The sequence below is a fragment of the Gouania willdenowi genome, chromosome 20, assembly GCF_900634775.1.
Source record: "Gouania willdenowi chromosome 20, fGouWil2.1, whole genome shotgun sequence".
Lineage (NCBI taxonomy): Eukaryota > Metazoa > Chordata > Actinopteri > Blenniiformes > Gobiesocidae > Gouania > Gouania willdenowi.
In genome coordinates this window covers 15,842,556-15,914,644 of record NC_041063.1, presented here as the reverse complement: position 1 = coordinate 15,914,644, position 72,089 = coordinate 15,842,556, and the positions used below count along the sequence as shown (strand labels likewise).

General features: G+C 36.6%; 2 protein-coding genes across 4 annotated transcripts; both read left to right on the top strand.

The window, feature by feature from the left end:
- The first annotated feature begins 6,520 nt into the window (after positions 1–6,520).
- LOC114454212 (phospholipid scramblase 2) lies at positions 6,521–13,395 on the top strand. Of its 2 annotated transcripts, none has more exons than XM_028434505.1 (7): positions 6,521–6,600; positions 7,179–7,268; positions 8,585–8,627; positions 8,709–8,929; positions 9,145–9,306; positions 12,259–12,420; positions 12,536–13,394. In XM_028434505.1, the coding sequence occupies exons 2-7, from the start codon at positions 7,200–7,202 to the stop codon at positions 12,563–12,565; spliced, it is 687 nt and encodes a 228-aa protein (XP_028290306.1). In that variant the 5' UTR covers positions 6,521–6,600; positions 7,179–7,199; the 3' UTR covers positions 12,566–13,394. The 2 variants fall into 2 exon arrangements, with proteins under 2 accessions (XP_028290306.1, XP_028290307.1); XM_028434506.1 differs by lacking the exon at positions 6,521–6,600 and adding an exon at positions 6,610–6,910 and having other exon boundaries at positions 12,536–13,395.
- A 12,506-nt stretch (positions 13,396–25,901) lies between these two features.
- plod2 (procollagen-lysine, 2-oxoglutarate 5-dioxygenase 2) lies at positions 25,902–61,913 on the top strand. Of its 2 annotated transcripts, XM_028434657.1 has the most exons (20): positions 25,902–26,325; positions 38,685–38,776; positions 39,588–39,724; positions 42,485–42,648; positions 47,464–47,576; positions 47,653–47,716; positions 47,929–48,026; positions 49,179–49,280; positions 51,021–51,146; positions 51,251–51,372; positions 52,061–52,165; positions 52,925–53,050; positions 54,277–54,418; positions 55,668–55,730; positions 57,474–57,587; positions 57,874–57,939; positions 58,283–58,387; positions 59,821–59,967; positions 60,204–60,329; positions 60,481–61,913. In XM_028434657.1, the coding sequence occupies exons 1-20, from the start codon at positions 26,223–26,225 to the stop codon at positions 60,634–60,636; spliced, it is 2,271 nt and encodes a 756-aa protein (XP_028290458.1). In that variant the 5' UTR covers positions 25,902–26,222; the 3' UTR covers positions 60,637–61,913. The 2 variants fall into 2 exon arrangements, with proteins under 2 accessions (XP_028290458.1, XP_028290459.1); XM_028434658.1 differs by lacking the exon at positions 55,668–55,730.
- The last annotated feature ends 10,176 nt before the right edge of the window (positions 61,914–72,089 follow it).

The window sequence follows — 72,089 nt, the reverse complement described above, 5'->3', positions numbered from 1 at the left end:
CATGAGTGCCAGTCTGGGAGCCTGTGTTCCTCCTCGCAGGTCATAAATTAAGACTAGGGGAGTCTTGAGATCAGAGAGGAAAAGACAACAATAAAAGAGTCCAAGTTTCTTAAAGTACAGCAAAAAAAAAAAAAGTGAGACCAGCTGCTTCGGAGGGTGAATACTCAGATCTGTGGAGTCGTGAGTGAAGACGAGGCAGTTCGGGTTCATTCACTTGGGGCCACACTGCTGTTGACACTATATGTTATTTTTAATGAGTGTTGCAGCATTGTGGTAATATGGCTACACTTTGTGGCTCAGAGGTGCTGCAAAAGGTGTGTGTTTGTGTGTGTGTGTAATGTACTTTGCAGAGACCAAAAAAGGCCTGCTCACTTTTGTAACTACCGTGCTATTAAGTATTTAAATTTTCAGAGAAAAGTAAGGCCCCATGATGGACATTTAAGGTCCGCGTATTCAACTCAACGGCACATACTGTGACGATGACTTAATGACATGAATAGGGAAAATATTGCACAGTTCAGTGGCTTGCATTGCATGCCATTATCCCTTTGTGTTTGAGAAAAATCAAAATTATGAAATATCATGCATCACATGAGGGATCTATTCAGCGGCATCACAAAACTCCCATTGAAAAACGGTTAAATGGCGTCGCATGTGGCTGCGTACGGAACCATATGGACCCCTCCGCATCTCCTCATTTCATACATGTTTCTTTTGACATCAATAATGCCTCGGCATCCAGTGGCGTTTGGAACACATCCAAAACAATTATAAAGTTGCCGTGGAAACTGAAATCCCGTGCCAGGGCGAGGCAGATAACCACATGGAAAGTCACAGCAAACAAAGCACTTGACAGGGGTGCAGAAATGGGAGGAATAAAGGGAGGAGGTGAGGGATGGGCAGAGGTGAAGAAACGGAGAGAGTAACAAAAGCAGTTTTTTATATAGACGTGAACATATGCACAGGATACGTGCACTTTTGTCTGTGTGATGTTGTAAACAACTGCTACGTACCAGTGTTAACTCTGACAGGAACATTTGATTTATTTTGGGTATAGTGGCATAGTCTTGACTAAAATACAACTTATTTAGTCATCAAGACTATTCAGCTGGTCTCGTTTTAGTCAACTAAATGACATTGAGATTTTAGGCGAGAGAGTTCATGCATCTTTAAAGATCAATTATCATTGATTAACCTGATATTGGATGGTATTAATGTTTTTAAATACAAAGACAGATTTTATGTGATTAATGCAAATGACTTTTTGAATAATATGTTAAGATTTCATTTAAGGAAATTTACTTTGATCTCCTGTCATGTTTCGACGGTCAACTGCCTATGTCTTCTTCAGAGGTGGAAGTCAAGGAAACATCAAAGCGATCAGCAGATTTCACACACAGAGCCAGACAACATGAGTAACTCCACATGAGTAATTCCAGCAAGTTCTTTTTGAATATGTTAAGATTTCATTTATTCAGACAACTGTTTTTCCAGAAATTTACTTTGATCTCCTTTCGAGAGACGGAGGAAGTCAAGGAAACATCAAAGCGATCAGCATACACCTCTGAAGAAGACTGGCAGTTGACAGTCGAAATATGTCACTACATTTTCTGAAAAACAGTGGTCTGAATACATGAAACCTTAACATATGATCACGAGTTCTGATTGGATTTTGTCCCTTGTGATTAAACGCTAGTTTGGTTTTTATTAGTTGACGAAAATATCTTTATAAAGTTTTCACTCGCTTTTTTTTGGAGAAATTAGTCGTTTCATCTAAAGAAACGTAGTCGACGAAAACTATGACATACATTTTTAGTCAAATAAATGACATTGAAATTTTAGTCGACTAAATCTGTTACAGATACAGCCGACTAAAATATAAAGCATAAGAGTTAATGCATTTTTAAAGATTTCCATTTATCAATGTATAATGTAGACGGTATTAATGTTTATAAATACACACAGACAGATTTGATATGATCAATGCAAAAGACCACATGATCACATGAGTAATTCCAGCAACTTCTTTTTGAATAATATGTTAAGATTTCATTTATTAACTGTTTTTCAGGAAATTTACTTTGATCTGAATAAACGCTAACATTTATAATACACACAAAAAGTGGTGTTTAGAAACTGAATATCAGCGTAAAGCACAGAACTCAGTTACGTTCACTTAAAGCTTTTGGTTTTCTCAGCTGATGAAGGGTCTGTGTGTGTCTGAGTGAACATTATCACTGCAAACTGAAACCGTGACACACACACACACAACAACCCTGGGACAGGAGTAATGTATTGTAACCTTATGCGAACCTAATGAACAAGAGGGTGAAAGCGGGTGTAATGGAGGCATTTTTCCATTTATCTTTGGTCTCCTCATTATGCGCTGGATCTGACAACCTCGTTAGGAGTGCACGAAAGATTACCTGTGCGGGTAAAGAGCACCACCTTCACATGGAAAAAAAACACCATCACAGAAAAGCACTGAAACTCAGGAATGACACACACACACACACACACACACACACACACACACACACACACACACACACACACACACACACACACACACACACACACACACACACACACACACACACACACACACACACACACACACACACACACACACACACACACACACACACACACACACACACACACACACACACTTGCCGAAGATCATCCCTCCTGGTGGGAGTAACTGGGCTTTGGAAGTCAGAAGGACAGTCTGACGGGCTTTCAAAGACCCCCTGACTGCCCAGTCTGTTTATTCAGATGAGAATGGAGGACGCCACCATTTCAAAGACCCCACTTTGTACACCCCCCCCTTCTGATGAAGAACATGTTTTTGGATCAAACAATTTCTTGATGGCCCCAATATTTCTGCTTAATTTCAGAAATAATGCTCATGGTTTTGCTTTCTTTAAAAAGCCCCCCAAAAAAGACCCCACTCACTCTACATCCACTGATTTCCAGCAGGTCACTATGCACAATTGCTCTATAACACGATTCAATTAAAACGTGTTTTTAGGTGTTTGTGCCTGAGGTGTCAGCAGATCTGTGTGGGAGTCATCATTTGTTCTCATTAGCGTTTCTTTTGCGGAAATCAGTAGCGCTTGAGGAAAATCTGGTTATTTGTATTCCGGAAATAAGGATACGCAGCCCGGCGACGTCACGTCATTTGTAACAGAGGTGTGTTATCACAGTGTGTGTGTGTGTGTGTTTCTGTATTTTATTCTAAAATGAAAAGCCCAATTCTGCATTAGTCATAATAATGGCAACTAGGCCGAGATTCATAAGCTCAACACTGCTCTCCAGTGGATACAAACTATATTAATAGACGTATAAAATTCCAAGCACACATTAAGGCATTTTCTATTATAGCTGTGGTCATGTAGCTGTCGGTGGATTTTAACTGATACCGTCCACTGATGTTCAAAGCAAGCAGTGCTGCCTTGTTTGCTCATCGTGGCCTCACTTCGGCCTCAGTGTGCTGCATGCAATGTAAACTCTGAGGGGCAGTTGTTATGGAGTGGGAGGTGTCAGCATGCAAACAGGATCCTTGACATCGCAATTAGCGTGAAAGCCATCCCTTGTCAGGCAAGTAAAAAATAAATAAATAAATTTAAAAAAAACGCTCCTATGCAAAGAAGGATTTACTGCACTAAATAAGCCGACAAGCAAATAAATCAAGATCTTAGACACACACATTCACTCCTGCTGTCAAATTATGCATGCGTATTTTTTTGAAACACGGAAAAAAATCAGAATACATGCACCAACCTCCTACGTGCTTAGATATAAAAAATAAAGCTGACATTGGCTATACACTGGGGCACAAACCATGACCTTGACATTTTTTTTTGTCTGTAATTTTTATTTTTTATCACCTTTTTCAAAACTAAGTTACTGTTTTTTTCTTACCTAGACTTTAAAGAAAACCTAATAAGCTGGTCATATCAAACTCAAGTGAACATGTAACATGCAGAAGTGATGAATGTAACAGATTACAAGTACTCATGTTACTGTAATCGAGTCGCTTTTACAGGCACTTGTACTTTTTTGAGTACGTTTTCAACAACGTGAAGTAATTCGTTACATTTTTTAACCCAATCGACATTGTGAAACTACAAACAATGAAATGACCAGACGACTGTCAAATGCATCACATCATAGCCGACCAATCAGATTAGATGTAATGCACAGTGCCCAAACAGCATCGAATGAAGGATATTTTCTCAGTTTTAGAGTTCATAAATCTAGCTATACTAAAACCCTGATATTTTTTTAATTATTATTTTGAATTGAATTCATTGGTGTTATTTTATTTAAAAAAGTTCCAAACTGCACAAGGGTTTGTCTCTTCTTTTCAAGTTTATACATAAGATATTTACTGTATGCAAGGGAACCGTAGCAATATTTATTACCACAACCATAAATGTGGGGGGTTAAAGTAACTAGTCTTTTTTACTTTGAGTACTATTTAATTGAGCTACTGTTTACTTGTACTGCAGTATTTTCTGTATAATTTACTTGTACTTGAGTACAATTTCAATACTGTTTACACCTCTGGATGGAAATGCAAAAGCTGCCCATTCAGAGGCCTCTGATGTTTAAAGAGCAACGCTACTGTCTTTTGTAACAATGCTGACACCTAGAGGACATGAGCACACAGCTTCTTAAAATCTTATTACAGTTTTAATCTGGCATGGACTGTAAACTAACTCACCAACAAACAATTGACACTAACAAGTAATTTATGTTTTCAGGGGCTTAAATTTTCCGTGATTGTGGAAAATTAACTTCCTAAAACAGAATTAGGCTATTAGACGTTATTTATTTGTTTATTTATTTTTTTATGAGAATCAAATGGACATTGCGATATATTATATTGATTATATGCTCACATTAATGTTTCGGGGGAATATTATGCATTTACATGCAATTTTCACCGTAAAAAGGGTGGTCTAATCTGTAGCAACTTTAGCAAATGAACAAACATTGAGGGCCTAGGCTACGAATCTAGATATTTATATCCTGAATTAGCGGGCTTCAACTAACCAAACCAAACCAAGTGTTTTCAGCCTCTGTACGTGCGCGTTCGCATAAAAAGGGTGGAGATTGCAGCTTCTGACCAATGGAGAAAACTGGCAGCCCAAGCGTCTCTACAATTAAGGAACATCATCTTAAACAAATATCATGAATTTAAATCCATGATGACGGCGAAGAGCAACAGTGTTAGTGCAGCGCACCAGGAGGCGGAGCTTTTATACTCGCTCAGATCTGATCCACTTCATAACTTGGTCCCGACCAGGTTAGGTGTTGCTTAAGTTTAACCACGCAGTGACGTGGTTCATACATCTCCTTTTATTGGACAGCTCGCTTTTCAAGAGAACTGATTGGTCAGGAGGCGGGACTTTAGCCCTCGCTAAGATCCTAGCCAGAGCAAAACCTGCTCCCTACCAGGCTAGTCGGTCAGCGTAAGCTACCACGGTGATTTAGCCAAGTAAGACGTAAGCGAGCTTTGTAGTCCAGCACACACTGACTAAATCCTGGAAGTTAGCGCGATAAAAGATAATCTCGCTTTATAACTTAGGCCCTAAATCTTGCATAAAATCTCATATGGTTTCAATGCATGCATTCAATGCAGATACAGCTAAGAAATATTAAATCAATAGCGATAGTAAACTAAATCCTATCTGAATTCAGTTTGGCTCAATTTTGGGAAGTTTAAAAGTCAATATTGACATCTGAATCAGAAAAGCTGATGCAATGGAAACAAAATGAAAAACTAAACTGACGCATATGCATTAACTCTGAAACAAAATTTAATCAAACCCTGCCTTTAATGCTTATCTTCAGTGAAAGTGTTAAAGATAGGCTAATGCTATTGCTAACGCCAGTCCAATGCCAGGTCTAGGTTAATGCTAAGCTAATGCAGTGTCACGCAGGCCAGCACCTGCATCCTCACACATCCTATCTTCATTTATTTTACCATGTCTGCACACGCTGTTGAAGGTCAACCCTATATGTAGTTTAATCAGCTATGCATGTTTTATAATTAATTTTGTGACTCTATAAAAATAAACAAAAAATATAGAAAAATACATTAAATCACACACACATACACACAATCACAAATTCCAAAAACACACAAGATGACTAAAAAAAAAACCAGAAAAACATATTTAAAAAATGAAAAAATACACAAAATTAGAAATAATATACTACAGAACAGAAATGCAAACAATGACTTCAAAAATCTACACACACACACACACACACACACACACACACACACACACACACACACACACACACACACACACACACACACACACACACACACACACACTTTGTCCTTACCTGCATTAAGTCTCAGAATGGTCATAACTCTTAATGCTGACATAATTTCAGAAAATGTGGCCCTCTCTCCATCTGTGCTCTACTATTCTGTTCTGCCTACTCCCAATGCAATGTTGTGCTCTGTGATTGGTTCGCGTAGAGGGGAAGTACCAGTACGTCAGCCAATGAGATGAAAGCTTTATACTCAGCTTTACGGGTGGCCTGTTATTATTTTTAAGAGCTTGAATTCAGGTGAGTATTTTTGCCTCTGATACACCATTTGTACGTCTCTGGATTCTAAATATTTAATATTCATTATTCGGAAATATTTCCCGGAGATAGTGGCTGGCGTGCTTTTATTCTGAATGAAGACGTGGGCAGTTTAAACCTCGATGGGCGCTCTTCGTGTTACAGCTGAAGAAATGTTCACAGTCTCAGAGGCTGTTTACGAGTGACCTACACTACAGAGACCTATTGTAGTCATATACACTGAGAAGTAGACATTTTGTGTATGTGTAAGAGGAGTAGTCACAGCTCCTCACAGCCATATGTGACCGTGTCGGTAGGTGTGCTGCTGCTGCTGCTTTCTTTAAAACAGGCGCTATGCTACATTGGCTAGCTTACTACTTCTTCTTCTACTGTAAATAACGTTTTATAAGCTTTAGTTTCCTTGTTTAATTGCCTCATATCATAATGAAGGTACCCTCGCTTTGCTACCCTACAGCCCGGACTGTTGTAACCGATTGTATTTTTTTGTTTACGGCTGTGTCCTACAAAGCCAGCAGGTGGCGCCATTTCTCTAATTACACACTGCTATATTTAATCAACAGGTTTCTCCATAGTTGGGCAAAATGAACATGTATGCAGTGCCTATCCCGGGAATACCAGGCTGTCCACCCGGGTTAGAGTACCTGACTCAGGTAAAAATAATCTAACACTGGTGGCCTTAACAAATAATTCTATTGAAAATTAAAACAATACATTAGCTTGCTTCAGACTTAAAAACAGGGTTCTTCAATCGGCAAATGAAATGGCTTCCCCTAAATAATACAATTAAGAATTACTGGTTAAAATTATATTTTAAATAATGATAAAAAAAAATAAAAAGTTTGATCTATTTTTTTTTTTTTTAAAAACAAATACATTTATCTATTTTTGCCCAATTTAAAAATAAAAAATAAAAAGACATTGTATTCTTTTTCAAAATAAAACACCACACAGTCTCATACAGATGTATTCTATACTTTCATTCCTCAAATATAAATGTAATTCAAATAAAATGCAGCATATAAATATTTTAGCTGATGTATATTGTCAGTCACTTTGTGCACTAATCCTGGCTACTATACAGACCCTTTCAAAAAAAAAATAGAATATCGTGGAAAAGTTGTTTGATTTCCACAATTTTAGTCAAAAAGTAAAACTTTCGTAGATTATAGATTCAGGGCCCACAATTTAAACGATTTCAAGTATTTATTTGTTTATTTTTACATAATTTGGGTTTCATGGTCCAAGGGTTTGGAGGTGAGGAACAGAACCCAAGCTGCTTGAGGTCCAGTTTAAAATATCCACAGTCAGTCATGATTTGGGGTTCAATGTTCTGTTCTGTTCCTCACCTGTCTTCCTCCAAACTCTTAGATCTTGAATGAAAGGCACACTTTACTTTCATGGGAAAAGAGGACCTCGGGGCCAACAGTTCAGTCCTTCTCTTCTTTTTTCTGCAAAAACTGAGAAATGGTGATTTCTTCACAATATTCAAATTTTTTGAAATCCTGTTTTTGTGGGTTTCATGAGCTGGAAGCCCAAATTATGTAAAAATAAACAAATAAATACTTGAAATTGTTTAAACTGTGGGCCCTGAATCTGTAATCTATGAAAGCTTAGCTTTATGAATGGAATTATGGAAATGAAACACATTTTTCATGTTATTCTAATTTTTTGGAAAGGGTCTGTTTGATATATAAAATCTTTATTTAACCAGGAAAGTCTCATTGAGATTAAAAATCTTTTTTTTAGAAAAATATAGAAAAATGGGGTCATGACAAGAAAAAGATTGGGAACCACTGCTTTAAATTAAAACCAACACTTACATTTTCCCTAGTGGCCAAAAACAGAAAAGTGCTGTCAAAATCTGCTGTGCTCCTGAACTAAACTTAGTTTTACACCCCTGGTTTAGTTAAAAAAAAAATTTGGGACAATAAAGATTTGTAATTTCATATTTCCTGTCTTTTTGTAGGTAGATCAGCTGCTCATCAAACAGAAGGTAGAACTGATCGAAGGTACAGAAAAAACCACAAGCATCTTTGTTTTTCCTACTTAAACACAGACACGGTAAAGCTTTGTGTGTTTAACCCTCGCAGCCCTCGTTGGTTTCGAAAGCAACAACAAGTATGAAGTGCGTAACAGCTTGGGTCAGAACGTGTTCTACGCCGTGGAGGAGAACGACTGTCTAAGTCGACAGTGTTGTGGTCCCATGCGACCTTTCACCATCCACGTCCTGGACAACTGTGGACAGGAAATCATCACCATCACCAGACCACTGAAATGCATGTCGTGCTTCTTCCCCTGTTGTTTACAAGAAGTGAGTGGGAAGACGTTTTGTGTCGTAAACCCACAAGCTCAGAACCTCTGAGCTGTGTGTGTGTGTGTGTGTGTGTGTGTGTGTGTGTGTGTGTGTGTGTGTGTGTGTGTGTGTGTGTGTGTGTGTGTGTGTGTGTGTGTGTGTGTGTGTGTGTGTGTGTGTGTGTGTGTGTGTGTGTGTGTACAAATCTCAATGTGTTGTAACTCATCCTTCAGCTGGAGGTCCAGGCTCCACCGGGGAACACCGTTGGCTACTTGACACAACAGTGGCACCCGTTATCCCCCAAGTTCATCGTTTCCAATGAAAACAAGGAACAAGTTCTGAAGATCAACGGACCTTTCTGTGGATGGAGCTGCCTACCAGATGTTGACTTTGAGGTATGTTTTTCGAAACAGAAATCATTAGAGGTGTCCCGATTTGATATTGATATTGGATATCGGTCCGATATCAGCCAGAAAACGAATATCGTTTTTCACCGATATAAGCTCTCCGATAAAATGTTCCGCTCCAACACACTTCTATCCATAGGTGACTGTGGTTCACAGTCCAACAAAGTAACCTACTGTTGCTGACTATTGTTCTCTGAGTCACATCACTTGATCAAGCCTTTTCTAAAATTCCACTCTACAAAAAAAGTAATAAATGTATGTCTGATTTGTGCTGATATCATATCGGATCGGTATCAGCCGATATGCAAGGCTGCAATATCGGTATCATATCGGATGTGGGAAAAGTTGTATCGGGACATCCCTAGAAATCATTCAAATATGTCTAAACACCACAGGGGTATTCCAGAAAGTGGGTTATGTTCAAACTCTGAGTATTTTTGGGCTCAAATGTGGGAAACTCTGAGTATCCCATTGAGTATAGCTATGTCCTTCCCTAAACAGCTCCACTTCCTCCCCCTCCCCCTGCCAATCTACCAGAAGCCACGCCTCTACTTTTGTGCATGCATATCACGGAGCATAACAACAATGTTTAACACACACAAAACACTTATGGAAGTTTGATTAAAACATTTTTATTACCTGTCCATGAGAAATGTCGCTAAATCAGGGTCCATTCTGAATCTTTTTAAAATCTGAAAGTCCCTCCACATTTGAAAAGCAGCTCCGAGATAAATTCTGTTGTGGTCACAAAGATGTTTATCCACAAGCTTTGTACCAGGACTTTTCTTTAGTTTTTTAGTAGAAGCTTTGGAGTTTCGGAGCGCTCCTCCATGATGCTATGCTGCTCATGCCTGTTTGTTGTTGTGACGCATAGTCTTGTTTTCGTGCAGTTTACGCAGCACGCCCATTCACTTTCATCGCTACAGGAAGTCGAAACCTATTGGCTGAGCGATCGCAGCGCAATTTTCAATTTGCTTAGGAGTCTATAGGACGAATGACCACCGGTAGTAGACCATAGTAAAAGACTAGTTAGGTTTTTTTTTTGCATTTCAAAAGTATGATACATAAACATAGATTTCTCAGAATCTCCTGATATCAGCTTTATTGCACTTTGACACTTTTCTCTGACACACATTAGTAACATCACACACCACAGATCACATCATGCTTTACGTTTTTTTTTTTCAAACAGTAGTTTTCTTTATAACATTGGGGATGCAGATCAGAAAAGGTTGATCTGCATTAAAACGCCTACTAACGTCTTTTGTAAAGTTCCTTGGATACAAACCTGTGACAAATGTAAAGGAGGATACAGTATGTCAATTTAAATGAATACACATGAAATTTGATGGTGAAGTGGCAGAAATGGGAGTAATGTAGCAAAAATATGGCAAGAACAAGTGATGAAAGTACGTTGAAATATGGTAAGTTTGGTGTATAGTTACAGAAAAAAGGTAAAAATTAAGCAAAAATTGGCTCAAATTGGGGTCCTGACCCCAAGGTTGAGAACCCTCACACTTTGGCATTGTTTCTTTGGTGGAAAAAAGATGTACTTATGACCATAATTAAATGTGGGATAAAATTTAAGTCTGAATCTAAAACCACTCCAAAGTCTGTGTTGCTTGTTCCAGTGTAACTTTCCTTTTTTTCTTTCTTTCTTCTTGGCGTTCTGAGCTAGATATATTATATTTATACATGTACAGTATGTTCCTGATGAGCTGCAGCCCCTGCACAGGTCCTGCTGTGTTACACAGTGTGCCATTTGTTCATGGTACAGATGGTTTTAGTAGATGCACTGGGAGGAGGATTGGGGTCAGTGATCTGAACCTTTAAGATGACACATAGGAAGAGTAGCTGAGGCGTGATATTACAACTCTGGTGTCTTTCATTTGTGTCTTTGGGGCTGAAACTAAAAGTTGCTCCATAAACTTGAACTAATAAAACCAAACAATGCGAGAACTTACAGTATCCTGAACCTAATGCTGTGTTTTTCAACCTTGGGCTTGTCTGAAATGTCTAGGAATTGATTAAAAATTACTGATTAAAATTATGCTTTTGTAATTTTTTAAGATGATTATTCACACAATCTCAAACAAACGTATTCTATACTTTCACTTCCTCCAATATAAATCCAGTTTGAAAAAACACAGCAGAAAATTTAAATAGTTAATGAAATAATAGTGAAAAATGTAATTATAATTTTGTATTTTTAAAACACCTTCAAACCATCTTTAACAACTGTATTCTGTACTTTAATTTCATCAAATATAAATCCAGTTTGAAAAATCCAGTAGAAAAAAATAATAATTAAATAGTTAATTAAATAATAATTCATTTAAAAATAATTGTATTTTATTATTACTCTTTTTCAAATTAAAACACTGTCGCACAATCTCAAACAACTGTGATATACATTTACTTCCTCAAATATAAATCTAGTTTAAAAAAATACAATAGAAAAATTAAATAACTAAATAGATTATTAAATAATTAAAGAATTCTATATTTAAAAAAGATTATTTTGTGATTATTTTGTAATTATTATTTGTCAAATTAAAACACCATCACTCTATACATTTACTTCCTCAAATATAAATCCAGTTTGACAAAATACAGTATAAAAAATTAAATAGTGAATTAAATAATTAATAGTATTTTTGTAATTTTTTTAAATTATTATTTTTCAAATTAAAACACCATCACACAATCTCAGACAACTGTATTCCATACATTTACGTAGTATCTGAGCTGACGCATATCATCACTGTAGTGCAATGCTACTCATAATGCTAAATCACGAACATGATCAAAAAAGAAATGAAACAAAAAATTTAAAAATAATCTCTGGGGTCACCAGATATTTGTGATCTCAGAATGGGATCATGACCCAAAATAGGGTTGGGAACCACAATGTGTCCTCTAATGTAATTCCCTGTACAGATTCTGACCATGGATGAAGTCAACAAGATCGGGAAAATCAGCAAGCAGTGGTCGGGACTTCTACGGGAAGTTTTCACAGACACAGACAACTTTGGGATCCAGTTCCCCATGGATCTGGATGTGAGGATGAAGGCTGTGATGATCGGGGCATGCTTTCTCATTGTAAGTAACTTCAGTAATAAAGTTATACATATACAAAAAAATAAAACATCAAAAAGTACATTTTTATCCTTTTTTTCTTTCTATTTACACTTTTTTCTTCTTGTTATTCTTACAGGATTTCATGTTCTTCGAGGCCACTAACTAACTAGCAGCAAAGACAGAGAAGTCATGTGTAACATTGAAATACTATCAGCTAACACATGGAATAACACATTTTCATATTTGCATGAGCATTACATGTGACAGTGGAAATGAAAGGTTTACTTATTTATTTTGTTATGTTTTGAAGCGTTTAAATTCCTCAGATCGGACACGATTGTAAGGGATTGATTTCTGTTTGTCTTTATTTATTTATTTATTTATTTATTTATTCGCGCCGTGTGTGTGTGTGTGCACGTGTGCGTGTCTTCTAAATTTTGTTTTATTTAACTGTACAGTGAAAGAAATGTTCTATTTTTAGATGCTCCAAGATAAATTGTAGAGTTGTTATATGTAGATTGGTGTATTTTTACAGTGTTACCACAAGAGGGCGACACATACCTGTCTTAAGGTTAAACCAGCACGTTGTTTGGAACCAAGCCTCACTACGTTGTTAATGTTCATTTGGATAAACTCAGGTTTTTTTTTTAATGCATGCCACAGTATTTTTGTGACGATATTAATTTATTCATTTTACCACGAATCCTAGTTATGTACGCATTTGTTTCATCTGCTTTGATGAATATGATGTTTTTTCTCATCTATTACTACATTCATTTATTCCCAAGCCAGAGAACTAAATTTGAAGTATATTGTGAACAGCAATAAGTTGAAAAGTTTGATCCTAGAGTTGAATGTATGAATGTACACCTTTGATAGTGTGCTTGTTTGTTTTTTGGTTTTGTTTTATTAATAATAATTTGAATGTTCTTCTCTCCACAAATGTGAAATCTAAACATCTCAAACTGCTTGTTTTTTTACATGAAGTTTATTGATGACACTAAACGTTAATAAAGGATTTGTTCCTGCGAGTCCAAACCACCTGATTTGTTTTAGGCTCAGCATCTTGTTACATTTTGGTGTCAGCACGTTTGTTACATTATTGACCAGTTATTACATTTCAGATTTTATTACATTTTTATTATTATTATAATTCGAGTCATTGTGACATTTCAGGCTCTAAAACGCCATATTGCTTAGGTTCCGTCACTGCCTGAAGGGAACAGCTGGGAACAGATGTTGATGTTGGTTTGACACTGAAGTATAAAGAGCGTAAAATGGTTTCCATACGTCATCTTTTTTATATAAACAAATGCAGTGATGATGAACTACTGCCAGGTTCAAGAAAACTAAGCTGATCTTTGGTCACACACACACACACACAGAGTTGACATATTTGTGAGACTGTCTTTTGTTATTCATAAATCTTGTCCTAAATACGCATACATACGTACATACATACATACATACACACATATATACATACATACGTCAGAGCATTTCATGTTTCCCTGTAACTTAAAGAGTGATAATGCTCATGCTCAGTGAATGGTTATTCTGAGCCAACAGTTATTTTCTCTTTACAATCCACTCTCCATTAAGTCTTTGCATCATTTGTTTGGCTTGCAGGAAAATCACCACATTTACAGCGTGAGACAGGAATTAAAAGCATTTAAAATACACAATTAGCCTGAAGCTATCGCTGTTAATCCTCGGCGTGGAGCTAAAAACATCCCTTTTTCTAAATAACTGCTTTTTGTGTATCATAATATGAAGTTTTACTGCAAAACAATCCCATATTGGACATATTTAAGATAAATGCATCTCTTTCAAAATGGAGTTGAATTGGCCTGAAGTAATGGGATCTGAAAGTTATACGTCTTTCTGCAAATGATTGTAAATCCTTTTTGTTTACCTCATTCAGTCCTGACTCTGGATACCAACATCTGTATAATGTCCTGACAGGGCGGGTTTAGAATACACATAAGAAAAAAATAAGAACAATGATTTAGAAATCTTTATTTTGGAGGTTTCTATACATTATTGTTGTATTGGTTTAAGATCTTGAGGTATTTCAATTCCTGTAATAAAGTGGTTCCCAAACAGGGGTACGGGAGCACATTGCAGGGAGTACTTTGGAAATATTTAACAATTAATGTTAAATCCTAATCCTTTTTAGGCTATTTTTTAGACAAATTCACCACAAACTAACAGTACTATTGCTTAATAAAATATTACATGTTCTTGTAATTTGTTGAAACTGGGGTTTAAGGAGCGCCCACTGTTCCGCAAATGAAAAAGCATGTGAAATTATGGAGAGGGGTTACACATGATTTGAAATGATAGAAACCATAGAACTATATAAATAAATCTATTCAGAAGCCACTAAATCAGTGTTTTTTAACATTGGGGTTGTGGGGTCGCCTGGAGTTTTAACAGGGTCGCCTGAAATTTTGGAAAAATGAATATAGATTTTAGATTTTTTTTTTAAATGATTCATTTATTTATTAAAACAACACACAATCCTAAATATAAATCTAGCTCAACTAAAATGCAGTAAAAAAAAAAACAAAGAAAGAAAGAAAATGTCTTAGGGGTCATCAGAAATTCTTGATATCAAAATGGGGTCAAGATCCAAAAAAAGGTTGGGAACTACTGCACTAAATACTGTTTCTTTCCACTTATTTACAAAATTAGATTAGATTTTTTTATTTTTTTAATGTGTGTGTCACTCATTCATTCCATTATATAGTTGTTTTTAAATAGTTTTCTAAGCAAAATTTTGCAGTCGGACAAGGGGGTACTGTACTTGGATTCAGAAGTAAGAGAAAGGGGGTAGTTGAGCCAAAAAAGTTTGAGAATCACACAATTCAGCCCGCAGGAGAAAGTTAAAATGACAAAAAAAAACATTAATTATTGTCCAAATTACTAAATAATTCCATTACAAATAAATCAGCTCAGATATCTCAGCCCTTAAATGCACAAATTCAATGAAACTTCACAATATTTGGAGGTTCACAATTTTCCTGTGCTTTTTTCACATGACTGCAGTCATAATATCATAAAAAAAAAAAAAATGGTTACAAAATCAATAAAATGTAAAACAGGAAATCCTGAGGAGGAGCCTCTTAAAGAAGAAGTTACAGGTCTGTGAGAGCCAGAAATCTTCCTCATTTGTAGGTGACCAAATACTTGTTTTTCACCATAATTTGCAAATAAATTAATTAAAAAATCATACAATGTGATTTTCTGGATTTTTTTTTTCTCATTTTGTCTCTCATAGTTGAGGTATACCTATGATGAAGATTACAGGCCTCTCTCATCTTTTTAAGTGGGACAACTTGGACAAATGGTGGCTGACTAAATACTTTTTTCCCCCACTGTATCTGTCACTTATTGCTTGGATATTGTTGGTGACTTACATACTTTATTTATGATTTATACGTAGTGTAAAGTACAAACTGGGGGACATTAATGTTTAAAATTCTAATTTTTCCACCTAAAGTCTGCGATCATCAAACGACTACTACTACTACTACAGAAGTTATTCATATCAAAATGAGGTCACGAGCCATAAAAAAGGTTGGGAACCACTGCACTAAATACTGTTTCTTTCCACTTATTTACAAAATCAAATTATTATCACTTTTTAAATGCCATCATTATGCTCTATAGTTGTTTTTAAATAGAATTTTGAACAAAATGTTGTGTTGGACAAAAGGGGGTACTTGGGCTGAAAAAAAAAAAGTTTGAGAATCACTGCCTCTGTATGTAAAAGTTAGTTTTAAACTCAATGGTAATTTATATCTAAATTCCCTATATTTGACTCAAAGCCTGATAATGCACATCTATGCAGAATGAATGTATTTCTCCTACTTTTATTAAACACTGGTGACTTCTAAAAAAAAAAAGAAAAAGTCCCATTCTCTCTGAGTATACGCTGAAGGACTGAAGGAAAGCACATATTACTGCATTTAGAAGAACCACACTGTAACATGGGGCACTGGGGGGGGACACACACTGCATATTTGGTTAAAATATAAACCCCCATGACCACAGAGAGGTGATGTCATTTGCAGGCTGACACGCCACAGACGAAGGGGAAAAAAAGTTAATGTCTTTTCCAGCTTTCACTGTATGTGGGTTATAGTGTTTTGTGCAACACGTTATTACGCAGGCTGTCCTTTGTAATCACACTCACATTAAGCGTTTGCATCCGATGCAATCATGTGACACATCAATTTATGGCTGCAGCTGGAGTGACGTGGAAGAACATAGTGAAAAACAATGTAAACAGATAATAGAAATAGCTTTATTACGCTTTGAATGCAAGTTAATGCGTTCTAGGTTAAAAAAAAAAGAAAAAGTGTGTTGCAGAAGCAATAAATTAAATTGAATTACATTTCTGTATATACTGTATAAGCCTTTCTCTAATCAGTCTAGCTCATTTGTCCTAATAATACTAAAGTCTCATGGAAACTATGTTTAGTCTTGTTCTGACCATTGTGGAAAGAGGAATTAACTGCATGCATTACTGAAGCTGCTTCTAGTGAACTATGGACTTCACTTTGATTCATTACCATGGCTACAGCTGGATCCCAACAGCATACAGTAACAGGAATTTATGGCATGTGTGGCCCCTCTTCGTTCGACATTTGCCTGGACCAACATCTGTGTAAACACTGCCTCACAAAACACCATATACAGTACGCACAATGTATAGAAACACACTGGGAGGTTAATTACTGAACAGGAATGTGGGCATCCCATTAAACAGCTGCTGGTGCCTTTGTATGACATAAATCACACATTTCTTTGCCGTTTCCTCCTTTGTTTTGCCTGTGAACTTCTACAAACATTAACGGTGTCGTTATTGTGTGAATGGCTCTCGTAACAGTTTCTTTTTTATCACATTTTGAGTGAATCAGAAATATTTTATTTATCCCAGAGGAGAAATTACATGTGTAACAGAGACTCGAAAAATACTATAAATGAAAAGAATAAACACTATACAAAGAAAGAAAGAAAGAAAAAATGTACATAATTGAGTAAAATACTGGAAAAAAGGATCAAATACAAGAGCACACATTACAGTAGAAAAAAAGTGAATATATATATATATATATATATATATAAGCCAAAATGTTGATTTAATTGGAGCATTTACATTTATTCACACCTAAATATTGTCCAAACTTCTCTTATAACTAAAGAAGCGCAGTGTAACCACAAATCACATTTTTCCACACCAATAATTTCGGTAATGGGAGGCCAAGATGTCTGAGTGCCGTGAACCAATGATGAACAACATAAGAATCAAACATCCCCCCACATGTATTGGCCTTAAGTTGGCCCTTCATCATTCTTTATCATTTGCTGACTGATTTTTTTTTTTCCCAGAATGCTCTTCCTACGCATTTTCTGTTGATGAGTGAGCTAATAATGGGGGTGTTTATCAATACCATAGAAATCCAAAAATTTGCTTTTGGAACTCACAAAGTCATTGGGAGAACACCAGTATTCTCAATTTCAAATGTATTACTTGTACTGGTTGTATTAGCTTTATTTCAAAAAGAAGTACGGTAGTTAGTACTAGCTAATAAAAGTTACTTGCAGCAAATCCGATGCAGTTCATCAAATTAAAATGTAACAAAACCCAAAAAAAACATTGTTTTTCTGCTAAAAACAAATGTATTTTAGTATGAGGTAGCGTTGTTCACTTATTCTTGTCCAACTCTTGACATTTTAATTTAGTTAAAGTATTTCAATTTGACATATTTTGTAGTAAAAATGTAAGAGTGGCTGGCCATCTATAAGTTCAAACCTGGCTATTACAATTACATGCTGCTATTGGCTGAGAATGGTGGACTTCTTACGTCACAAATCACCAGTGTTGGCCCCGCCCCTTCTATAAAATCTAGCACCTGTCAGCTCTGCAATCTTTAGTGAGTAGGTTGGATTGAGAAAATTACGAAAAGAGAAATATGGTGAGTATTGAGTAGCTATTAGCATAGCATAGTTTGTTATTTGGAGGTTTTATAGTATAGTCTGGACATGGAAACCCAACTATTATTATAAAATTTTGATATTGGCTGAGAATGGTGATTAGTGATGTTTTGGTGACTTCTTACATCACAAACCACCAGTGTTGGCCCCGCCCCTTCTATGAAATCTAGCACCTGTCAACTCTGCAATCTTTAGTGAGTAGGTTGGATTGAGAAAATTGCGAATAGAGAAATATAGTGAATATTGAGTAGCTAGTTAGCATAGCATTGTTTGTTCTTTGGAGGTTTTATAGTATAGACTGGGCGTGTCTTAACTGCTCCAAAAGCCCTGCCCACAATCAAACCATTATTATTATCTTCTCGGTAAGTATTTCTTGACCCCAAAAAGCATATTTTTAAAAAAAAAAAAAAAAAACTGGACCACATGGTCAACATTTACCTACAGATTGTATCTAAAACAAACAGGGCCTCAAAGGAAACTGACGAGCCTCAGGCCAAAAAGATGAAGATGTCAGACAAACTAGTACAACTTCTGTGAGTAAACAGACAAAGCAACAATTAGGTTTTTGCCACAAAGCTAAGAAATGAGGTGGCACCAGAGAGGCTTAATTCCAGAATGAACCGTCTCTTCCACAACCTCCCTCTCCTCTATTTTTGGAAGTCTTCTGGCGTTGTGGTTTAGACTTGGTCACCCAATGATGACATCAAAATGAAAGGTCCCCAAACAAGCTCATTATGTGTAATTTTCACAAAAAAAGTCGCTGGAAAACCCTCAGACCTGTCCTGTCTGAATGCTAATTCATCAGCGAAGAGTCGCAACTTCATAGAAAAGCGTTTTCCAGAGTACCTAAAATGCATTTTGCTGCTCGGGTTGTTACGGGAAGCTCAGTTTGTTTTCTGGGACAACAGAAAAAAAGCCAGACTAGGAAAAGAGAATCAACCAAAGTCCTTGTTTGTGTGACGTTCAATATGTGAAAATGCTTTAGTCGTAGAGTTAAAGCATAGCTGAGGAAATCATGTGGCTTGTCTGATCCAAGCCATATCTCCAGACCACAGCATGGGCCAATAAAAACCCTGTCCTCCCCTAAAGGCTAACGCCCAGTGACCAGGAGCACAGCATGGCTTCTCAGGAAGATGTGCTGGGGGAGCAAATTAAAAGCTTTGCTTTCAATTGTTTTGGCGATGCAATTCAACGCCCAGTCATGAAAGCAATGGGAATACATTAAAAAAAAGTTTTTCTTACAATAACAGTGCAAATGTGGGATCTCAAGTTAGGTTCAAAGGGCAAACTTTCTAAAACATGTGATTCACTGGTGTTTGAGGTAAACCATTAAATAGTTAAATCCAAAATAGGTAAGAAAGGGAGTGAAGGTGTGTCCTAGAAATAAAGTAATGCACTGCCAATTAAATTTGGTGAAACTATCCATCTGTTCATCTTCTATATGCACTTTACTGACAAAAAGCATGAAAAACAAAGGGATTTTTTCAACTTTAGTTTTTCCACACGATAATATTAATATGATGTCAGAAGCTTTTATCAATTAAATAAATATTAGGAATCTGGATCAGATTTGAGACGTACTGGCCTAAAAAAAAAAAAAAGTCAAGCTTATTCAAACCAGGGCGAGGCCCTGGCCCACGTCATTTAACACTGCATTAGCATTAGCCTAGCATTAATATTAGCTAGCATTAACTAGTATTAGCATTAACCTATCATTAGTTAACATTAATGTTAGCTGAGCATTAACATTGACCTAACATTAACATTGACATTAGCTTTCCATTAACATTAACTAGCATTAGCATAGCATTAACCTAGAATTTGCATAGCAATAGCCTAGCAATATCATTAGCTAGCAGTAGCCTAGAATTAGCATTAACCTAACAACAGCATTTACTAAGCATTACCCTAGCATTAGCTAAGCATTGACCGAGCAATAGCCATTTGCCCAGCATTAGCACTAGCCTAGTATTAGCCTAGCCAATGAACACTCTATGAAATAATGCAGAAGTTATGATGGAAATTGTTGAAATAGGTTGAAGGATCTGAAACAATCTAAATGAAGTTAAAAAAAAAAAAAATGTTAAGATAATAAAAATAAAAAAATGTATTAGTGAGGATGCCTCCTCACTAATAAAAGATGGTGCAGTTAAACTTATAAGTTTTGTTTTGAGGGCCTTTAAGATAAAAGTCACCTCCAGCATGGTTTTGCTTCCTTGTATAAAGCACAACATTTGCTGTAGGAAGGTTTCCAACAGACTTTTGCTCTTTTTTTAAGTTGATAAACAGCTGAACGTCTCAGCATGTTGGCATCTAAACACTGTTGGCGTGCTCTGATCTCCACACAGATATAGACAAGATAATAGTGTGCAGGTGTGCCTTGCCATCGCGATGAGATCTTTCTTTTAATCGACTCACTCCCGCCATCTGGTAGCTTCTATATTTTCCACGTGCCAATTTGTTGGCAATTAAATGTAATTTACAATGCCACAAGTGTCACATGTTTAAACTTGTCACATGCCTCCGTCACCACCATAGGAATTAAGAACATACTTGATACATCTGCAATACCGACTCGGCCCGTACGAGAGCCAAAGATTGGTTGTAGCTCAGCTGTATCTTGCTCATTCATCCTCGAACCGCTCATATATCTCATCGACATTGTTGTCAGGGAGCGATCAAATTCACACAGGGTTTTACGGGCATCCAAATGCACAGTGTCTGTTTTGATTTAAGCTACTTGAAGTGAAGGATTGTGTTTGTTTTTTGTTTTTTATCAACTGCACACAGCCAAGAAACAATTTACACAACATACGCTTCTGTTTTCCAGACGGACACTTGTGTTAGATATTTGTCACTCAGCTGGTAAATAACACCATGTTCAAGCCTCCTTTTGATTGCAGGAAGTGGGACTATTATTGTGTAACTGCTAATGCTGAAGCCAACGTGTTGTTGTTTTGTAACGAGAATGTAAGTGTTTCCTTATTTGGCTGAAGATCTTGGCGTTTAAAGGACAGACAAGTTGTGCTTTTTTCCCTTAACGCACACATCTGCAAACACTTCATAAAGCAAATAGTCATTTGAGTTAGTCGTATAATGACTCACATTTAGGAAAAATGTAAAAGTCATTGTCAAGTAATAAGGAAGGAGGGTTTTTGTGGCATGTGTTCACAATTTTCTTCTAGATCTATCAGTGGCCTGATAACTCGACAATTAAGGAGTGTTTTGGGTGAGTTTCGGATCATAATATTTATGTATTGAGGCGGAAAAAGCACTTTAGCGCTTGGGTTGCTTGTCACTTGTTGGTTCTTTTTGAAGTTTTATAGTGCATGAGATTGTACCGTTAAGAGAAACACGAGGAGATACTCACTGATGCCATGTATTAGAATTTACAACGTCAATAAACCACACGTCATCTCTACCTCCTCCATTATTTATGTTGTCTCTTCTCCATATTGAACGCCATTTGTTATAAACCAAACTAAACAAATATGGCAGTGATCAGATGCTCCCTCACACACAATAAAAGAGTAACTAAACACCCTGTTTTCTCCTGACCTGCCTCTAGGGGGAAATTTAAAAAGAGATGACTTGATTATGGGCAGGGCTCCTGGAGCAGTTAAGACACGCGCAGTCTATACTATAAAATTCCAAGTATATCCAGCTGCAGCCTCGGGTACAGTACAAGCGACGCCCCCTACAAACCACGCCCACGCAAGCAATTTTTCAATGCGCTGAGCCGTTAAAAAAGCGCCCACATGTGCCAGGCAATGTGCGATGGTGGCTGGTGAAGCACTTTTTCAATGTAACCTCAAATCTAGCCAGGAGGCGGTAGCGGTTAGGGTTAAGGTCAGGGTTAGGGTTAGTAAAAAACAAAGGTAAGGATTGCAAAGTTCCAAATTTGCCAGAACAGTAGAGGTGGGAGGTTAGTGGAAAGGCGCGTATTTTGTAGGGGGCGTGGTGTGTACGGTGCTTTGTTTGTCGCGGCTGCAGCCAGACCCTTCTCTAAAATCTCCAAAGAACAATCTATGCTATGCTAACTAGCTACTTATTACTAATATACCTATCTATTCACAGTTCTCAAAGTCCACCCTTCTCACCATAGATTGCAGGGTCCACAGGTGATAATTCTTATAGGAGGGGCGGAGCTAAGAGTGATGCATAATGGTCCAATGATGTCACAGAACCTCAATCTCAGCCAATAGCAAAATTCAGCATATCTTCTCCCTTTTTTGTAAGCTTCCTGTGTGAATTTAAAGTATATTTTTAAGAGCTATAAAAATTTACCTCTTTCTATTTATTTTTTTTTTGTTTTTCAATTATGTATGTATAATTTTTGCTTGCTTGTCCCCTTTTTGTATCTGCGTTGTAAATGTGTATTTTTCAAATAAAAAAGAAGCAAAATGAAATTGTAATAGCAGGGATTCAACCAATAGAGGGCAGTCACTCTGATATTATACAAGAAAATATGCAAAACTATAATACTTGGACTAAAATGTTGAGAGTTGGACCAGAATCAATCAACAGCACTACTTAATAGCCAAATACATTAGTGGTTTTTGGGTTTAGTTACTCTTTAAGCACTGGATTCTAGGAATTAAAGAGAGTAAAACAGTGGTAACCTTGTTGAATTGTATTGTTGTTTTTCATTTTAGCTGACTTGATAAGGACAAAATGTAAACACAAATCACTAAAACTAGGACTAAAATACGTCAGACTCTCACGAGAAAAGAAAATACAATATGTATTTTAAAATGGCTAATTTCAACATTTAAAAAATTGCTTTATTTTCGTTTTGCGCTGAAGGGAATAACTTTGATTTAGATTGAGGCAATATTCCTCCACTTGTAGGATGGTCTAAACAACAAGAAAGTTTGCTTGTTGAGTTTTCTGCTGTTAGAATAAAGTTAATGTATTAATGTTAACTCGAGTTTTAATTTTCACTCCTTATAATAGGTGGACAGTGAACAGTCATCTGCTGTTTTGACTTGTATAAGGTAACTAAACAGCCCTACAGTGTAATTAGAAGGTTTTCAGGTGCTTAAAATGATCTTTTGCACATTTTCTTGTGTCAGATTTTTTATCTAGAGTTGATTGGATTTATTTTATCCAAAATATTAGCCTCACGTCTAAATACTGTTGAAGCATTCAAATAATCGTGGATTAAATCCTATCCGTCGGACAGGTAGGTAAACATTGGTGTCATTTCTAGACAACTGCTGGCTTGAGCTCTCAACTCTTGGCGAGGCATTCAAAGACTTCCAGTTTTTCCATATCCACTCCTGTGATTTCTTGGATTTTGTTCTCGCCATGAAACATGATATAGACACACTCTGGAAAACATTTGTATCTTTTCCTTGTATTCTCAGTCCATGTTTTAAACCTCCTCACGACATATTCCTACACAGTGTTTGACAAAGGGCTGGTGTTAATAAACGTGTAGTAACTTTGTGGTTTATTTCTGACATAGATTTAGGAATTTGGGGGCAAGCCCATTTGCTTTAATTGGTCAGAAAAGTTGGCACGGAAATGTCATTGGCATTTCTAAACGACAACACCAAGTTAACTATTAAACTGCACATTGGGCATCCCACCATATATTACTTAGTACTTAAAATAACAATAACAATAACAATAATAATAATAATAATAATAATAATAATAATAATACTAATAATAATAAATTAAATTAAAGCCAAATGCTTCCATTTTAGGACCCAAATATTTCTCAAATATGTTTTTTGATTCATAATATAAGTGTCCTGGTTTTGCAAAATATAATTTTGTTTATATTTATTTATTTATATTATTGGTTGGCAACCCAGAACAATTATTTTAGTGACTCTTTATTTTAAGTTTTATATACAGTATAAAGGCTGGCATTACGCTGTCATTATTATGACATGACACATTATTCATTCGCATGAGTAAGGTGTCATGAAGGCTGTCAATAACGGTGGTTCGTTAACCTAACCCTTTGTTACCCTAACCCCACTAGATCCCTCCACCTAACCCACAAAATAGCTCCAAAGATGTGATAATTTAGTGAACAACACTTAATGACAGCTTAATAACAGCCTTCATGACACCTTATTCATGCTAATATTGACAGATAATGACAGCGTGATGTCAGCCTTAGGTATAAAACTTCAAATAAAGTGTTACCAGAAGCTGTATTGAAAAGTAATGCTTGTTAATGTTACTCACTTTTAATTTGACCCTGAACACATAGATACAATAAGTTCATGATACGATGCAACAGACGATAATGATACAATATTTTTGGAACACAAAAAGATAGAAAATTAGTTGGAAAGAAAAATGAGCTTTTATTTGATTTTACCTCTGGACATACTTACAACCTTACTCTGGGTATAACCTTTTCAACTCAATATGTGAAAAAATCACAATAAAACAAACAAACAATAACAATCTGGTGCGTACGGAGCCCTGGACATGACATGGTGAAGGAAAAAATATATTTGTGGTCACTAATTATTATTATTATTTTTAACCATGTCATGTCTGGGGCTCCGTAAGGTGTGCAGTAGATATTGCATTAAAAAAAAAAAAAAAAAACCCTAAAACCGACCCACCACATCTTGTGACATTTTGATATCTTGTCACAAGATGTATTGTCTCACCTTTACCTTTACCTATTGTGTTAAGTAGTATTTCCAAATATATTTTGTTTTGACTGATTACTTTCTGAAACATTTTTATCAAACAATACAAGGCCCCTTGTCCAAGATTCTAAATAAAAGTAAATAAAATGAATACATAAATAAATAAATGAATAAATAAATAAAATAAAATAAAATAAAATAAATGAATAAATAAAATAAAATAAATGAATAAATAAATGAAATGAAATAAAATACATTGCTCAATGTTTCTGAGTACACACTGGAATTTCCTTGAAATAGTTAATATATAGGAAGTGTCTATATTGATACGTTTTCCGGACCTTTCAATAATTCTTCCTTCCACTGCCCTGGGTTCGAATCGTACTTTTGTCATACATTCTTTCATTAAAACATATTTAACACGACAAATTCCACCTTTGAAAATACATATACGAAAAGAAATAAACATTTTGGGGTATTTCCTGGGTTAGGTTTAGGGTCAGGGCTAAAATAAAGGGGTTAGCGGGGTAGCTAAACATAAATATGAGCTAAAATAAAAGTGACGGAACTTTAAGTCACGTGGTGCACCTATTACGTCACCTAAACTGGTCAATGAGGGGCGCTGCGTATGAATAGACTTAAAATATAAGTAGAAAACAAACAAAAAAAAAACTAATGTTCTGTATTTTGTTTTTGTAAAAAAAACCGTTATATATAAATATTCTTTATTTTTATTCCTGCTACAACGGAGCCGTTGTGTAGGTTCTGTCCAGCCTGGGAGGAGGGGACCAGTACTAGACCAGACTCTAGAGGAGGGGTATTTAATCCTAAAACCTGGGGGTGGAGGGGTCTAAATACAGCTGTGCTCACTCACTCACACTTTCACGGCGGACGTCCCTGAACGCCTCCATCTTCCTCTTTTCCTCAGAGGATTTAAAGGATAAACCTATGGTTTACTGATGCTGCTAGTGCAATTAGCAAGCCACGCCCACTGCTCTCTGATTTCATTAAATCACCGAGTTTACACAAGCCCTGTCTGTAGCTAACTGACGATATTTAAGGAGGCACCGACCGCTTATCTGACTTTTGTCACGTAATTGTTTGATTATCGCGAGAGCAGCACGAGGACCTCCGGTCTTCATCAGTACAGTATTTATTCAGCTTTATTCATTTACTGCTGCACCAGCAACAATGGACTACTGGACTTTTTGTTTAGTGTTTTCATTCTTTGTAAAGCTTGTAAACTCTGTCTACTCTGCTGAAGCCTCTCCAGCTCCTGCTCCCATTCCTAAAGGTAAGATGACGTTTTCTCCCTCATTGTCCACATTTCCTGCTAGAATTAAACTATTAAACAGTTCATCACTGGAGTCTGAGCTGTCATACCACGTGTTTAGGCAAGTAACTTAACCAAAGTTCACGTCATTCTAGTCTGTCACTGTCTGCGGTTTCTGACAATGTTGTTTTTTTTAAAAAAAAAAATCTTTATGCGTTCAACTTCCATATTTTATTCAATAGAAGTCATATGGGGCATCAATTGTAATGTTGCGCATTTAAGATTTTTTTTTCTTCTAAATTACGCTTTTCAGAAAGGCTTTTGGTTAAATTGCTTTTACCTCCTGTTGTTTTAAATGATCGTGTTTTATTATCCTTTTGGGATGTTGCTGTTGTGTATAGATTCAACTTTGTTAGTACAGTGATTTCATATGTGAAAAACGCTATATAAATACAATTTATTTACTTACTTACTTAAAATAAACAGCGACTTTTTGCAACATTTAGCAACAAACCACATTTAAGAAAAACGCATGTGGTTTTTTTCCCACATAAAAATATAATGTCAATGTTAAATCTAAATGTTACAATTAAACATAAATGTTAAATCTAAATCCAAATGTTAAATCTAAATCCAAATCTTAAATCTAAATCCAAATGTTAAATCTAAACCCAAATGCTAAATGTCAAATGTAAATCTTAAATGTTAAATATAAATGTGAATGTTAAACCTAAATGTTAAATGTAAATCTTAAATGTTAAATATAAATGTGAATGTTGAACCTAAATGTTAAATATAAATGTAACAGGTGATACCAATTTATTAGCTAACATGCAAATTCACTGTTTAGATTCAGCATTTAACATTTAGATTTGGATTTAACATTTAGATTTCAATTTAACATTTAGATTTCAATTTAGCAATTAGATTTAACATTTATATTAATATTTCATATCTGATAGCGATGTCCCGATACAACTTTTTCACTTCCGATACGATGCCGATATTGCCACCTTGAGTATTGGTTGATACTGATATCGATCCAAAGCGATATCAGCACGAATCATATGTTAGAAAAGGCTTGATCTCGTGATGTTCCTCAAACAGAGAACAATAGTCAACAATTTATGTTCACTTCAGTTATTTTTCACTGTCAGTATATGGTGGGAACAACGGAGGGCGCGGACAAAAACAACAAAAACTTATCGGAAAGCTTATATCAGAGATTTTAGATGCAGTCCGATAAAATACGATATTCGTTTTACTGTCTATATCCGATATCAATATCGGATTGGGACACCCCTAATATTTAACATTTAGATTTAACATTGACATTTTTACGAGAAAAAATATCACAACTTTCACAAATATTGCTGTAAATCTGGCCAAAAGTAACGTTAACAAAATTCACATAATTTTTAATTTTTTTTTTTTTAAACGTGGTTGTTGCTAAATGTTGCTGTTTATTTTAGCGTGCGCAACTTTACAATCGACGCCCCATACACATCAGGCTGTATAGTTTCAGTGCGAGAAATAAACCCACCAAGTGGATTCTTTAAAGCTCTTGTCTACTTTTTTCCTTTACCTTGCACTTTAATGCTGAACCACACAGTCGTTACTCGTGATAAGAAAGTATTTGATTTTTAAAGCAAACAATTATGTGAGTGAGAGACAGTGAAAGGCTTGTAAAGCTTCTATAATTGAGGGCTGGAGGGGATAAACCTACACACAACCTGCTCTTTGCAGCTTCTCACACCATAGGGACTCAATGGAACCACACAAACTATTCCTGTTAACGTGTTGCTGACGCTAAACAGCTCAGAAATATGCTTTCAAATCACCACACAACTCTTTTTCCAGTGTGGCACAGCATCTTGTAAAAACTGCAGAAAAATACACGTATTTTGTGCCACTGTTGTGATTTTTTTGTTGGAGATGATACTCACAAGTTCACTACATTGTCAGTGAGTGTCTTCTTTTACGGTAGCCACATTTAATCTTTACAAGGGTGATAACTCTGGCTTGTAAAATCCTTCAAACACTTTAGATTGAACCATATCACTGAGAAACTCTGATGCAACATTATTGCACAAGTGCGGTCTGTATTCATCCCCGAAATAAAGTTACCAACACTTGAAATAACTGACATATAAACATGCTAAAGCACACTAAAATGCCTTCTTCAAAGGTAATCAGATTGTGCTTAATTTGTCTCCGTTTAAAGACGTTTTCTTGTTGCAGCTTTAGTTGAGTTAACTGTGATTTTATCAGAAAAATATGAAAAGCATTTGGGTTGAATTGATCTGCTTTGTCGTAATAACAAGACATAAGGTAGCAATACTGCATAAATAAAGTTTATTTCAGATAAAACACACTGACATATTTAAAATATGCTGTTTAGTAAGTGTGGGATACAAACCAAAGAGGGAATGTAAAATGTTACCATAATGTTAGTAATGGTTCTGTTCATACTCCAGCAGGACAGAAACCAGTAGCATCATAAGAGTCCCATAAACTCAGGTCAACAGGTTCAATAATACAGACTCATACAAACATGCTATGCTAACAGAGGTGAATATAAACCATTTTGACATTTTTGTGTTTAACGGTGCTTTTGACGTTGCATTATGCCTGCAAGCAATGTAGGTTGACCCTGGATGCCTCAGTGGGAGGTCAGAACCAGGTCAAGTCTTCCCCTAAGGTCCTTCTCCTGGTGTTTAAAGGGATCCTCCACTGTTTTTACATATTGTGGCCTAAAACCTTTGAAATGTCCTCATTAGAAATATATGCCTATCAAAACGCATCATTTTGCACCATATTTGTTTCATTAACTTTTAAAAATGGGACTAGTTTACCATTTGAGAGTCTGTCCCCTGCCATGTTGAAATGACATCATTGATGACTCCAATCGCCCCCTTTAGTCCATTGAGTTCTACTGGAGGTGAAGCATTCAGGGTCATTTCGCAGCTTTCAACGTGTGCTGCTTTACATTGAAATCACGCGAGATTTTGCAAACAATAAGTTGCGTGTACTTCTTTTGTCATTTCTTCATTCATTTTTTTTGTTTTTTTACTTCTCCGAGAGCACAGTGGTCCCAGTTATATAACAGATGCAAACATGGACTCCAAATAGGAATGTATGGAGCACATTTCCCTCCAATGTGCACCTGGGCCGTCATTATGAACAGTGCGCTTGTTGGAAGGTCAATTTTGGAAAGTTACAAAAACTGGGCCGTGTGGACCCCCACCTTCATCTGACCCTATTAAAGCACGGCTCAGCCATCTGAAAGGAGCCTTTCACAAATTCTTATCCAACTGAGTGAGTTTCAGATATACCAGGCAGCTCATGGCATTTACCACCCTGTTTTAAATAAATCAATAGTTTGATTGTATTATTTTAGTCATTTTAAAGTATTTTAAATGTATTTTCATTGCAGAAAAGTACAGATATCTGATTGAAAAACCACTCTGACAGCAACAGTGTTTAGAAAGACAACCTTTCACCTTATCATTAGGGGTGGGAACCTCTGGGTACCTCACGATACGTGATACAAAGCTCACAATAACGATACTGCGATTATTGATATATTGGTGAGAAATCAATCTACGATAATCTATGATATAACAAGAAAAAAAAGATTAAGTGAAAAAATTAAATTTTTATTTCATATCTCTGAAAGACAATAAATTAAAAAAGTGTCCTATGAACAGTGACACTATTTTAGTGCAACATTTCTGTAAATAAGTGTCAACATACCAATGTAAATGAATAAGTATCTCCAATAGTGCTTTCTGTAAACAGAAAATAGGGTCTTTCTTACCAGTGACACCAGTATAGTGCAGTATTCCAGTAAACAATATATTGGTTCCTTCAACAAACAGTGACAACATTTCTGCGAAGACGTACCTGCACATTTTAGTGAAAAAGCAGAAAAGGTTTAAAAAAAAAAATGAAAATGAAAAAAAAAATTCAAAATTAAAAAAAAATGATACTTAGCACGAGCATATCAATAATTGATCGTGCGAAAAAATATCGTGATATATCGCCTTATCGAGATATTGTCACACTTCTACTTATCATCATCTAAATTTTACAGGAAAATTATGATTTATATGTATAAAATATTCACGACTACTAGAACATCAATTATAGTGAAGGAAGCTTGGGTAGAAGGAATGCCACTACCCATGATGCAGTGGTCTGATGCACTAAAGACCTCTGGTACAGACTTTTCCCAGACATCCTTGAAAAGGAAGAGAAAAGGAAACTCCACCTAACTTTGCCCATAACGTGAATATTACATTATACTGCCTGTAATTCCAGTCTAACAAACTAGCTAACCTCATTGGCACACAAAGGTAGTAATCATGCCATAGAACATTGTCAGGTTGGTTGGTTTTCTGCCTTCGTTTCTGCCAAATATGTGTCTTTGTTGTCTTTCATGTATCTTGTTTTTTTAGGTTTTGCCAACTGTAGAGCACAATGTCATCTTCCCATACTGCAAAGTCTTTCAGCGGCACAAGAAGCAGATGGCATTTGGCAAATGGACAAATATTCCAGTATTTCATTCTAAATGATGGCATTTACATGAGAATGGAACAGCTTTGCTCACGTTACAAGAACTGAAAATTGAGTTCAAAGTAGTTTTTGTTGGAACTTGTTTCCAAATACTCATGATGGTAAATGTAGAAAAGATGCCAAACCAGGTCACATACATCCACAACATGAAATACCTTATGAAAATGGTATATCACCCTGTCTTGGCAGGTGTTGCTAAAGTAGGGCTTTGGATTTTTTGTGATTGCAGAAAATGGATGGAAGAAACAGAAATCACATTCTGAAATGGAAAAAAGCAAACTGTCCCAGGCCCCACATTGACACAGAAATGACTGAATGTCTAGAAAGTGTTAAAATAAGATAAATGTCAATTTCCGCCTATAATCCCATTAAAAATCCTTCGCTAAATGTTACGATTCGACTAAGTGATCAAGTTATCCTGTGCCTGAAAATGCATGCAGAGCTTCATCTGAAGTGTGCTTATAATACTGTATGTGGTTCACATTATTATGACAGCATTGAAATCTGAAAAGGCACTGGTACAAAGAAAAGGGTTTAGCTGATGGTGTATTAGCTTAACTGGTAATGATTTTACCTGGTGACACAGCTTAAGCATTACAACTCCAATCACACAGCTAAGAGGGATTTTGTGCAAAACATGGGTGGAATTCACCTGTTGGCGGTTATTACCTTAAAAGTTTCACAAATAATATGTTTGGACAATATCGCATAGACTGAGGGTCTGACAGTATAGCTAATGGACATGTTTTAAGCACTCACAATGTAACTTAGGTTGATTTTAGGGGGAATTTTGAAATAGAAAATCGGAGCCCTACTAAAGTAGGTTATCGTCCATTATTTGGGTAATTATGAATTCAAATTCCTTGAGTCCAGAGCTGCATAAAGAGTAGATAGATGACTATAAGAAACTTGTAGTGAAAAAGAAAACTTCAAAATGCAGCTTCCAGGGTACCATTTGAAACTTATGTTTATATAATTGATACATGAGGAAAACAAAGAATGAAATAGAAAAATCCCAAAGTGTGATGTTATCTTTAATTAGTTTATATTTAGTAAGCATTGAAGCAAGTTAACTAAATCAGGTAGCTGAAAAGAACACTCAGTGCTAGACTTTAAAGAGCCTTTTCAGTTCACGTTCCAGGTAGGAAAACTAACATTGTTTGAAGATAACAGCAAGTGGCTGTGTTTTAAATTACCGTATTGGCTCATGTTCCATTTTCAGCTAAAAAACGAAATAAAATCGCTCATTTTGTAAAGAATCTTTCCACTCTTTAGTCATTCTGTAAAGATTGGATAATTATAGTTGTTAGAAAACTGTTCATTTTATGGGGTTAATCTCCTCTTGAATTAGATTTAATTAAACAAGTTGTGTGTTCTTCACACAAGTGGAAAGTTTAAAGCTTTAAATTAGAATCAGACGGTGGCAACAGACTGGCCACAATGGTAGAACTGGTTGAAAGTAACGACATGTGGAGGATAAACAAGGGTTAAAAAAGAGAGCAATATTCCTGATACACAAGGTTATGCAACTAATTCCAACATTATTCCCGAAACCGGTGACATCATTCTACATACAGAGCCTGCAATCCTTGTGGTTTGACATGTGCAATTGAAAACACAGCTGTTTTTGTGTAGATGCACTATATGGCTCTGCTGTAAAGGAAGGGGAATGTTTTATCAATTATAACGCCTTGGAAATGTCATGAGACCGCCTTAATTAGTTGAAAGTTCAACAAAAGAGTCATTGAGCCGATGAGTTGTCGCCCTTTTACACGCCCCTCAAATTTGGAGTGAAAGGCTAATTGCTAACACATGTAGCACTCACCTAGAGGGCACCAAGGGTGAAAATAAACATAACTGAGCCTTTGTTCATAGAGGTATCAAAAGTAGGCTAGTATCTCTGTGTAAAAACTAACACATTAAATAGTTTTTCTGGAAAACCCCAGTGGCTAAGTTGTTTCCATGTTGAGGGGAATGCTGAGAGATGAATGCATAGAATAATTCTCTATTCTCAAATAAATTAACCCAAAATCTAAAAATAGAGGAAATGAATGACTATGTGTGTCATGTATTTTATACTTTACTGATTCGACCAAACTAAGGGGGTGGGGGGGGGGGGGGGTGGCGGATGAATTCTCGGAGACCCAAAAATCCGCTTTTTCGAAATTGGATCTCGACAATAAGAAGTATTTCCCTAGTCACATAGTATGTACTACTGTCTGTGACCAACAGGAGCTCCGATTTTCCGTTTCAAAATTCCCCCCAATTCTTTTTCAGAATATACCATTTCCGCATCAGTTCACTTTTTTCCATTTTCTTTCTGTTTTACCGTCTTTCAGATGAATTTACTGGCTAATTTCCCAAAATTGTACTAATTGTTGTTAATAGAGTCAAGTACTGTTCTATAAGGGATCCCCCACTGTTTCTACAAATTTGGTCTAAAACCTTTGAAATGTACCTATGAGAAGATATATGCCTAACAAAATGAATTATTATCCTTTTGGGTGGGATGTGGGAGTCCTTCTATCCTCAGGGTTTGTGCGTCGACTGTTCATGATTTACTCTAACTTCAGCCACTTCAGTGTCAGCCAAGCACTGTATAAGGGGAAGTAAAAGTCCCTTAGGAGAGCTATTCTTCTCTGCTTCAATGTCCACTACGAATCTATGAGTTGGAACTTTTGCCCCTTGCAGTCACATATTTTTTTTGGGTCACAACTCTTTTTATCCTCTTTATCCCCCTATCTTCTAATGGTACATTTCAAAGATTTTAGGCCAGATTTGTAACTAAAAACTGTAAAGGATCCCTTGAATATAGATGTATGCTTCAGGTGACTTACAGAAGCCAGGAGAGTTATGCTAAACTATGCAAGATTACATCACAAGAATGTTTGCTAGCTACACCCCTGGACAATTAGTCACCATTTAATGGGAAAAACATGTAGATGGGGGTTTAGTCTGTGTCATGTAGATTTTTCCATTTCATTTTGCACAAAATACCAAGCAGAACAAGATTATGAGCAATATTTTACATATTGGTTCATTTAGTACACTTGCTAGACATTCAGTCACCTGTTTTCTGGGGAAATAAAGCGTGTAAATGTGTGATATTGTTCCATAAATTCTTGTGAGGCATTTCCATGTCATATTAAGGCAGAAAGCAAATTCCGCATTTTCAGTACATTTTCCGCAATCAAGGAAAAGTAGCTCATGAACTTCACAAGATTATCATTTTCAAGCAGTGCTTTTATATGCCTTTATTTTTTCCAGCTGCTTCCATTGTTACTACTTCCTTTGGTGGCAAAAGTGTGTCTCCAATTGTGGTTTTTGATTCTGTTAGTCAAACAAATTTTGTTTTCCGAAACATTTCTTGTTTAATCTTTCAAACTTTGGCAGACAACTGGCTTTTACCACCCATGAATGTAGATTAAATATTTAACAAGTATATGTGTAAAGGGAAGGTTGGAAGTTTTTTTTTTTTTAATACAACTTGATTTTGTAAATATCTAAAATAATGGATGCCAAATAAACTTAATCCCTGCTGTTTCCCAGTTAACACTGAAGTTGTTCCTTTTCATGACTTACAGTAAGTGGAAGTTGTTTAACACGATGCAGACAGGGCTTTTTCAGGAAGATGGAGCTTTTTAAAGAAACAGTAGGACACACTTTTGATTCAATGATTGGTTTCACTAGCTGATATATAAACGTTTCTCTCCCTAATAGTTACAGATCATTAATGTATTAACTCTTTGCTTATTGTTGTTTCAATGATACAATTCCGATTTTTTGTTTGCTCACAAGAGCTGTCAGAGAAAATCCTTTCACCCCACTGCTCAAGGCTGAGGTTGTGGCTGAGGTATTTTCCCATGATACCTCCTTCCTTTCTACAAGAAATGCTTACTTGAGCTCTATCCTGGCCAGGAGTCAAAGCTTCTGCTCACCGGGGTGTGAAAGTTTACCTAGACGGCTGGGCAGCATGGTACAAAGGAAAGTCCTCTTTGCTTCTCTATGTGGTGCTGTAGGTGGAGCATTCCTTTCCATCTGTAAACTGTTCATACTGTACTGACTAGAGAACATGCTGCATTCACTTTGACTACACACTCTTCCTTAGAACTTGCAGCAGTATTAAACCTTCACCTTTAAATCTGTTGCTAATTTTTGGGTTGGTACTCGTATCATACTTGGTTAGAATCTGAGGGTGATTTCTTAAACCGAGAAATAGTTCTTCTCACTTCGTGAACTGGAAAAAAGATGTGTTGCATAAAGTAATCTGTTGATTACAAGTGTAAAACCTAATCACGGGCTCTTGCTGTGAAAGGCTTAAAAAAGGAAGTTAGTGTATATCACTTGACAAAATGTGCCAAAGACAGATGTGTTCTGTTTAACAGTCCTACCTTCTAATTCAACATTTCACAGACTAGTAGAAGTGTGCCAATGCATCGATTATTAGATTCATCGCGATTGGATACGTGACGATTGGATTACCACGGTGGCCGTAAAAGAACACAAAACGAAGAACCTCACAACACAGCACGCCCTGAAAGCTCACAGCGAAACACAGAATGACGAACGTCAATCGCACACAAATACAAACCCCACAACACAACAGCAGTTCAGTAAAAATCTTTGAAGAGTGCTGATAACGGAGGTACATAAAGAAATCCATGAAGAAGAGTGATGTTTACATTGGTACATAAAAACAATCCACAAAGAAGAGTGACGTCAACATTGGTGTCAGTGCCCGATTCTTTCACGGGCCTGATCCTTTCCGTCACTCTTCTTCGTGGATTTTTACCTGACTGCTTTTGTGTTGTGGGGTTTGTATTTGTGTGCGCTTTCGTTTTGTATTGCGTTGTGGCGTTCATCATTCTGTGTTGTGTTGTGAGCTTTTATGGCCACCGTAGATTAATAATTGTTGAAAATCGATTTGATTTTCATAATAAGTAAACGACAGGAAGACGTCCGCTCCTCGCGGAACAAAAGTAAAAGTCACGCATGCTGCCCTGATAGGAACGGAGCAGGTGAAGGTGGTGATGGCGGCAGCTTATTCTCTGGATCCAGTTACTGAGCGTGAGATTCACTCATCCAGATTAAAAACTAGCATTTGAAAGAATCAAGTGATGTATCAGTATCCTATGATTTCAAAGATGGCCAAGAGGTATCTGAGTCAAGCTGTAAGCAGGTCTTTCATTTCACAGATTCATCCAAAGGAAAACAACACACATAATGTAGTGTATAGACAAAATAAATACATATTTAATAAAATAGCTTTGTATTTTTTTATTTCGAGAAGCTGAAGACTGATGTAACTACTCACACGGGGAGGAAAATATGTGTTGTGTTGGTGGCTCTATACATTTTTATAAGCCAATGCTAAAAGTTTTTCCATAAAGTGGGGATCCCCTCTTATTCTTTCGTGGTCCAACCTGACCTGAAAATCCAGTGCACTAACACTTAAAAATATAGATGAATCGCTTTGGCTGTTGCCTTAGCATTGAGTTCGAAGACAGTAAATTTCCCCTTTGGGTCGTATTGTTGTCTTTGGACACACCCCTACCCAAGTTTGTAATTGTAGTTCACAGAAAGAGACTGTAAATTGTGAAGATTTACTTTCCAGTACGGACTGCCTTTGGGAAAAGTCACAAAACATCTCATCCAATGAATATAATTAAACTTGTAATGCAGCAAGTGAAAGTGTAAATGTTCAACCAGCTTATTTACAGTAAATCGAAAATGGATTGTATCATGTGAGTCTGTAGCTTGTTGGCAAGCGTTCATTCATGTGGCCTGCCTACTGTTGTTTATGACAGGACTAAACTGTGTGGTTTCAGAAGGTCAAGGAGAGGTTCTCAAGGCAAAGTTGTTGAAAGCATGTTTCTTACCGACAGGCCTGGTCCCCTCAAGAACCTTAGTTTTTGTTGAAATTACTCTTGTTAAGGATCACAGGTAAATAGTCCCAGTTGGTCCTGTTAACAACCAGTAGAATGATAAACTGGTGAAAAGAAAGAGTAAACATGTCAACAGCAATCATGACACAATGCAAGTGGAACGTTTCTAAGGAAGGCCTTAAAATGTTAAGATACAAAACGTTTCCATCAGCTTTTTCAGAAAAACAAACTACATTTTTTTTTTATATGTGAACAACTTGTCTATCACTTAGAGCAGTGGGAGATGTTGTGTAAATGTGTGTACTATTATTATATTTAAGCCATAACTCTGCACTACAGTGAAAGACCATCTGTTTGATGGACCTGGACTGCAGACTTAAGTATAGAAACTTCTGTATTCTTTATAATCACATGTTTCATAAAAACAGAAGGTAAATCTATTTACGAGATGAGAGAAACATGATTTTTTGGCAGTAATATCTGCTTTCTTCAGGCCAAAAACAAGAGAGGGAGCACTTACAACTTTGAAGAGATGCCCTGCATGTCTCAATGGAAAGTCTTTACTTACAAACACATTTATCTCAATCTTTCAGAATTTTGTTTAACATATTGTATAAATGATTAATGTTCTGCAAAAATACAGGTTTATTTATTATTTTCAAACTGTTACAAAACATTTGAGAGCTGGAATGGCTATACAGCACTACAGACTAGAGTAACTGGGATGAGAAAATGACTAAGTCACACTGACACGATCGAATTAGGAGGAGAAAGTTGACAGGCTGCTGGTAGAAAAATCAACTTTAAAGTAAAGCTTAGGCTTTTTATCATCATCTGGACATAGTTTAGTTTACTTCATCAGAGTTGAAACAAAGTTCAAATACATCCCAAGCTGGTAAATTTGGAATTCTGTATGTCTATAGCAGTCAAACAGTAAATCTTCTGGTGTTTATGGTCTTTTGATATTTGCGGATTCTTTTTTTTATTGTTTGCAGCTGTTTTCCGCCCACAGCGGACTCATGCTTTGCATACGCAATGATGGAAAGCATTAGTAAAGTGCACGACAGTTGCCAATTGTCTCTGCTTTAAGTAAGAACCAGCACTATAAGATATGCTCTGATTCACAATCCTTAAGAATGTCCAATTAATTATTTCAAGGGTTATTTAATCTGAATGCTGGGCTTTATTCAATAGAAAAAGCTTATGAGAAACATAAAAAGTTAAATTAGTTTTAAATCCGACTTATAAGACATCAATTTTCAATATTTTTGTTCAGACATTTTACAAAGCTAGCAAATTATGAGCTCTTGTTTCTTAATGCGTTTGACAATACCAGACAACACCCTTGATGTTAAATGTCTTCATTCTTGCTATAAAGGAAAATATGGCGTACATTTGAATATTTCTACTTGGGGCATGCATATTTCCATGCATTTGCATTCCTACTGCATTACCTCCATATCTCTCAACTGGGCGTGGCGCCCCAGTTTGAAAACCACTTGGTTATCCCTTCATGAAACCTCAGTTTTTCAGCACTCAGGGTGACAGGATATGTCCTCGAGGCTTGTGGCAGTTTTTTGGTATACCCACAGAGGAAGTAGGCCTTTTGGAAATGTGCCTGTGTTTTTGAAAGCAATTAAATTTACAGTAGACATTTCTAATTTTGGACATAGGTTTAGAATCCTAAACCAAATAGTCCCCAGTGTGTGTGTTGACATAGGTTTGAGGTTGAAAAAAGAACATGGCTCATGAAGTGAGGAATCTTGATACTTATATTTAAGCTTAGAGCAACATCCTTTTGTGGAATGGCTTCAGCTGAAGAATGATAAAATGTCTCTGTTCTTGTCTGCAAGAAAAGATCCTACAATCCTATAATTTAACAACATTGTGATACATTTACCATTGATTTTTTTTCAGATAAGTTGCTCATCCTGACAGTCGCCACAGAAAAAACGGATGGCTTCAACAGATTCATGCAGTCTGCAGCGTATTTCAACTACACTGTGAAGGTAAGTGTAACCTATGTTACTTGAACTGCTTTTATTTTGAAAACCTTCCGGTCGCACAGCAGTTTTCCGCCTGCAAGATGAGGTCATCATGGTTGGGCCCACACACTTATTTATATCTGCCTTTACTAATGTGAACCATCTACTTTTGCAGTTTTCCTGTAAAATTGTGGGAATATGTAGATGTTTTCTTTCAGGAAAGAATCCCAATATCTCACAATAAGAGAAGCTGTGAAGGTCTGTCTAACACATGTTAGGCAGACCTAACAAGGCTCGGGGGCCAAATCTTGCCCCTTAGAGCATCCAATGTGGCCCGCAGGAGAATGTGAAGATATAACTCATTGTGTAAACGACCAACTAATTCAGTTGTAGATATTTCGGTCCCTCTAAATACACAAATTCAAAGGAACTTTACAATATTTGCATGGTTCAAAGTTTATCCATGTTTCTAACACATAATGGCAGACATTTTTAATCCCAAATTGTTGAAAGAACTCTACATTTTTCCAAAATCCTGCAATTTTACTTAAAGTATTCTGCAAAATGTACCCAAAATAAATAAGAAATTGTCACAAAATGAAGGAAATGTAAGTGATATCTGTCACTTATTGCTTGAGGATTGTTGGTCTTGTACATACTTTGTATATCATTTAAAAGCGGAAGTGCAAAATAATGCACATTAATGTTGAAAGTGCTTGGTTTCTCGCCTGAAATCCTTGGCACACTTGAGATCAAACTGCTCCGTATTTGGCTCCTGAACTCAAATGAGTTCAAGAACCCTTGTCTAACAGTTTCTCCAACTTGTTTCCCACAGGTGTTGGGAATGGGAGAAGCATGGAAAGGTGGCAATGTGGGGCATTCTATCGGTGGAGGACAAAAAGTGAGACTACTCAAGGATGCCGTGAAGGACCTGGCTGATCAAGAGGATCTCGTTATTTTGTCTGTAGATAGGTATGCTCAAACTTTTGATAAGAAAATAGCTTAAAAAGACTATTTATCGTGTAGTTTGAAATTGATTTCATTTGACAGTGAGCGCTGACAGCTTGAACATCTGAATATCTCCTCGACAATTCTGAGAGATGCTTTGCTTTAAGATAGAGAAAAGGAAATCAGTGAATTTCATTAAAAGATCAAACTGTTCCTTTTTTCCATGATGTGATTGAACTGCTGTATTTTTAAATACACCTGCATATGTTTGCGTCTATTCTTCAAAAATGTTCAGCTCCCATTTGAATAGCGGCCTGATTATCTTTGATCTGATTTAGCTTTCATTTCAACGTGAAGACATCGAAGCAAAAAACATATTTAATTGCTGTGCATAAGCTATGAATTGGAAATACTAATCCTCACAATCACTGACTGTAATAATTGCTTTGAAAGCAATAGCTATGAAGTGAAAGTTTTTTTTGCATATTTATGTCGAACTAAATCACCTTGCACCCATTCATACAAAGGCATGATAGCAGAGCATCGACAAATATGTGAGAAAGTAGTGCTCACGTGCACGTTGCGGGATTATGAGTTTTTGAGCACAGTGGAAAGTTTCAACGAGATAATGTGAGGGTTTAGAATAATAAGGACTGTGCAAGAATCTCCACAAATAGAACAGAGGATGATGATACGTAGCACGCTGTGTAGGATGAATAAGGATGGTCATAATTACTGTGCAAAGTAAGCACACCCCTGAACCTGGTACGGTAATTGGAATGTATTATATTTCTCTTTTAGAGGAAATGATCATAGTTTATTATATATAATGGACCGTTTCTGCACTTCTGAGGATTCACAACCACTTAAATGCATTTTGTGTTCAACCATCCTGCAGGGGCCACCTCAGGTGTTTCTCACCGTGTTTGCTTGTGATACTTTCACAGTCCTACATATAATAGTGTATTAGTTTTTTGTCTCTTGAGACCATTAAAATGTATTTTTCGGTGTTGCTGCTAAAATACTAACAAGATAATTTCATGTAATTAAGAAAACCTAATTTCTGCAATTTAGCAAGAATTTGGTAAGATGCATTATTTCAGCTCAAAGTTTACAATTACAAATATAAGCTTTACGTGTTTTGATCCTAGTTTTCAGGTTATAGATCACAGAGTGTGAGATAAATCTTTTCAGGTTCTTGTTTTGGTGGTAAGTTATGCTCTAGATTCTTTACAACATTGTGTTTCCAAGACATAAACTTTACCACTGTCTCTAATGGCACCTTTACAATGGTGTAAAACACACTGATAATGTGTCGACTTTCTACAATCACACACATCATCACATTCATCAGAAACTCGACCGTCCATGTATGTTCTTCATCAAAATTTTTATGTGTATTTTGATAAATTATTTCAATACTGCTCCAGTATATAAATGGGGTTGAGTTTTGTTTTTGAGTGCATGGTTACAGGCTACGTGCATATTTCAAACTATAATGCTGCATTCACACCGAATGCGTCTTCTGTCGCACCGGATGCATCTGCCGCAAAAAACATACAGCAGGGTCCGCAGGATCAAAAAATGTCCCCATTTGCTTCATACGCACATTTAAAGCGAAGCCCCGCCCACCAGCATCACGTCCAACTCGGTGAGTTTCACTGCCTGCTGAAGCGAGGAGCTGCGCTCCTTTTTCTCCTCTCATAAACATAAACCACCAGTGAAAAAAGCTGGTATGATTAGCGGCTAATGCTATCCTAGCTCAGTGCCGACTTTCAGAGATAAAAACTACAGAGAGAACTTTTACCTGCTACTACCACCTTCTCGCTGATTCTCCTCCACGCCAAATCCTTCCTAGTCCGGTCCCGGTTATAAAGACATGTCATACAGCTCCAGGTGATCACACACATCTTCTACTCCATGGTTGAATGGGCGAACAGACCGATGTCCATGTTGACGGCCTGACATCATCGTCAACAAAGACTCTGATTGGCTTTCGTCATGCGAAACAGTCGCAGGACTTCAATATTTTCAGCTCTTGTGAATGTGCGGATAGTTGGGAGCGCACTTGCACGACCAACGCACTTGATGTGCGGATCGGACTGGAAAGATTTCTCATGTGCTAAAAGAACAACAAAATTGTGTGCATTTACAGAAAGAGTCAAATGTTAATAATAGGCAATATGGCAATATAGATTAAGGGAATAAACATTTGTAAATGCCTTCACAAGGCCTTATTGCTCTGGAGTATTGACCAGGATTGATGAGTTAACAAAGGATACTTGTATGAACAAGTGTGTGCCAGATGTGGACAGAACATAGAGGCTACCTCACCAGTGTTTGACCTTCCTTCCTTTTATAGCACTTTTTGTAAATTTTTTACAACCGATTATAAACTGCTGTGTAAAACATAAACAGTGTGGACTTCTGTTTTTGGCTCTGTTTGTTTTAGACTGGAGTCTACAGTACCCAGACTCACAAACAGAATGAAAACCACATCCAGGACAGAGGATGTCACTGTCTATGACTCCATGGAAATGAAGTTACCAAAATTAATAACCTCTTTTCCAGTGTCACATTTAGAGTGATGACAAATTTCCTTCATTACAATAAGTTACCACTTTGCTTATGTTAAAAAGTTGGCAATTTTGGTCGTCTTTCACTTCTTTCATAAACGTTTACTGTTAGATTTCTATCTCAGTGGGCGAGTCTAGGCCTAGTATGTGTATCCAGTGGGATGGCATGCTCAAAAATAATGACCGTTGTCTTTGTCTTCCCTTTTAGCTATGACCTTATCTTTGCCGGGGGCCCCGAGGAGATTCTCAAGAAGTTTCAGCAAGCGAACCACAAAGTACTATTTGCTGCAGAGGGACTCATCTGGCCAGATAAACGACTAGCTGACAAATATCCCTCAGTCCGGAGCGGCAAGAGGTTCCTCAACTCTGGAGGTGAACAACAAAGACTTTTTCATTAAGAAGTTTCACAATAGTTTTGATGACGTAGCAAGGAAACAATTTGAATCTCACAATAAGTCTAACAAGTTTAAAGGTCCAGTATTATGCTAGTTTTGACCCATCCTGTTCTAAGAACCCCAACAACATAGCATTTGAGGTTTATTTTATTTTCTGGAGTTTTAGCCCACTGAAAAGTTCCTTTCAGAGCGCTCCTAAAAACAGGTAGTTTTTGGGCGTTCATGCATATGTATAGGGATAATTTGAGTAGGCAGCAGCAAATCATTAATAGCCTTTCTTCTCCTCCTCAGCTCAAAGAAACAGTCAATTTAGGACTATAATCCAATGGTTTGTGCAACCTCTACATTGCATTGGGTCACAAACACGACAGATAATCCCACAAAAGTGATACGAGGCAATATAACAGCTACTAAAAATGGAACTGATTGTGACCACTCACATGAGCTGCTACGCTGCGTTCTTGTCCTTCTCAGAAGTTTCCCCTTATGACGTAATATTGGGGCAAAAATCCAATTTGCCCGATTAAAGCTGACTTTTTTTTTTACAAAATGTGGAATAACAAGGGAGGGAGGAAACAGAACTTTTTCAACTTTGGCCCTCTGAATGAGGCTAAAGGAATGTATATCACTGTAGCAAAAGCATTATAAAGTGATTTTTTCATAATACTGCTCCCTTAAAGTCTTAACCATTTGGATTATGTGCAAGACTACAATATATACATAAATAATTGTGCACAAATAGAGAAGCACAAACACATACCTCATGTCTCGAATACAGCTTCGATCTAACAAACTTTCGAAGTAGTCTCATATGGCTTGATGCTCATATGGTATTTTGAAACAAGCTTTGCTTCAAAGGTATCAACGCAGAATGTCAGGAATGTAGGGATGTAACAATTAATCGTAAGGCAGTTAAAAATCGATTCATAGGTATCACGGTTGATATCGATTTTCTGAAAATTGAATCGAAGTACTTTTTTTAACCAGCAGAGGGCGCTATCCACAAGTGTAGGCGGCGGGCGGAGTTTGCTAATATTTTCTTTCTGGCCACCTTCTACTCTTAAATATGTTAATAAATGATTCATTACCCCTTAAGCACCGAAAGAATATCTGTAATATTACTTGAATATCTGTAAAAGTCACGTTTTTCTATTAGCTCTGTCTGCTAGCATAGCTTCTCTTCTTCACTGCAAGATTTCTGCATGCCAACCGACCACTGGGTTACCAGCGCCTTCTGCTGGTCCAAACAAATATGACGTAAATCAGTGTAATCTCATTTTTTTTTTGTATTTAAAGTCTAATTGGTAAGGCACAAAATACATTTTCAGTTGCACTTTTAAAAGAAAAAGAACTATTATGCAGTTTTGCATTGTTTATTATAGAACCAGAATTTAAATTAATAGGCTTCATTTTCATTTGTATTATTCCTTTATTTATTTCATTCAAGATTTATTTTTAGTTAAATTGCGTTGTTTTGAATTGCTAATCAAGGAATTCTTTTGACAATGAAAAATAAAAGGAAAATAGTACAGTATTTTCTAGTTTTTTTTCCCAAAAAAAAATTTGTCTACAGTCCCATTTTGTAAAATAAATCGTGAGAAAATCGTATCGTGAACCCAGTATCGTGAATCGAATCGTATCGGGAGTTGAGTGAATCGTTACATCCCTACAGGAATGCAGTCTTTCTTTGCTCTCTGACCAGCAAACACTACATTTTCCAGATCTCTGTTAATCAAATACCTGCAGTCATTGTTTGTCGAGTTCCAAGCATGTCTCCTACCTAAATAACTGCTTAGATACCCTATGTTTTTGTACTAAAGGCAGATTACAGTCGTTTTCATCTCAAACTAACATTAGATTCAAATCAAGACTTAAGTGGGGTGTATTTGTACATCAGAGGTCAACATTAAGAGCAGTGAGGTAATGCTAAACACTAAGGTTTGCTTATGTTAAACTCAAAAGGACCAACCCACTTGACGCCTGCTCGGTGCTTAGTAGTTTATACATTCCACCTTGGGCTGCTGAAGGCTGACAGCTTGCAGGCTATGTCAGAATTCAATGAGGTAAGCGACGAAGGTTTTGAGCGTTAACAGTAGTAGGAAGTGAAGCAGCAGTAGTCCGGAGGGCAAGCAGACTTGTGTTAGTTTAAGAACTAAAATCACTGGACTATTATGCTGTACTGTATAATGGAAGTATATTTTCCCTGTCAACTTTCCCTGTGTGGTGTTTCCTGTCCTCATTGGAGGAATGTTGTCTATGTCAACATGAAGTTCATACTTGGTTATCTTTTTAAAGAGGTTGACCTCCTCATGGATATCTGAGAGATATGTACAATTAATGATAATACAGCATCCTTCACAAGGCTGGACATTGGTGGAAATACAGACATTTTAACATGGAAAGAAGAAGGAAAACAAAGAACATTTCCTATGACGTTCTCATGCTTATCTAAATGCCACAGACGGATGTGTCCTGCCAGTTCATCAGGACTCTGAATTACAGCTTCTCTTGTGGTCATCAGACTGGTGTGACCTCCCATTCGGTGCCGAGCTGTCTCAGACTGATCAGAGCCTGTTTTTAGCATTCATTGTCATTGACACGACTTGAGGATTTTGTCCCAGGCCAATGAATGTGCCACAGCCTGTATAAAATTGAAGGTTTTGTTTGTTTAGTTTTGGATACCGCCCAAGTGACCAGGGGAAGTGTTTCCCAGCATCTGGACACACACACAGCTGGAGCACAGAGTGCACAGTGTGCTGGGGAAGGAGTCAGGGTAGGAGTGTTGGATAAGATTTGTGTCTGGGCATGAATTTTCATTTGGGCAAAGGAAGAGGAAGGTCACATTTAAAATCACAGGTTATAGTGCTAAATGTTTAGATTAATGAATAAGAGCAGAAAAAAACCCAAGTTGCTTGCCAATTAAATTCTATCTGAAAACTGTTCAGTTGGTGTTTACCACCAAACTTTTTAGGCTTAAGTATAATATTTCTGAATCCTACTACCACATTTTGCTCAGAAGTCTGTGAGAAAACAAAATGTAGGACATAATGATGGAATGAATGAGTGATAAAACACATTCTAAAGAATCTCATTTTGTAAATAAGAAGAATGATACAGTATTTAGTGCCTCCTGAAGAGATTTATTTCTATAGTTTTATAATTTAACGGTCATCTCCCTCCTGATGTGGGACCAAGACTGACCCATGTGTTTTCAGTTCATGTTTGTAATCAAGTTAATTTCTATTATCATTTTGTGAGCTTTTTTAGTGTCATTTTGTGTATTTTTGTTGTTGTTTTTCTGTTCTTTTTATTATTCAGTATTTGTTTTTCTTATTTTTGTGCGTTTTTGTTGTCGTTTTGTGTGTTGTTGGTATTATTTCAATTATTCTATCTCAGTGTGTGTGTTTTTGGTGTCGTTTTGAATGTTTCTCTGTTCATTTTGTGTATTTTTTTTTATCATTTAGTGCGTCTTTGTTGTCATATTTGTGTTGCCCATAATGGTATTTTTCTCTCTTAGTGTGCGGGTTTTGGTGTCATTTTGCTGTTCTTTTCATTATTGAGTATATTTTTTTTTCTCGTTTCCTGTGTTTTTATTGTAGTTTTGTGAGTTGCTGGTAATATTTAGTACGATTATAATTTTTAACTAAAAATAAACCATGTAAATAACCCCATATTTTTTATGCTTTCATTTGTTATTTTTCTTCTCTCTCTTTCAAGTACCCCCCTGTAGTGCCCCTAGGGCAGGGGTCTGCAACCTTTACTCTCAAAGGAGCCATTTTGCCTAATCTCGCCAGGATTGAAGTCCTTCCGGAGCCGTAAAAAATACCTTCTCAAGGAAAACAATACAGTGTATAAAATGCTATGCAGTTAAAATAATATCGAATAATTTTTAGAGTTAATGGATTTGAAGAGCTACAAAAAATAACTTGATCATGTCAGTCAACACATGCTAATTGCTAATTTCTTGCAGCATATCAAGCATACATAATAAGCTGGCATGTTGGCAATGAAATAAATCTTTCCCCACACAAATACAATCTCTATTTTCTTTCAGAATAGTTTTTTTGTTAGTTTAGTTATCTTAAAAGGAATTTAAAACCTAGGTTAGCCACAGGGGCAATGAAAGTTGATGGTCTGTAGTGGATGTGATTTATTTTGAGGTTAAACAACTGTTTTATCAGATTTTTATTTTAAGTTAATGGCATTAATCATCAATACCCTCTGTAAGAAATACCAATTCATTGTTTAATTTTTTTTTTTTTTTTTTTTTTTTTTTAAAGCTATAGGGAGCCATTGTAAAAGAGTTAAAGAGCCACATGAGGCTCCAGAGCCGCAGGTTGCAGACCCCTGCTCTAGGGGTATTGAGACTAAATATCTGTTTTTAACTTTTCAACCTGTTAGTGGCGAAAAAGAATGCACTAGTAAAGAAATGATAGAAAATTGAAATGGACAACACCACAAGAATCTACTTTCAGCCTGAGTGAGACACAGACACTATCCCAAGACGAGACGGTTCACAACATACAGATTACAGCTTTTTCCTCTAACCATTATTTTTGCACAATTTTAAATCCTAAAGAGGAGGAAGCGAAAGTCTCAGACAACTTATTTTGCGCTTTGGGTTACAGCCAAAACTTGCACTTAGCGTGTGGATCTGTGGGGAGAGTCTTCAGACCATGGAGCCAGCACTTACATAGCGTAATTGTCAGCAACAGTGTGAGGCTTGTGAATGACCTTGTAAACACATATTTCACTGCACACTTTGAGGGCTGACACTGTTTATCACCCACAGGTATGATTGGCTACGCTCCATACATAAACAGAATAGTTTCCAAGTGGAACCTCGATGACAATGACGATGACCAGCTGTTCTATACTAAAATTTACCTGGACCCATTGCAACGAGTGAGTATGCGCACAATAATAAAATAGTTGAAACATCTGGAATAGAAGGATAAAATGTCTATTTATTCTCCTATAGGAATCCTTGAACATGACTTTGGACCACAAGTGCCAAATATTCCAAAATTTGAACGGGGCCGTAGGTGAGAAATAATTTAAAAAAAAAGAAACAATTGAATGTATTTGTTCAAATTAAGCAAGTAAGTAAAAGGTTCCAGTTTATTTATATTTGTGTGAGACATTAGGCTAGAGTGTAGTAAATTACAAGTCTCACTTCGCCATAGTTCTCGCCCATGTGCTAGTAAATCTGTTTTATAACCTGGCCTGAAACGCATTGTGTTCCCCTTCTTGGCAGATGAAGTGCTACTAAAGTTTGGAACAGGCCGTGTGAGAGTTAGAAACACATTGTATGACTCTTTGCCAGTGGTTGTTCACGGCAACGGAAACACAAAGGTGAGTATCGAATTATGCAAACCTGATATGTTACACTGATGGCAAAACATGTGATACTTTACAGTTAAATGTTCTCATTAAGGACAAAGTTTTGCGAGAAATTGTCACTTCTAATGCATTTACAGATGTTTGACCAAATTCTTTACACTTTTATTCACAGAAGTCATTAATAATGTTTTTTTTTTTTAATACACATTCCATCATGGTCTTTTAAAGCTGTCGGTGACGATAACGGTGTTTTTTTTAATAACATACCTGTGTTTCATCCACTGCTAATTACCGGTACTAGTGTTTTTGCAGATTGAAAGTTATGCCAAAACAAAGGCCTCAGATTTCTGTTATACTGTGATCATCCTCTAGTATTTTCCACTGGTTCATTCCTTACCCAACTTATATTTCTGCCTCTGAGCTTCTTTTAGAATGAAACAAAACCACTATTGAGTCATACTCACCAAAGTCCTTGGCAGCACTAATATAATCTCAAAATGATAGTTCATAGATTTGTCTCAAAACGGTTGTTTCTTCCCTGATTGGAGCCCCAGTAACCATTGGTTTAGGATAAGCTTTTTTTTTACGTATAAAGATTACAGTTGAACTATTTAAATATGTTAAAAAGTAGGGTTGTAAATCACCAGTTAGATGATGATACAATACCAATAATTTGAACAACGGTATGATGTTTGTCTTATAAGGGCATTGGGTAAATGTTCATGTCAATCAGTTTTTGATGTTTTAACAATTCTATTGCATAAACGTTTCAGATATTGAAATGAAAATCATTATTTTTAACAAAAAGAAAAAAAGACCTGTGCTGTGTTTTACTAACAATGCTGATCGATGGTTTGAGTTTCCATCAATTTGATTGGATCATCTTTTAACCAATCAATATATCGATCTAGATCGATGGATCATTACTCAGCATAGTACATAGTAAATGTCAGCATTAACAAAAAGTACATGTGATACATATCTGAAGCCATGAAGACAATGATTACTATTTATTGACATTGATGAAAAACATCATGAAAAGACAGAATGATTACACTAAACTTTTCTCTATTATAACAGTAAGATAGCATCATATTCTAAAAAACCTTGGCTATAAAAAGTAAGTCTCACTGATCTCCTCTACAAACTTTTTATCCTTTACAGATGTACTTGAACTACTTAGGTAACTACGTTCCCAATGCTTGGAGTTATGAGCAGGGCTGCAGCCACTGCGATGATGACCTTGTCGAATTGTCTCAGCTTAAAGTAAGTTTGTAAACGAAAAGAAAGACACTGTTCTTTGCTTTAAGCATTTTTCCATAGATGCTCTGATAAGAAAATTATTATTCCTTTTTTGTTGTCTTTTTTCCTTGTCTGCACATTCCGTCAAAGGTCAACATGTAGTGCAATCTTTGTAACACTTAATTTAAAGTTTTATACATAAGGCTGTATCAGGTGTGTTGATGCAGAGAGGAATCTAAACCATGCTGGACACAGAAGATAGGCCTTCTTGAGAAGTTGTTGGTGTTGTCATTCCACCAATACTCTGTTTTGTTCCTGTTTGTCCTGTTATTCCCTGGCAACGGGTCAAATGAGGAAAGTTGCTCCAGCAAAAGGAAGCGTTGGCTCTGGTGCAGGATGAGGCTTCTGAGGTTTTCATAAGGGCTCATTTCAAGGGGTGTCACTGTACTAGCCTGCTTTTTAGTGGGCTCCTCAGTATGGGTCCTGTCCACAATAGTGAGTTACAGTGGTTACGCTAAAAATTTGTCAGAGAGCTGTGCCAAGCCTGGCGTAGTGGCAGGCCGTAGGAAATGTCTCTAGCTGTGCGGTCACATCTGTCAGGAATGTTACCAAACTTTACTTCTTTCTTTGGGAGCGCCACACTGAAGGAGACACTGGATTTTACTCTCTCGGAGCTTTGATGTATAGAACACTGTGTATTCTTTGGTACAATCCTTTTCAAAGTGCATCAAAATGTGTACTTAAAGCTCTCTGATATTTCGTTTTGTGACACAAACCCCTAAAATGTTTGCATGAGTCATCTAGGGCTAGACATTCTTGGTTCAAATAAAGTCTTTAAAAAAAATAGCTAAATGAAAGGTACTACTGCTCTCTGTGACCTTCTTTAATGAGTGGATAACGAAGGGCACTTTTCTCAGGGCGTTTCCTTCCACTGTTGGCCACTGTTGCTTAGGAGACGTCTGGAGTACCTGATTGGCCTTCCAGACAAAATGGTTTGACTGTTCCCATGTTTTTCTAGTGGTTTAGACCGCATTCATGCTTTAAGTCTTTGTTTACTTTTGTTTTGGGGTTTAATTTAAATCCCAGAATGACAAAAAAGCAGTGTCACATCACCATTGACCAACACTGAAAGACAAGACCCGCAGCACATTAACTTTTCTGTTTCAAATTTAAGTGGAGGTGCTCCGTGCCGTAGGAAAGGCCTGGCATCACTTTTTCAAAGAGCTTATTTCCCCCACTCCATTAACATTTCTGCCAGTCTGACTTTTAACTTGGTAGGCTCGCGGCGGCCCGATGCATGAGTTCATCTCCATGTGCCTGAAGTGCAGCCGTGGCAAATTATATGGTTCTGCTCGGATGGCTTTTCATTCAAGGTCCGACCTTTGCTAAGAACTGCTCAGGAGGTTTCAAGGTCCAGGCTGAGCTGTAGGCTACATCTGAGGGTCATGGGAGAATTGGTTTTTATTCCCTTCACTTTGCTTCTTACTTTGTTTCTCATTGCGCTGTATTTGCCCCAAACCTTAAGACCCGTTATCCACTGCCTGGGTTTATAATTGTATTGATTTCTTTAAAATTGCAGGAGATGACTAGTAACTGTATTTATGGTATCAAGTCTTTTACACAAGCCTTCATTTTGTGTGGCCCCTCTTTTTGTTGATGTTAGAAGGGAAACGTCTAAATAACTGATGATCTGTGTTTAACATTAGACAAGAAAGGCGGCTTGTTTAAAATTACAATACTTTGTCTTTTCTCCAAATTAAACAGGTATATCCAGATGTGTTGATTGGAGTATTTATTGAGCAGCCGACTCCTTTCCTTCCCGAGTTCTTCCAGCGACTGCTAACTCTTGATTACCCCAAAGATAAACTCAAAGTTTTTGTCCATAATAACGTGAGTATGTGCAGCTGTTTGCCGACTCTTTACTCATTCTTTCCAATGCACGGCTCTTCTTTTCCTTGTGGCCTCTAATCAATTTCTATTGACTCCACACACAGGAGGTTTACCATGAGAAGCATATTCAGAGGTTTTGGGAAGAGAACAGGAATGTATTCAAGAGCTTCAAGGTTGTGGGACCAGAAGAAAATCTGAGTCAGGGAGAAGCCAGGAACATGGGCATGTATGTGTGGATGTCTAGGTTCATTCTTTAGGGAGTGGAACTGAAGGAAAATTAATTAGTGTTTCTCTATTTTCCCAAATACAACCAGTTTTGATGCGTTTCTTTGTTGATGTTTTGTTTTTACTTGTAAAAATAGAGTATGTAGTATTTTTGATGAATGCAACTTCTTTGGCATTTGCAGTTATTGAAACTTAGCACTTATGAAAGGACTTTTGCCATCTATCATTACTGGTTAAGCACTGGGAAAAAAAGGAATGATCAGTTTTTGCCGACTGTTGTCATTAGGTGTCATGCCAAAGCCAAGCCAAACAAGTAGTTGGGGATCAACACCTAGCTCTATTTTAATCACATTTTTATTTTTTGATTGGCACTAAAGACGTGTGTGTTGACTTGTAGTTAAATTATTCCGAAGCAACAAATATCTCGTAAAAAATCCTCACACGTCTCGATTCATTGCTTAGGACTGTAAGGTTAAGTAGAGTGTTGGCAGCTCCATAATGAAGCAGTGTAAGGTTTATTAACAGTCCCTAATCTTCCTTTAATTATGTTATTTACTAGAGGTTTAAAGACACTTAGAGAGTCAGACTCGGCACTTGAAAATAACAACGTATACATAAACGCTGATAAATATCTTCCAGTGACAGTAAATAGTTAAAGGCGTTTCACTATGATCTTTTCTTCTCCTCAGGGATATCTGCCGTCAAGACGCCACATGCGACTACTACTTCAGTATCGACTCAGACGTAATGCTCACCAACAGACAGACCATCAAGCTTCTCATTGAGCAGAACAGGTAATTGTCACCCAGAAAACCTCCTTAGTTATCAGCATTGAACCGTTGACGTTTACCCTCAAATTGCAGGCCCACACAAACATTACAGCAGGGTAAATTAAAGTTTAAAAATATCTGCTTTAGCTTCCAGTTTTTGCCTGGCCACATGGCAATGAGGGAAAAAAAAACAAGTGCAGAGTGCCACATGGCATTGTAGAAAAACAAACACCTTCTTTTCTCTACCAGTACCTTTTTGTAAGATGTCATTGTGGCTGTGCAATGGAATGAGACCCAGAAATAATGCAATGCTTTCTAGGATATTTAAATCTAGCGTGGGAATTGTTTTACAGGCACACACACATGCGCACACACCACACACTGAGGTTGGTACCAAGCAAATAATTCTATTGTCTCCATAAATGTAACTTGAAATGGAAACATTGTCGTTCCTGTAATGTTTTTAGAGACTTCTTCATGTCGTGCAGAATCAGAGGAAGGAACTTAATATAGGATTATGCTAAACCACATTGCAATGAGTTGTAATTGATTTAATTAAATTCTGTTCAACTTGGAACAGCTTTCAGATCTGGTTTGCATTTCAAATGCCCTCAGTTTCTCCTGTTATCGTATATTTGCAGCCAGAGTTTGATCCTTTCGTTGTAACATGTCAACTTTAAAACCATGGGACTCTGAATATTCGACTGTTGGGTGTCCGTGAGATTCTACTGAGTTGGATTTGAGAATTACCATCTCTCCTTTCTGTTTTCTGCTTCTCTACAGGAAAATAATTGGTCCCCTTGTCACTCGTCATAGTAAGCTTTGGTCCAATTTCTGGGGAGCCCTGAGCCTGGATGGTTATTACGCTCGATCTGAAGATTATATCGACATAGTACAAAGAAAACGCGTGTGAGTATTATGAGCCAGTGTGTTGGCTTTGCTTTTTTATGGTTTATAAAGCTTCAAGTGAGTCCTGGATCTATTTTAATTCCATCCATGTTTCATTTTAGGAGCCATAAATCACCACTCTGTTGTGAAAAAGATTTAGAAACAATAAAAAATGGCCAAACAAAGATTGTCAGCAGAGAAATTTTGACCAAGAGTTGAAAATTAATTTTATTAGCACATCTGGTATACTGTAAACATACTTTAATAGCAACAAATGGTATTCACAGTACACCTGGGGGTGGTACATTTAGATATTATAGACAACTGTTTTGCTTGATCGCAGAAGTTGTGGTTAGCAAGTGGCTAATCAAGATTGTTGGTAGTTCAGCATTTACACTTAAAAGTTACACAATAAAATCATTTTTTTAATATGACAAGTTGTCCTCTGATTACAAATCTATAGTCCTAATTTTGAAAAACAAGACGTGGAAGTGTCTGGCAGAGGTGTAAAGTGTACTGATTTATATACTACTCAAGTAGAAGTACTGTTACTTGATTGAAATTTTACTCAAGTACAAGTAAGTCATACATAAAATACTCAAGTATAAGTAAAACATAGCTTAATTAAATAGTACTCAAAATAAAAGTGACTAGTTACTTTCACTTTCCCCACATTTATTGTTGGTAATAAATCTTGCCACGGGTCCCTTTCAAACAGTAAACATCTCATGTTTAAACATAAAAATGCAGAGACCAAATGTTGTACAATTGGAACTTCATTTATGATATAATATATATACTGTACATTATACCTGTAATAGATTGCTTTACAATACTGTTGCCTTTCCTATGTTGAAATGCACACATGTCAGAAAGATGCAGCCATTTGAATGTCGTGTGTTCAATTCATGTTTCAAGTTTCACAATGAATTACTTTACTTCTTTTAACACATACTTAAGTACAAGTAAAATGACTGATTTAGAAATATACTCAAACAAGTACATAAAAGCAATTCAATTACAGTCACGTGAGTAGCTGTAATCCGTTCACCTCTGGTGTCTAGTATGGCATACATACATATTGTATTTTATGTTTTTACCTGTTTATCAAAAAGGACGTTTAACCCATAAACAAAAAGTAGTGGCCACAAGAAAAAGGTGTATAAAGATGAGATTTGCTATAAAAACTTTCAATTATCCAGTATGACAGATTGAAGCCCCTCACCTCTGTGTCTTGTTGGCTTTAGGGGTGTGTGGAACATTCCATACATGGCACACGTATACCTTGTCAAGGGAAGTGTGCTGAGGAATGAGCTGAAAGAAAGGAACTGCTTTGTTCTGGAGAAGCTGGACTCAGATATGGCTTTGTGTAGGAGTGCCAGAGAAATGGTAAGAAGACACCGCCGTCATCAGTTCACGTCTCCACTTAGTGTCCTTTGGTTGGAGCCAGGGTTGGGGTATTTTTTTTATCCTCAGAAAGTCAATTATAATTTCAATTACTAAAGTTTCATTACAATTTATCACAATTAATGAGCCTTTAATAAATAAACTAGTACAAGTTAACCTTCCTTTGGCGTTAGCTTTCTGTTAGCATCTCTTATCATGACGGGTCCTAAATCAGCTGTACAATACATGTATGGTGTCGGCGCCTCAGCCTTTTTTGTCTCAGTGTACCACTAGACTTCAATACTTTTTAAATGGTAAAATGTGGGAAAGCTTGACATGAAACATATTGTAATAATTGTTAACTACACATGTGCAGAACTGTACATAGAACTGTATCATGGTTCCCCAGTTTTGCGTTTAATTATAATTGACATTTTTTATAGAATTTTCATGGCAATTACAATTACAAAGTCAATTAATTTAACTCAATTACAATTTAATTACGATTGCGACAGCAACAGATATGCTATAATTGTAATCCATTACAATCCGTAATGAACCCTGGGATTAATAAATTAGTTCTGATTACGATAATTGATAATTGACCCCAACCCTGGTTGGAGCAGTAAAAAAATAACAATAGAAATCCTATCGACACTGAAAGTATATTCCCATCATAAGGGGATTACTGATGCTTTAAGTCATTTTTCAAAGAATAAATTCAGAACAGTAGTTTTAAACTATGATGAACTTTGACCCTGAAAAAGCTTCACAGAATCAGAAAAAGGCAAGTATGAGTGTTTTAAAATTCTTGTCTGTCATCATGGCATGACCATCCTCTGTCTGCACTCGCTCGGCTCCCCTTGTATCTCGCCATCTATCACTTTGTTGTGTATTCACAGTCATGAGCACATTCAGAGAAAGCGGTTGCAATGCATGACTGCAAAGCTGGTGAAAGTGGTATTTTCTTTAGGCGCTTTGCTTTTCACATCACGTAACCCATGTTCAAACCTGATTTAAAGTCGGTGTGTTTCTCCTCCTCCCAGCATGTTGTGTCCCATATTAACCCACCAAAACATCAGCTTCAGAGGGAACCTTGCTCGTATTTAATGCAGGCCCATTTCTTCATCTCCTGGATTGTTTTTGTGTGCAACATAAGCTACTTCATCTGTCACTGTCTCTATGTTGGGAAAATAAAAAATAAAATCATAAATGGTATTTTATTTTACATGATGCTTCTCCTTCATTATAGACCAGTCACAGAGAGAAAGAGTCTCCCTCTCCGGAATCATTCCATATGCTCAGGCCCCCAAAGGTCTATACTTGTTTTGTTTATTTCTCAAACATCCATTTTCAATAGGATAGCGCTGTGAAAACAAATGTATTTTGGTATGAAGTACTGTTGATTGATTGATTCTAATCCAACTCTTGGCATTTATGTCAAAGTAATTTAATTTTGCATACTTTGTTGTAAAAATATAAGAGTGACTGCCTTCTATGGGTTGTAACACAGCTATTACACCTCAGTGTTGCTATTGGCTGAGAATGGTGGTTTGTGTGGAACCAGCACTGTTGGCCCCGCCCCTTTTATATAAACTAGCACCTGTCGACTGCAATATGTGGCGAGTAGGTTGGTTTGAGAGAATTGAGATAATACAGTAGAAGCATAGTCCGTGTTTGAAATCGCATACTAACGTACTACACACTCAATGAGTACATACTGTCTACTATTTACTATTAGTATGATTAGTTGGACTGTTCTCACTGAAATATACATCCAAGTTTCCCAAGATGCATTTTGACCCAATGACAAGAGCCCCATTTACAAAAGGGTTCAAAATGAAAGGAAGACAAGAAAAGATGCTTTTATTTTGAAAAAGGGATGTTCTCCTTTTAGCTTGAAACTGGTCCCAGGACAATTTTACATTCTGCTCCGAATGCATCTTGGGGCGGTTGAGTATGACAAGTGTTCCCACCACGTATACTTAAAAAATGTCCCGATATAGTATACATCTTGCATACTCAATCTTTCCATACTACCGAAATGGAATGCACTACATACTCATTTTGACTTAGTATGAATAGTATGTTAGTATGTGATTTCGAACACAGCCATAGTTTGTATTGAGTAAGTCGTTAGCATAGCATGGACTGTTCTTTGGAGATTTTAAAGTATAGAGTGAGCGTGTCTTAACTGCTCCAGGAGCCCCGCCCAATATCAAGACATTTAATTTCCAGCCAAAACCTTGGAGTTTGGTTAATCTTTAAATCACAAAATTTTCTTCCTTTTACATAGAAATTGATAAAGTGTCGATATAATTAGTCTTGATTGGGTAGTGATGTAATTTTTTGAGAACTAAAATGGTGTCTATACAGTTTGCAGCCTTTGTATTTTGGAATAAATAACAGTCTGACTGTCTTGCTTGTGATGCATTCAGGTTCCACACACAGGTCCTCTATACTGATGCTTTACCACCAACAGCTAAACTCAACATCTTTCCACATGTAACCCTGTTCCCTCCAAACACTGACTGATCTCAGACTAGGCTTGAACAGTATCCCTTCTCCCTGACTGAAGCTTTTGATACATTATTAAATATTCACAACTATAAAGAGTTTGATAATCCGTCCCTACTTCCTCACTTTGTGATTTATGTAAAGCCTAGTCTGATAGTCTGTCCCGTTAGTGTGTAGCGCACCTAACAGTGCTTCACTGTAGATGTAATAACATTCTTAGATTTTTGGACATGCTGCCCAGCACCCCTTTGTTCCTGTTCCCCTACTCCTCCCCCCTCACTGCCATCTCCACCTAAACCCACACCCATAAATAATCTCAGATTATTTATACTGCAAAACCGTTGATTACAGTGTGTTTAAACACACTTGAATCAGAGAACTGATCAGTATCTTTGGCCTTGTTTACCTGTAATGGTAGATCTATGCTTAGATCTCTATTTATTTGTGTTACACTGATGTACTTTTATTTTAAGTCTTTTTTTTTTTTTTTTACCTCCTTTCCCTATAATGAGACTGACTGAAGTTTTTCCATTTGCTGCAGGGAGTCTTCATGTACATAACCAACCGCCATGACTTTGGAAGGCTCATTTCCACAGCCAATTATAACATTTCTCATTACAACAATGACTTGTGGCAGATATATGAAAACCCTGTGGTAAGTCAAGAGAGAATCTCATTACATTCTTCAACACATAAAAAGTCTGACTGAGACAAAAAGAAAATGCTACTTTTGGAAAGATTGGAGATCTAACCATTTTTGGGTGGAAAATTGCTTTGGCGTGATAAGACTCGAGCCGATAAGGCTTTGTGATTTAGAGCTTTTTTTTTTTTTTTTTTGCAAGCTGAGATCTGCCCTGTGGGGGACGAGGATTATCTCCATGAGGTATGCAGGTCAGCAAACAGAAAAATGTGCATTGATGTGAAATTCTTGCTTTTTGCAGGACTGGAAGGAAAAGTACATCCATCAAAACTACACTGAGATTTTTACTGCAAACTACATGGAAGAGGTTAGTATTTACGTAGTGTGCAGGTTGTGTTTGCGTGCATGTCTTAGAGAATTCCAGGTGCCACAGAGGGGTGGCAGTCACCTCAGTGGTATCTGTCATTGCGCCCTTGGCAAGTCACTTCACCCACCTTGCCTCGTGTGAATGTCGTGCGTGAGTGAGTGTTGGTGCTGTGTGAAATTGATGCATTATTATTATTATTATTTAAGAAACTGCCTGAGACACAGTGAATAAGGAACCCTAACATCTGGTTTTGCTATGTCATGGGTTGCATTACAGTTACTGTGCTTTTCTGACTCAGGTCTGTTCTCAGGAGTCTCCTTTTGTGTGTGTGTTAAATTTTCAGCCTTGTCCAGATGTGTTCTGGTTTCCGGTCCTGACGGAGACGGCTTGTGATGAAATAGTGGAAGAGATGGAGCACTACGGCTCGTGGTCGGGAGGCCGACATGAGGTCAGTGCTATTTCAAAAGTGTTGTTTTTTTTTTGTTGTTTACAGTAAAGTAAAACAGATCTCATTGAATGTGGCTGTGACTCTGTGTCACTTTTATTCTATTCTAACTTTTCTGTGTTGATTTATGACCTGACTGATACGCAACACGTCTAACAAGCACAAAAACAAGCCACACATTTACAGCCATCTGTTCAGAAGTCCATGTTCCCCTCCAACAAAACAATGTGCAGCTGCTTTTCATGGATTAGACGGAGAAATCACAGACTGTGCTCTGCCCGTGTTAAGTGATTATCACATTGAAGATAAAACTGACTTGTGGTCTGTGGTTTTATTGATGGCAAGTTGAGATTAAATCAGAACCAGGAAACAAAGCAAAGGTTCAAATAATAGCCATATATGGGATGTTTAGAGGAGTGTTTCTCAAATGGGGGCACATGTACCCCTAGAGGTATGCAATGGCACAACAGGGGGTACTTGAAAGAGGGCGAAAGAGGAAAATTAACAAATAAAAGCATTAAAAATGTGGGGTTTTATGATGTATTTTTTGTAGCTGAAAATAATAATCCTAAATGTTACCAGCAACTCATAAAACAACACAGAATAAGAGGAAAATATACTGAATAATAAAAAGAACAGACAAACAATGACAAAATACACAAAATGACACCAAAAAACACACAAACGGCAACAAAAACACACAAAATAAGAGAAAAATATACTTAAAAATGAAAAGAACAGACAAACTATGACAATGACAAAATCACACAAAATGAAGATAGAAATTAACTTGATCAGAACTTCAACTGAAAATACAAGAGTCAGTTTTGGTCCCACATCAGGAGGGAGATGACCGTAAATGGTAAAATATTTAGAAATAAATCAATTCAGGGAGCACTAAATACTGTTTCATCCCACTTATTTACAAGATTACGTTTTTTTTTTTTTTTTAAATGTGTGTTATCACTCATTCATTCCATCATTATGCTCTATAGTTGTTTTTTCACAGAATTCCAAGTAAAATGTTGTATTTGGACAAAGGGGGGACGTGTGCAAAAAAAAGTTTGAGAACCACTGGTTTAGAGGATACAGTACACCATATATTCAGTCAGTGAAGCATGCAAAGGCTTTTACAGGATCAAGAGCATCAGTTTTAAGTAAATATAGAAAATCTCAGATAGTGCAGCTTTTTTATGCTATGTAGCATAAAGCTGTAGTGTAAAATGGAGCAGATTGAGCCCAAGTGACTCACTTTATGCAAACGTCTGAGTCAGTCAGTGATGACGGGGCTGAATGTGTCATTAATCCTCATTCAGGCAGTAAATCCTGAGGTTTTAAAGGCACGGACCCAGAAATCAACCTGCCATCATTACTGGTTGCAGTTGCAGCTTTTTGCAGGCCGTCATTTGTTCCGTTGCTGACTCTGCGTTTCTCAGGACAAGCGGATATCTGGAGGCTATGAGACCGTTCCTACAGATGACATCCATATGAAGCAAATCGGATTCGATAAAGAGTGGCTGCACTTCATCAGAGAGTTCATTTCACCCGTCACGCTGAAGGTCTTTGCTGGATATTACACTAAGGTCAGTGAAGGAAAAGGGAGATAGGTACAGTATGCCTGAAGCATGATCACGCCATGGCTTAATGGCAAATGTTTCTTTTCCTATAAGTGAATCACGTTCTCCTCATAGTTGATGCTTTTTAAAGCTAATCAAAATCCTTAAAGACTGTGTAAAGCAAACCCAGTCATTTTCTTCTAAACACATTAAATAGGTAATACATGTATTAATTAATTAACTTGTGTACTTGTGTGTTGCAGGGTTACGCTGTAATGAACTTTGTTGTAAAGTACACACCTGAGCGACAAGCATATTTAAGACCCCACCATGACTCCTCCACGTTCACCATCAACATCGCCCTCAATAACAAAGACGTAGACTTCCAGGTGAGGATTGGACTTAAATATCAACTTTCCCGGCATCATTATTATCCTTCAGACTTCAGTTCTATCTATTTCTAAAACAAGAAACATGTTTAAAACATTCATCAATGTCTGATCCACCTTTGTTGACTTCCCTTCTTCCATCCACTCTTAGGGTGGAGGCTGCCGATTTCATCGCTATAACTGCTCCATAGATTCACCCAGAAAGGGGTGGAGCTTCATGCACCCAGGGCGTCTGACTCATCTTCATGAAGGCCTTCCTACGACCAACGGTACCCGCTACATCCTTGTGTCCTTCATCGACCCTTGACCTACGACGATGAACACGTGCCGTTTTCCCCAAAGCTGTTGTTAGTTCTTAGATTTTGTTTGTGTTGCCTATGATGTTTTTAATGACTTTTAAAGCTGTTGCTTTGAAATAACATTTGGAATGAAAGGATCTCTGTCAAACAGAGCGTAAAACAGAAAAAGGTGAAACATTAGACCTGATTGTGTATCTCTTGCTTTTTTTTTGTTTTTAATTCATTGTTTTACCATCTAAGAAAGACAGTAAATTACTATGACATCATTCAGGCTGTTTTAATGAAAAAAGGTAAAAGATTTTGTGGAACATGCAACAAGAAGTGGAATAGAGTTTATTTATTGTGCTTATTTGTGTGTCTCCTGGCTTTTGTATGTTCTCTGAAGTGAGGAAAGTCTATCCAGAGGTGTCAATAAAACCTATTGCAGAGATGAGCAACTTCTATCATAGCGGGGCCACAATAATGTGATAGTTTGATCCAAGGGCCAAGCATGACTATTCTGAGCATTAATACAAGCTTGAAAACACACATTTTGTGTTTTTAAATTCATTTTGTAAATTTTCTTGTCAATATGGCCAATTCTTGTTAATTTTTTGTGCATTTTTCAAGTCATTATGTGTATTTTTGTTAACTTTTTTCAGTTCTTGTTCTCATTTTGTGTATTTTTCTGTCATTTTGTGTGATTTCATGTGTCTTTTAAGTCCTTTTGTATATGTTGTTTTTGTAGTCATGTTGTGTGCTTTATGACAAATTATTTGAATAGTTTTTTTTTTTTTTTTTAAATCTTTTTTGTGTTTGTTGTTACTTTTTGTGCTTTTCTTGACATCTTGTGCATTTTGCTGCTGTCGTGTTCTGTATTATGTTGTTCTTCTTATAACTTCCAACTTCACGAATTACAATTTTGTTTCGGGGGGCTGCACAAAATTAGACCGAGGGCCGCATGTGGCCCCCGGCCCACCAGTTGCTTATGTCTGACCTAATGGTTTGTTGACCCACACACACTCGGGGAGAACATCAAGCCCCTACATCCTGTTTTAACATTTGACACACTGTTTTTCTTCACGTAACTAAAAACTTAATGTAATTCATATTTTGTTGGTGCAAACTCTTCTGCTTCAAACCTATTGGTGCTAATTTGTTTTTCTTTTTTAAGTGTTTTTTTTAAATTCATTTTGGCCCAATATCCTTGTAGGCCCTGTTTATAAAACAAAACAAAAAAACACTGCATTTGTTTGCATAGCAAAAAAATAAAACCACAGTATTCAGTGTGAATTCTGTCAAGTTAAAGGACAATATTCTGAATTACTTGAAAGCATTTTCATGTTTGGAAAATAGCAGATTTCATATGTTTTATTGTTTAAGAGGATGATTTTTACCCTTTGCTGATAAAGTAGTTTAACTTATTTTAAAGTGAATAAACATCTTTGTAAAATAAAAACAAAAAAATGTGTGATGATTTGAGCATTTTCTTGACTCATTTCTTCGTGTGATGGAAACCAACTTTATCTCTGTTGGACCTTTAGTTTCGTCACTGCATCCTTAGACGGGATTAGACACGTTCCGTGCAGAACCAATAAGGCCTGGGCCGCTGTGAGTCATACTCTAGTGTTATGGCATGGCCTGGTGATGTATATCAGTGCAAATGTAGTTCAGTTTACCATCGGGGCTCAATGTAAACATGTACTTCTAACCCTGTGTAAGTCTGACAGATGAGGAGTTGTAACACTGATTGCAGAACAGGAGGGTGTGAAACTTACAGGAAAATACACTGAATCAGACATTTGCAAAGAATATCCCATTGACATCCTGCTGCTATGCTTTAAAAATGTCTACACACATTGGCGTGAATCCCCCTGATATCAGACATAATATCAGATTTTGCATATTAACATTCTTCACCCCTGAGACTAAACAATTCCGCTTCATTTTGGACTTCCTGATCGGGCAAGTTTTCTGCTGTTAAGAAGTCTATAATCTGAGCGGCCTGGATCTAACACAGTTGACGGGGGTGAGTGGGGTTAGGCTGGGGGAAGGACCACCGCTCTGAAAGAACCCTTTGTGGACACTTCTCCTCCTGAACAACCCTGTGTCTAAACCCTCTGAAAGGTTACATTGATGCCAACCAGGCAAGCAGCAAAACCTCTGGACCTCCTAAACAGCAGATAATAGGAATAGTGCTCCTATCAAACCATTGATCAAATTCTAGACCAGAGGTTTTTACACTCCTCTACCCCTTCAGACATTTAACCTCCTATACTCCTGCACACTTAAAAACATAATCATTTAATGTCATATACAATGTAGCCCTACAGTGGAATTTGTCCCAATAATATATAATGAAAAAATTATAATAATATGTAAGAACACAATGACATATCTTATTCAGAATTATCATTTGTTGGCTTTATTTAATGAATCAATTTCTTTTTTTGTCAAATGAATCAACCAAACATTTGTTGATTGAACATATATCTGTAATACAACATATTCATCACCCTGACAAAGTGAAATACAACTCGTTCCAACTTTAATGAGAAGGGTGCAGGTTAAGAGGATGCACAGAACGCTGTAATGTTTGGATGTATTTCATATTTTTGCTTTTTGACGAGATTGTTTCTCTGTCTGAGGCCACAGGAGGGGACTCTGCATGTGGAATTAGTGGCAATGTATGGAGGCTCCTGACTTCAATGTATATTCTAGTTTACAATGTTGTTGTGCTGTTTTTTTCATTTCTATTCACGTACCACCTATGACAATTGGCGTACACCTGGGGGTCCCCCAACCCAACTTTGGGAACCTAGGGTCTGGACAAAGCCAATTTTGTATTTTTTTTAAAGGATGCAGAGTTTTCACTTTTTAATCTTCTGCATCCATGGCCAGAAGGTAAAATTACAGATTACAGGTACTCACGTTACTGTAATTAAGTTGCTTTTATGGGTACGTGTACTTTTTTCAGTACATTTCTAAATTAGTTAATTTAATTGCATTTAAGTACGTTTCCAAGTAATTAGTTACATTTCTACACCCAACCGTTACTGAGTAAATGATGTTTTTTTTTTACATTGTGAAACTACAAAAAAATGAAATGACCAGACAACAATCAAATGCATCATATCATAGCTGACCAATCAGATTAAACGTAATGCATGGCACCAAAATAGCTTTGAATGCTGGTTATTTTCTCAGTTTTAGAGTTCATAAATGTAATTTTACTTTGAGCCTGATTTTTTTTATTTTGAATTGAATTCATTGGTGTTATATTTAAAAATAATCTTATTTTTTTACAGACGCCTTTGTGGAAAATAAAGGAAGTTAAAATTGTGTTTATATATGATATGTTTACTGTATGCAAGGGAACCGTGACAAGATTTATTACCAAAAATAAACATGGGGGGGGGGTGAAAGTAACAAGTCACTCTTACTTTGAGTACTATTTAATTGAGACATTTTTTTTTTTTTTTTTTTACTAATCCTTGAGTATTTTATGTAATTAAGTACAATTTCAATGAAGTAACAGTACTTCTACTTGAGTAGGATATATCAGTACTTTTTCCACCTCTGTCCATGGCTAAGTTGTGCTACATTCCCAACCTCCAAACTCTGAGGAGAACTGGCTCCGATGACGCCAAATTATACATTCTACCTCGGAAAATTCCAGTGGGCCACTAACTGCAGGGTGTCCTTTGGCTTCTGGTCATTCAGGCATTTCCTCAGCCTTCACAGCTCTGGACTAAACAACAGATTAAACTTAAAGTGTTTACAACCATGTTAGTATTGGAGTGCCCTAAGCCAGAATATGTGTGGTCCTGTTGGTGCCCACGGTACATCGAGGTGACACTTGGAGTGTGATGTAATTGTGTGCACGGCCGTTTATGTGTGATGAACTCGTCATCACATCTTATATCATTTGAAAGATTTAAAGTGATACGTAACAATCCACCACATAACATCATATGGAAGCACTTTAGATCATCGGTTCTCAACTGGTCTCACCCTAGGACCCACATTTTGACACGGTCATTAAATCACGACCCACTTTTTTTTTTTTTTATTTTTTTTTTTTAGAATTCAACCAACCCAATTTAGTTTTTCAAAAATAGCTTTTGAAAACACACACATATGAGGTTTTTTTTTAAATATAAATCTATATATTTTCCTGTGCAACATGCATTTCACAGCACACCTGCCAAAAGAAAAGTTTATTTCAAAATAAAAGACAAGTCCAACATGAGAAACATTAAGTATTTATTAATTTTTGCCTAGCTGTCCGCGACCCATCCAGTACAGGTCCACGACCCACTTTTGGGTCCCGACGCACCAGTTGAGAATTACTGATGATAGGGGTGTGCATTGCCATGAATCTGACGATACGACACAATATATCCAGACGCTACATACGTCGCGATATATACCTTTACAAGTACAAAATGGTATGAAATAAAAATGTTCATTTTTTTCAAACTTGCGATAACTATATATAATTAAAGTGCCAATATCAAAAATAAGTGGTAGGTTTAACTGTCAAATTACATTCTATATAAAAAAGTTAAACTTTTGCTTCTACAACAGATTCTGAATCTGTGAAAATCTTAATTAAATTTTTATTATTTTTTTTTAAAGTAACCGCACATTTATTTTTTTTTAAATTTTTTGTCTTTGTCTGCACATGCTGTGAAAGGTCAACACTACAAGAAATGTCATCTTTTTAAGACAGAAATGTAGTAGTAGCAGTAACCACATCTAGAAACGTGTCCAGTATGTTTTATGAAAATAAAGTGCAACAAACTTCCAAACTAATATGCATTGAGGAGTGAGGTAATAAGGTCTGATGTGGTTCACTGACACCTAGTAAACAGGCATTTACGTGATATGCATATGTTAGCAAAATTAAAAAAAAAAAAAAAAAACATGATTTAAAAAATCGATTTAGACATTTTTTAGATCAATACCATAATCGTGTGGTGAAATATCGCGATATATCAGCTAATCAGTTTTTTCGTACACCCTTATTAGATTAAGGTCTAAAGCTGAATAACAAAACTAAAATGCCTTTCGAGTCATGTACAATATATCAACTTTTGACCTGTTTTGAGTGCTTTAGCAGCTTAAGTGAAGGGATGTTTTCGTTTTCTCCTTTAAACTTCTTGAAACACTCACGTTTGGCCACAGCAGCAGATCTGACACACTGTAAAATCTTTACTACGCTCTTAAAAAAAAACGACTGTGAGGATCAAAGTCAGCACAGTTTCCAGCCAGTGCTCAGAAGCCTTTGTATCTAACTCAGAAATATCAAATTAGACCTGAGCGAGCCACAGATATAAAAAAAAAAAAAAAAATGTGAAAACTTTTCTAATCCCATCATCGTGTTTTTTCTCACAGGTAAGTCATCAAAGTCTTTGAGGGTCTGCAATAGTAATTATGTCTGATTGTATGCTTTGAGGCTATCAGCAGCTCGCTTTACCATCCAGACTGTTTACCAGCCCACAGTAAACTGGCTGAAAGTACCATTTACCTAAATTACACAGCAACGCTCTCTTAAAAACAATCAGCAGCCCCACACTCTTAGACAGATATTGATTCACGGAAAAGACAAACGTAGACGTATGGAGGATGGGGAGTTTTCAGAAGCCACAGAGGCAGTGTTTAAAGTACTGCACTGCATCTTTTATGAGCTGCTTGAGTCCCCTGAATGAACCTCGCGTGTGTTTTTGTCTCATTCAGTCACGCCTATGCAAATGAAACCACACATAAACGAATGGCAGCGTATACGGTTATTCTGGAGTCAGGGTGTGTGCACGAGCACGCCAGTGTGATAGGCTATGGTGTTCAGACATGTGGTGTTACACGTTACTGGGAGGTTCAGAGGTCAGAGACAAACCTGCACCTTCTACTTTGTGTCTATGTTTTACCGTCATAAATAAAAGATGTATTAGACCAAAGATCTGCAACTGTTATTACAGCAGGGGCCACAAAAATGTGATTGATCCGAGGGCCACATCATCAACATTTAGAATAATGACCAATCTGTCTATTGATACATTTTGTTATTTTGTATGTTTCTCCTTCATTTTGTGAGCATTTGTTGTTGTTCTTTGTGTTTTGGGATTGATAGTGTATTTTTCTTTTTGAGTATTTATTGTCATTTTATATTCTTTTGTCATTTAGTGTATTTTAAATGTCGTTTTCTATATATATATATATATATATATATATATTGCCATTTAGTGTGTTTTTGTGTATTTCTCTTTAATTTTGTTAACTTTTGTTGTTGTTTGTGTTTTTGGATTTATAGTGTATTTTTCTTTAAGGGTATTTGTCATTTTGTGTATTTTAAATGTTTTCTATATTTTTATTGTCGTTTTGTACATTTTTATAATTTTCTGCCATTTTGAGTGTCCTTTTCATGGTTCTGTTTATTTTTCTCCCATTTTGTGTGTTTTTGTTGTTTTATATATTTTTCTGCCATTTTGTGTATTTTAATTGTTGTTTTGTCTATTGTTTTGCCATTTTGTGTACTTTTGTTTAAGCTTTGTAAATTTTTCTGCCATTTTGTGTATTTTAGTTGTTTATTTTTCTGTCATCTTGTATATTTTAATTGTCGTTTTGCCATTCTGTTTATTTTGTGTGTTTTGTGAGTAATCTTGTGCATCTTGGTTGTCACGTTGTGTTTTCGGAGTCATTTCTGTTGTCGTTTTGTATGTTTTTCTTGATATTTTGTGTTTCTTCGCCAGACATGGAAGAAAGCGATCACGTCATTTTGTACGTCAAACGTTGTGTTACATGTAGGAAAATGTGCTAAATGTGAGAAAAGTGAGATAATAATGAAAATGTGTTGGCTACAACTTTTACACTAAATTTTTACACTTGGCACCTCACAATTTTGGTCCTGAATTTATTTATTTATTTTTCAAATCGTTTTCCGAGTGATTTAACTTCACCAGCTTTTTGGCCGTGATCGGGTGTTTCTGTGAAAACCAAACTATCAACATCTGCGATCGTATTGTTTTGGGTTTCAGGCTGTGAAACAACGTGAAATCTCAACTCGGAGTTTTTTTGGCGGGACAAACTGGCATCAGTGCAGAATGAGATCAACTTTGGGATGAAATACAAGTGAAATACAAGTAAATGGGATTTATCATCACCAGTAAACACTGGAGAAGTGTAATGTAATCAGCTGACCCAGACATTAAATAACCAACACCATAAATACCCTCAGGTTGTGACTGTGAGAAGTTGGAGATAAATCAGAAAGCTTTAATCTTTAGTGTTCTTTTTTCTATTTTTTCCACAGTTTTTCAAAGTTTTAATCCATTTTTGAGCGTTTCTATTAAATATGTACTTGTTTTCACAGACTGCTGGACATTGAACACGTTACACACCGCTTCATAATTTATGACTAAACTCAATGAACGGTGTATGGCTCCACTGCTTATTTTTAGATCTCAGCAGACACACATTTCAGTCTTGACTTCATCAAAGTACAAACACGACAAAATAAACAGTGAAATGCTGCTCAGAGCTTTGTCCAGTTAACCCGATGGTTCGATTCCAGCTCTGTGATCTGGTTCTCTTTCACAAAATAGAAAAAGACTACTTTAAACATTCAGAAGCGTTTCTTAAAACCTTTTTTGGACCTGAAAAGAAGTTGCCTTTGATGTTCTTTTGATTTAAATCATCAATATATTAGCTTGAACTTCTATATGTTATTTTATCTGCAGAATACACTAAATTTAAAAAGACAAAAGCAGTTTCAGCTTATTTTCTTTAAGAAGATAATGTCACAATGATTCCGCAGAGTTCATTGACAGGTTCGCCTGTGAGAAGAACTGAAAGAAAACTTCAAAGCCGCCCACAAGTATGCAGGGATTTCTTTGACACACCAACAAAGCATCATCCCATTTCAACCTGATCGTTCTGTGACGACAGATAAAGTGTCTCACTTTCTCTCCGTGTGCCAAAGAAGTTTTGTCAGGTTAGTCTGAGAACACAGACCGCACTGACCGCAGTCGTTCTATGGTTTTACGGTAATCAAGAAGACATTTCAGTCCCTAGGATTTAATTTTATGTTGTGTTTTATAGTCTTCCTTTGGTGTTTCTTGTTAAATTTGTAGGTTCGTGGCACATTATCTTCCAATGGGATCAGACGGTTTAATGCAGGGTGTCTCAGTACAGGGTGTGTGCTTGTTTTTGTCCTGGATGTGAACCTCTTTGCCCTCTGAGCTCCAGCAGCAATATAACATTAAACTAAACTGTGGTGACCACTACACATCACTGCACAACAAATGGTGATCCGCCCTAATCTTTCTAACTAGCTCCTTGGTTCCGACTTCAAAAACCAACCACAAGTGAAAGTTTTTCCGTTTTTTTTTACGCTGTTGTTGCTTGGATGGCTCTGCTGCGTGTATAGAATATCCTTCTCTGTGGATGCTGTGGTCTCCAGTCTGGCCATCCTCTACTTACCACTTACATTTGTCGGATTTTCACATGACCCCACAAAGGGTCACAGCCACGATCTGCTTCACACTTCATTTTTCATAATTTGAAAATTAGCTTTATATTTCATGATTTTATTTTGAAAATAAAAAAAATATGCTGTCGTTTCCCTTTAAAACAGGGGTCTCAAACTCATTTTAGTTCAGTTCAGTTTAATCTGATTAGTTTTATCATTCTCGTGCCCTAGTTTGGACTTTCTCGTATAATAGTATTTAAAGTATGTAAGGCACCGACAATATCCAAGCAATAAGTGGCAGATATCAGTTCATACAGGATCTTTACTCAATAGATGAGTTTTTGTATTACATTGGTTTAAAGACAACGTAACATAGAGAGTCTTTTAGCAATATTAATACACTTTGGTCCTGAAATAATAAAATGCTTTTACTAGAAGATTTTTAAAGAAACGTAACAATCGTAGACTAGAGAAAGAGAAAAATATTGTATGTTTATTAAGGTTGATTTGTTGAATCAGAGCATCCTTTTTACAGTAGGTTTCATAATGACTGTTTTTAAAGGTCAGGGGGTTAGACTAGAGACAGAAACAAAAGGAGAGTGGCACAATCAATGTCAAAGTCAAGTACTAAGGCCACAAGGGAGCCCCCTTGTGCCCCCTAAAACACACTTCCTCCTTCAGCACACACACATAATCCCAGAGGTTAGAATCCAGAAGGGACTGCAGAGTGCTAGAAACCACCACCACCACCACCACCTCTCAGGAATGTAAAGCTTTACACAGGCTCACAAGGTCAGACGTTTCCCTCCCCCTCCCAATGATTTATCTACATAACTGTCCACAGTTTACTTTGCTACATCTTTCACCATAAGAACAGCTAAAGTCAGGTTGAAAATGATTAAACAAAAAAAAAAAAAAAACCTGTTCTGTTTAATTTAGAAAATCAATAGTTCAGTCCTTGTGGTATTTATTTGCTTTTAAAAGTTAAACAATAGAAAAAGAGACAATAGACAAGGAGAACAGTAAACTATTATGGAGGTTGAATAAAGTCACAGGAAGTAGCTTATCATTTTAAAATGTTGGCCAAGAAACATTATTAGATTTTAGATATTTGTTTCATATAATTATAGACACCAGATGATTTTGTTCCAAGTAGACTATATTCTTAAATGGGGGTACGCAATGGCACTACAGGGGGCACTTGAGACAGAGAAAGTGGAAAATTAACAAACAAAGTGTCTTGGTTCCACCCCATGCGTGATATGACCGCAAATGATAAAAACTATGGAAATAAATCTATTTAGGAGCCACTAAATCAGTGTTTTTCAACCTTGGGGTCGAGACACCAATCATTTTAATTATTTTTTATTTATTAAAACTACACACAATCTTAAACAACAGTTTTTCTATATTTTCACTTTGTGAAATATAAATCAAGTTCAACTACTTCTATAAAAAAAATGTTTTTGGGGTCACCAGGAATTCTTGTATTCAAAATAGGGTCACGATCCAAAAAAGGTTAAAACCATTGCATTAAATACTATTTCTTTCCACTTATTTACAAAAACAGATTCTTTAAAATGTGTGTTATCACTAGTTAATTCCATCATTACGCTCTATAGTTGTTTTTGAATGGTTTTCCATGCAAATTGTTGCTGTCAGACAGGGATAAAAAAGTTTGAGAACCACTGGACTATATGAAACAGAAAAGCTGTTGTTTCCATCATTATTTATTATATCCGGTGTAGAAAAGAAAAAAACTTTTTAAACGAAAATTCGAGTTCCGATTTGATTTTTGATTTTTTTTGGGTTTTTTTGCACTTAAAAATGTCAGCAGACAACAGATATATTGTCAAAAGTGCAACTTTATTGCTGTGATTGTCCTCAAGAGTTAAAATGCATAGAACAATCCCAAAATAAAAAAAAATAAATGTCATTCAACAATTTCAAGCTTTAACCCAGGTTTAAGCAAAAGTGCAACAGCAGCTTCACAGTAGCTTAAATATTCTGATTAAGAAATCAGATAACCACATATTTTACAACATATAACATTACAATTAAAAGCATAGTGTGACTAAAACACATGTAGCCTAACAAACGTAAACAAAGAGGGTTCTGGCTCACATCGCGTTACGGTAACCCACAAGGACGGAACGCGAAAAAGTCCGAAAAAACTGTGATGGGAAAAAAATAAATAATAATAATAATAATAATAATAATAATAATATGCAGAATAAAAATCGTTTTTATCTACTAAATCAATTGTTTGGCCCAGTCCTAATCCTGTGATGAAGTTACCTAGACATGTTGTTACACTTGCTGCAGGTAAACATAAACCCCTCCATCCCTGGACATTCCCTGTTTTCTCTCACAGTTTGAACACCTGGAGGTTAGAGTTATTTGTTGACTATGATTTGTTAGTGTGTTTATCCTGAGGCAGAATTGAAACCTATACACTTTGACTCAAAACATTTCAATCCTTTCCACTTGAACTGAAAGCTGCCTAAATGTAAACATGGGGCTGACAATGTGCTGAGTGTATACGTACTGTATATATATATATATATATATATATATATATATATATATAGTGCTGCAGGGTGGGATGGTGCCTTTAGAACTCCATTTGCTGACAGAAAGCCATAGATTTACCAATAGTTGCTTTTTTGGTCCAATTGCCCGGAATACAGAAGCAAAAACAGCAGGAAACATAGAAAGCATTGCAACTGCTCTAGTAACAAGTCAAGTAGTCTGAGAATGTGTCTGTAGAATTAAAAGTTAATTAACAATAACACTCAACATCCTGAGTGAGCCAAAAAAACAATAATAAATATGTTGAGTCAGCTGGAAAGATTTATTAAGTAGCCTTACAAGAATGTTGCTTGGTTGTCCACACAATTTATTATTATTTATTTATCTTTACAAATGTCTTCTCAAGTGTTCCAATTGGACTACTGAGACAATCTGCGCGTACATTTCTTACATCTTTTTACTGTCTTATAAAGTTGAAAA

Excerpts from the sequence above, each read along its gene's own strand:
- LOC114454212 (XM_028434506.1), top strand. The coding sequence starts at position 7,200 with ATGAACATGTATGCAGTGCCTATCCCGGGAATACCAGGCTGTCCACCC. Across the intron at positions 7,269-8,584 it reads GGTTAGAGTACCTGACTCAG|GTAGATCAGCTGCTCATCAA; the intron begins GTAAAAATAATC and ends GTCTTTTTGTAG. Across the intron at positions 8,628-8,708 it reads GAAGGTAGAACTGATCGAAG|CCCTCGTTGGTTTCGAAAGC; the intron begins GTACAGAAAAAA and ends TAACCCTCGCAG.
- plod2 (XM_028434657.1), top strand. The coding sequence starts at position 26,223 with ATGGACTACTGGACTTTTTGTTTAGTGTTTTCATTCTTTGTAAAGCTT. Across the intron at positions 26,326-38,684 it reads TCCTGCTCCCATTCCTAAAG|ATAAGTTGCTCATCCTGACA; the intron begins GTAAGATGACGT and ends ATTTTTTTTCAG. Across the intron at positions 55,731-57,473 it reads ATATGCTCAGGCCCCCAAAG|GGAGTCTTCATGTACATAAC; the intron begins GTCTATACTTGT and ends CATTTGCTGCAG.